This window comes from Rhinolophus hipposideros, assembly GCF_964194185.1.
Source record: "Rhinolophus hipposideros genome assembly, chromosome: 23".
NCBI lineage: Eukaryota > Metazoa > Chordata > Mammalia > Chiroptera > Rhinolophidae > Rhinolophus > Rhinolophus hipposideros.
Window position 1 is genome coordinate 42,748,108 of NC_138069.1, and position 71,780 is coordinate 42,819,887.

At 50.7% G+C, this 71,780-nt stretch overlaps 1 protein-coding gene across 1 annotated transcript; it reads right to left on the minus strand.

The window, feature by feature from the left end:
• Positions 1–443: 443 nt before the first annotated feature.
• Positions 444–58,825, minus strand: FOXK1 (forkhead box K1). The gene is made up of 9 exons (XM_081035706.1): positions 58,293–58,825; positions 21,072–21,257; positions 8,887–9,043; positions 8,212–8,358; positions 7,357–7,550; positions 4,737–4,903; positions 4,349–4,633; positions 3,312–3,536; positions 444–2,686 (listed from the first exon to the last, which is right to left on the minus strand). The coding sequence occupies exons 1-9, from the start codon at positions 58,820–58,822 to the stop codon at positions 2,415–2,417; spliced, it is 2,163 nt and encodes a 720-aa protein (XP_080891832.1). The 5' UTR covers positions 58,823–58,825; the 3' UTR covers positions 444–2,414.
• Between the last annotated feature and the right edge of the window lie 12,955 nt (positions 58,826–71,780).

Here is a 71,780-nt window from a genome sequence, read left to right on the forward strand (position 1 = left end):
TGACAGCATCCTGTGGCCGACTGTCCTGTCTGTGCAGACAATGCCGCTTGCCCAAGGGGCAGCCTGTGCGGTCATGCTGGTCCACGAGCAAAGGCTATTTCTCCTCTGGAGCACACCACACGACAAAGACAGAAGGGAAAGAAGCAACACGTGACCTCAAAAGCCCCTCGTTACAGACCCTCGACGGTGAGGCCTGGGGTTAGGAGACGTGAAACCTGCCTCAGCCCAGCTCGCTCATTCACTCCCACCCATGCACACACCAGACACTTTGTAAAGTCCAAGTTCACATAAAATAACAGACAATGTCAATGTGGAATGGAGCGTGATTTCCCATCATTGACGGCGACTGCATCTGAGGATGGCACACCTGCTGTTTTCATCCCACCCCTTCCTGTGAAATCTCACCGAAGGCAAGAGATGCGGACTTCACAAAGAGCTTATTTCCCATTGAACGTTTAGTGCCATAAAAATAACCGGTTTGGGGCTTAAAGAACATAGAACAGATACTTCCCCAGTCCAGGCAGGAGGAGAGGGGCCGGAGGACGCTCTGCACTTGTCCCCAGTGGCTGATGAGGGTGGCTGCGTGTGGGGACAGGGGTAGCAGTGAGATGGAGCTGGTCACTTCCACGCTGCCCTCCAAGCAGCTCAGCTCGGCACGTAAGCCAACCTTGCCTGCGATGCCTCAGAATCAAACCCCACGTTTCCCCTTCTTTCTGAGCCAGCTCCTGTCCAGCCAGGTCCCAGGCCTGGAAGATGGCTGCTCTTGCTCTCGCTGACCACAGAAGCTGTGGTCTCTTGGTGGCACTGCCATCAGGGCTCAGGGAAGAGCAGGCCGCTTTGCTTCTGAAGGACTAATGCTGAGGATAGGCTGTGTGTGGGGAAAAACCGTTTTGGCAGGGACTGTGCAGCTCCATGCAGTTGGTTGTTTCCAGCTGTCCACCACCAGAAGAACACCGGGTGTCTAGAGGACTTTAAAAGTCACTTTGCACAGGGACGCGCTTACCGTTTCCTGAGACTGTTCTCTAAGAGAAGCTGAAGGACTACAGTCTGACCCCACACTGGGCTGGGATAGGGCAGGCAGCTCAGGCTCACTTCCTGCTCCAGTGACAGCTCCAAGCTGGTACAGGGCGACTGCAAGCACAGGGGTCCCTCTCAGGGGAGCCAGTGCCACCTGCCGGAGCGTACCGCCCTCGGCACTCACCGTGTCACACACAAGACTAACCGAGTCAGCAAGAGCTGGGCCCAGCGGCTGAGTGAACCCAGAGCTCCTACAGGTGTGGGCAGAAGAGACGGTTCCGATTTAGAAGAGCAGCTAAGCCTTGGGGTGGAGAGAGAACTCGGTGAAGAAGCATGAGGGGTGATACTCAGTGCTGCATGTGCCGTTGGGTGTCGGGGCATCAGAACCACAGAGAAACAGGGCTCGCCATTTGTTTTTGGAGCAACATGTCTGTGAACGTCCATCTGTCCAGGTGGTGACCTCCTTCCACCTGGAGCCCCAGCTGCCCCGATTTTTTCCAGGCCCCGCAAGGCAGGTGCAGCCAGCATCATGGGCAGGACGCTGCAGTCCACTGGCTCTGACCTGTCACCCACACAGCATTATGCCTCCAATACCAATCCAGGAAGCCGACGGCCTCTCCTGAGGGTAGAGATGTGGTGGCAGGTTTACTTTTCCAGGGGGCTGCAGTTGTGACACAATCTACAGATGAAACCTCACAAACATGATCCTCTTGTGTCTGTCTCAGATTTATGATTAAGCCAGAATTCCACGTTTCAACAAAACAGGAACTATTTGGGATCCAAAGCCAAACTGGACCCCTCCCCTCCCCGATTAATGCCACTCTTGTACTTTCTGTGTCACCACTGTAGGGAGAAAACATCATAGCACAGTCCACAATGTGGCAGTTCTTGCCTTTCTCTTGACTATTCCCAATGGACGACAAACAGGAATGCATCTCGTCCTCATCCTGTCCCTCGGAAGGCCTGTGTCCTAGGCTGCGTTTCTGTCCAGTCCTCCCGGGGGTGAAGGCTGCTCTGGGAGCCTGGGTTTTGCTCATGGCCAGGTCTGCCTGGGATCCAGTCCTTGAGACACTGGGCCACAACCTTCTCCCCCATGCCCTTGACAAAAGGCCTGGGGAGAAAAGATGGTGCAAGGGAAGAAGGAAATAAAAACAAACAATTCTCGGAATCTTACAGTCAGCTGTGTGAGCCTGTTCATGTGTATCTGTCTTAACTATAGCAGGGGCAGGAGGTAAACGACAAGCAGGATGAGCGTGTCCAGGTGCAGGCAGCTGCCCTGTCTGTTTGGCACCGCGCTTCGCTCAGTGTGAAGCTTTGTCATCACGGCCCGAGTGGCAGCGATGCCGGCTCCGAGTTCCCTTCGGCGTGCGTTCCACTCCACCTCCACGCGGGCGACTTCACTCCCCGGTTCCAGGCCCCTGTGGGCCGGCCGCTGTGATCACCCCGGCCTGCGTGGTGATAGTCCCACTGGGCTCCTCCAACCGGGACCTTTTGACCTCGGGCTCCCCAGTGGAAGAGGCAGAGGTGGCAGCAGGGGCAGCGGTGGCTGGGGTGGCAGTGCTGGTGGCTGCTGCTGGCTCCTCGGGCCCCACCTCGCACAGCCGGGTGACCACCACTGGAGTGGACGAGCTAGCCTGGGCGGCGAGGAGCTGCAGGGGGCTCGTGAGGGCTGGGCGTGGGGGAAGAGAGATTGACATTGGGAAACTCATCAGGACCAGCAGGACAAAGTCGCTCTGCGAGGGCTAAGGAAATCACACAGGAACCAGAGCCCCACACCCTTGGTACCTCTGACAAAGGCCACCAGCAGCCGTGCGGTGCCAGTCCCCGCCAGCCCCTATCTCAGCCAGCTTTCTCTCCAGGGCTGGACTCCCGTGAGCCATTCCCTCTCTGACTCTGTCCTCCTCCACCCAAGGGGCCTGGTCCCTTCCAGCGTCCTCCTCTCGCTCTTACTGCTCCGTGTAGAACCTTCTAAATACCCCGAAGCCTCCTGCCCTCACCTCTAATAACAAATGCCACGTGGCCTGAACCATCCGGCTGAAAATTGAAACCACCCCAGGCCTGTCTGCCTGACGTCCCGCCTAGACCTCTGTCTCGCCCAGCAGTGTGTGAGCTCTGTGACGTGGGGACTCCATTCCTTAGTGTTATCACAGTGCCTGAGCATAACAGACGCTCAAAACCCTGCCTGCACCGCCTGGCCGACTGGCCTAACCAGAGAAACGTTCTCTGGCTGCGCTGACTATAGACTAAACCATGAACTTAAGACAGGGGCTCAGAGGTCGGCAGGGCTGACTCACCGTAAGCACTGCTGGCTAAGCTATTGGTGGGAACAGCGTGCTTTCCATTCTGAGTGACGGCCCGGACAGGAAGGTGGTGCTGCCCAATGGTCACTGGGGTGGCTGGCTGCAGGATGGTGACCGTGTGTCCGGGGACCCCTGGGGCCATTTGGCTGGCCACCGTCTGGATGACCCGGCTGGTGGCGGGGATGGTGGCGAATGCAATGGTGGGCTTCTCTTCCAAGCCTGCGGGAAGAAAGTACGTGAGCACCCACGTGGCCATTCGTTTTCAGGTACGCCGCAGCAGGACAGCTGCGACTGGGGAAAGTGCGTTGTGGTTTGGAGGCACTGACACTGAGGAAAAAAGTGGTTCTCAAGAGAAAAATCCTACTGATGAGATAAGATTTGAAACAAAAGAAAAACAATAGGGTTTTAGAAAAAAATGTAAATGCCTTGAACTTGAACCAACCCAAACGTAATCTAAGAAGGAAAATGGATTCCTGGAAATGAAGTGACCTGCGTGCGGAGCCGTAACTCAGCATTCTTTATCAGGTGCGTCTGTCACGTGACAGCTCTGGGAGCAGAGCCGCTGAGTCTCCTGTGTGAGGTCGGGGGACTCTGCCTCGCCCCCAGCGACACCTGCGAGGGCCTTTCCAGGTCCCGGCTGCATCCTCACTATTTGCCCCATCCGTTCAGTTCCCCGGATCCAGGTTTCTATCCCAGAACGCTGTCACTACTTTTTACTTTAAGTGACTTCCAAGGGGTCCTGCCTGGGGGCTTGAGGGCACTTGTCCTCCGGGTTCCAGTTTCGGGCGGCCCCAGTGTGCTGTCGGGGGCTCCGTGCACGCCAAGGCAGTGTCACACGAGGATGAATACATTCTGGAGAACGACTGGCGTTGATTTAGAAGGACATACTCCCCGAAAATCACATGGCGGGGGGAGGAGACGCAGCCTGAGAGCCACTGGCTCTGTGCCCCCGACACCGGGGCCCAGGCCCCAAGGCCCGGGCTGCCGGCTCCACCTGCTGGACACTCAGCAAGTGACCATGGCTACGTTACCTCTTGCCTCACTGCCCAGGTCCAACACCGCTGTGCCCGCCGCCTCATGGGCGCCCCCTGCGGAGGCCTGGCTGGCGAGGATGTACCCGTTGGCAGAGCTGGCGGAGGAGGTGACCACCCTGAGCATGGTGACAGGGGGCGCCTGCTGTACGACGTGGATTGCGTGGCCAGAGGGCTGCTGTGCCGTCACTATGGATGCTGGCATGTAGGCCACGGGCTTGGCCACTGAACTAGGAGGTCGGGAAGGCACGGCCATGATCACCGGCTGGGCACTAACAGGAGAGCCTGCACAGACAGGAGACACGAGGTCAGTAGGCACGCCGGGCGCTCCCCACCGGGGCCCGGTTCTGGTTCTGCCACAGCAGACAAAGGACAAACGTGCTCTTACCAGGTGCACTTTGGGAATACCGGTACTCGGGAACAGAGGCTAACTTTGAACCAAAGTCAGGGTCGTGTGGAATGGGGGAGCCCTCCCGAGACAGGCACTCTGGAGTCTGCAGGCCGCTGGAACGAGGGGACATGAGCCCCGGGTGAGTGGGTGAAGCTGGAGCACTCCTAGAAACAGGGGAGAGGGGACCGCGGTGGTAAGCAAGCAAACACGATGAGACAGGACAGGTGCCTCAGCAAAGCATGAGACAGGCACACCCCCACCCACGTCTGCCCGGGCCCAGCTTCTCAGTCCTCACAGGCATTTCCAACACTAACACTCCTGCAGTGACAACCTGCCACCTGACAGTCGTGACAGCAGCCCGGCACCAAAAGCCCAGCACATGGAGGGGACTACACTGTTTCCAGCTCCAGCAAAAGCCTAATCCAGAAGGGACGAGCTGGTCTCCTGGGACCATGGCTCTCTCTTCTGTTATATCAGCTTTGTGAGACAGGCACAAATTCTCCAGCAGGACACGTCTACAATGGACAGAACAAAGCGCGCTGTCCCAGGAGGACCTCCCGGTGGAAGCCTGCCGCCCTGGCACTGCTCGTCCTCGCCCAGCTCCCACCAGCTGGCGCTTGCCCAGGACAAGCTGTGCAGCATTGGGCCTTTCTGCTCAGGGAACTGTCAGATAAGCACGAGTAACACAAGGGCACATGGGCCCCTTGTGCCCCCGAACACACATGGGAGCAACACAAACCCACAGAGGAAGGAAGTTGGGGCTCCCTGGACGTGCTCAGGGGAACGGCTTTCATTTTGCATCTATGACCCACGCTATACACACCCGTCTCCCCGACGACAAGGGGCTACTGCGTCTCCACGGTCTCCACAGGCAGAGACCCAGCTCCCTCTCTCTCCTCCAGTCCGGCCTGTTGCCCTTCCCACCGCCCTCAGCTCGCTGCTCTGTGCTCCACCCAGGAGTGGAGTCCTTGTCTGAGGATTCCCACGCTCAGGCTGAGTGACCGGGTCACTCCCACCCTCGAGTCTGTGCTGGCACTCATTGTTACAAACTCCTGTCAGGTCCGTCTGATGGGCCTTTCCTCCACCACGCTAACCCCGTTTCCTGCCAGCCCTCTGCCGTCAACACACGTCTAGGCCACAGCCCCCACCAAAGCTTCGCCTGCCCCACCCTCCTGCACCAAGGGTCCCCCTCCTTGATTCCCTGTGCAAGTCCTGCATGAGCTCGGGGGTCCCCAGCGTGCAGTGTGACCTCAATGACGGGTCCACCTGTATAGATGCCCCTTACACAGGGGTTCCTGAGCAGCCCCAGGAAGGGTTCCCCTAGCTGGTCACGGGCTGATCTACAAGGGAAAAACTGCCAGCACTGCTATGGGCTGAACTGTCCCCCAAAAGATATGTGGGGGTCCTAACCTCTAGTGCCTCGGAAGGGGGCCTTCCTGGAGACAGGGTTTTTACAGAGGGTCCTCACAGAGGTGATCAGGTTAGCTAAGGTCCGGAGGGTGGGCCCTAATCCAGTGACCGGAGTCCCCATCCAAAGGGGAACACGATGTGAAGATGAAGGCAGAGGTCAGGGTGATACGCCCTCAGCCACAGACCACCACAGATGGCCAGCAACCCCCCAGGAGCTGGGGCAGGCCCGGAGCAGGTCCCCCTCCCAGCCTCAGAGGGCACCAGCCCTGCCCATACCTGACCTCACACTTCAGCCTCCAGGCCTGGGAAAGATTAAATTTCTGCTATTTAAGCTGCCAGATTTATGGTACTTTGTTGTGGCAGCCCCAGGAAACTAACAGGTAAAACTCTCCACGTTCCTAGCTAGTTAAGCAATGTGGTGCTTTGGAAAATCTGAGCTCAGCTGAAACATCCCAAATGTTATTAAAATAGTTTTTTGAGTCCCTTACCTATATGACCAACTCACCTTTGTTCCAATTTCTACTTTGACAAGACAAGTGAAAATGATGACAGAATTGTACCAGAAGTTAATTTCTGAATATTGAAGCAGTTTTCCATATACTCATGTTTGAAATACAATCTTGACATGGAAAGCATCAGATGGTAATATTTCGTTCCATGTGAGAATTTCTGAGAGCCTCTCTCCATCTCTTTGCCCACGCTTTTCCTGGACTGGTGATCACCACAAGATCATGGGCCTGTCTACACCAGCCTGTGCCCCTCTGGACCGTGCTGGACACGCACAGGTGCAGCAGGACACGCCTGTGCCTGGGGACAGGCCGAGGGAGACAGGGGCCCCAATCTGACATCTGCTTTCCTGCTGACAGTCTGCCTGAGCTCCGCTTCCGTCTGTCCTCAGGACGCAGCACTCTGTCCATCAGTGAAGAGGGTGGTGGTTCACCGTTTCCCTCCAACAGAAAACCCGAGCACCACTGCAGCCCCCCCCCCATTTTCAGACGCCATTCCCACCGCTGTGCACAGCTCAGCTTCTAAGAACTGACACATTAGATATGCAGTGAGCAGTTCAGTGACTTTACAACAGGTTTCACTGGCCCGAGATATTCACTCAGAAAAAGAACACGTGATGGTTTTCAAGTGCCCCAAATACCAGTGTGAACGTGGACACCTGGGGAGGCTGGGCTCCCGGCACAGCAGAGCAGAGGCTCACCTGGACGACAGAGGCCCAAAGGGGGTGCGGAAGCAGGAGACGCCCCTTTGCCTCCGTTTCCGGAAGGCCTGTTCCACGAGCTTGGCTTCCGAGGCAGGGTCTATTCGCCAAAAAGACCCCTTCCCAGGTTCCTCCTGGGAACGAGGGACTTTAATGAAGTAGCGGTTCAAGGAGAGGTTGTGCCGGATAGAATTCTGCAGGCAAGCAGAGACAATCACCCATCAGCAGGAAATCAGAACACGAACCCCAACCTGCCCACCTCAGAACAGGACAGACGCGAGACCACAGGTGACAGCAGCCTGGGGTCCCTGCCGGCGAGGGCTCCCTGCGGGCTGGCCAGGGAGCTGTTTCATAGGGAAGGCATGAAACGTGCAAAGAAAGGCACAGGTAGTTTTTCCCATGAAAATTCAGCACAGTGTCATGACCGTGCTTTATAGAAAAGACAAGACAGAAAGGTAAGCCGGGGTCAACACTCGTACTGAATCCACTAGCAAACGGGAAAGACAACTATCGAGAAATATACAGAAGTGTGGCATGGTGGTCATGCCCAGTGCAGACAAAGCTCTTATGGTCCCACACAAAGAAAAACACACAATTTATACACGTGGCTGGCTGTAAGTATGTGCACGGTCTCGTTCCCAGTTAGCACAGGATGGTAACGCATACAGCATACAAATGTAACGGCAGAGGCACCGATCTTCACGTGTCTGGACATCAGAGGGAGGGAAGCCTGTTCTGGACTCACTGGGGTGTGAGTCTTGTCGATACACTGCGGGTCCCAAAAGGATGGCATCCCTGTCCCCTCCTGCTTCTCTGGAAGAGTTCTGGTTCTGAGAAAGCCAGCTCAGGCCTCACCTGCCAGCCCTTGTCGGCCGTGCGGTAGTACGGGTAATGCTTGGTGATGTGGGCGTAGATACCACTTAGCGTCAGCTGCCTGTCCTGCGCTGAGGAGATGGCTTGCACGATGAGCTGGGCATAGGAGTACGGCGGCTTCGACTCATCCTGAGGGAAAGAGACAGCACGGGGTGAGCCCGAGGAGCGTTCCCAAGTCCAACCAACACTCCTGTAACCTCGGAGTGGAGAGGAGCTGCCGGAAGGGACAGGAGGTCAACAGCGTGTCTCCTGGGACCACCCGCAGACCCTGAGCCTGCTCCACCCACGTGCTTGCTTCAAGCTAGGAAGAGCCTTTCCCGCCTCAGGAAAGGAAAAATTAGGTTTTCCTCATCACTTATCCTGGAATTTCTCACCTCCTCTACAAATTGATGTTAAAAGTTATCAGATGGGAATGAACTAACATGTAATGTTGTAAGGCAAAAAACGCCTGTAGTTTTTCTCAGACTGTTCCGAGAAAACCAGTCTGACACTGTTCCGTCAACAATGGGAGCAGCAGGAGGGAGTGTGGTCCTGGTGCCAGCACATGAGCGAAGCACACGCCGTGGGCTGAGAAGGGCAGCGGCCCCCACCGCGTCACTGGAGCCCCCGCCCTGCGCCCTGTCCCCGGGCGGCCCACTGCGCCCTGCCCGCTGAGACCTTGGGGCTGTCCCCTCCGGACGTGTCAGCCTGCTGCTCCGAGGCGGCCTTCGCAGCAAACTCTGCCGCCAGCTGCAGGTCCGAGGTCACATTCTGGACAAAGCGGTAGCCGGAGGACCCAGCTCCGCGGGGACTGGCCGGGCAGGAGTTGGGAACACTGTGGAGAGAAAGGACATGTCCTAAGTTCACGATCCTGAGGACTTCATGTAGGAAACAGGATTTCGGCACCTCCCTGGATGACTGGGGGCGAGGGGACAGAAATTCACGACACTATGTTACCATGACACTGCACCACCACTTGATAAAGGACAGCCAAGTGCAACCAGTCACATTACAGTGTCCACGGTCAGGACTGCTGGCAGAGGGCGCTGCGGGCCCGGCAGGCAGGGGCATGACAGCAGGACGGCCCACACGATGGCGCTGTGAGCAAGGGGCAGGGACCGCTGACCAGCGGAGGGGCCTGGGATGTGTACCTGCTGGATGACAGCCTCCCCCGCCCTCCTGGACCCTCGGGGCCGCAGGACTCCCTCCCAGGATGCAGTGACAACGTAGGTGGAAAGGGCAACCAGACGTGGGCTCCCCCTCCGAGGCCATGCCCGTCAGGAGCCCAGTCCTCGCACCCCTGCCAGCCAGCTGGCCCGCTGGGGCTTCGCTCCCCAGCCACAGGCTTAGGTCTGTTTCTTCTTAGTAACACGGTGGATATCGCTTATCAAACCACACCAAAATATTGATTCTGAAAATTCTATTACAAAATATTCAGAGAAAACCAATGAACTCACTAAAAGTGGGTAACAAACCCAGGTAAAAAGTGCCCCTGCTGGGAGCTGGCCAGAGTCCCACAGTCACCTCCCTCCATGGAACCACAGGTCCCCCTCCTCCCACTTATCAATCGTGGGGCCAGGAAGCCCTGCCTGCACAAATGCCCCCAAGGCCAGTGCCCCACCCAGAGTCATCTGGTCACGCCCCATGAGCTTGTGTGTCCTCCGTGTCTGCCCCCCTACATGTCTAAACAAGATACCTCCCAAACCCCCACAGCTGCCGCTCAAACGTTACCCCTGCCCCCTTTCCGGGACGCCCGGAACCTTCCTCCTCTCACGGGTCCAAGAAGGTGACCCTGGTTTACATATGTGCCTCTCTCAGGCGGGGCGCTGTCTGGCACACGGCAGGTGGGAGAGCTCAAGAAATTGCTACTGAGGGAGGAAGGGTGAACGAAAGAATAAAACGCTGTGACTGAGAACTGCTTGGCGACTGATATGAGTGATAAATTCAACTACGGTCAGGATCCCCGCCTAGAAATGAATCTGCCATGTAATCCAAATACAATTGTAAGGACCCTTATTTGGGGATTCTTGGTCTCTTCTCCACCGGAGTCCCCAAATATGGCAGAGACAGGCATGTGCTGTGAGGACAGAAACTTTACCCAACAACAGTGAATGGACTTTTTAGAGGCAGGAAGCAAGCATAAAGGCAGCCTTTTCTGAATTTAATTCTGAACCACACACACAAAACCCAAGCTTATAAAGTTAGGCAGGAGGGGAAAGAAATAATCGTACTAGTGATATCATACACTCCAAACCAGGCTTTCAAAAGTGTCCACTCGGGAACCAAGCGCTTGGTGGCCACGCAGCCTGACGGGGGGGGGGGGGGCTTTCCTGAAGATTCTCTGGGCCGCCTTCTGCCAGGCACTGCAGACTGCTCCCCTGCTCCCAAACACGAGGCCTTACTCTAGGCCACGGGGCGGAGAACTGTCAGAAACATACCACTCTCCTGGAGACAGACTCGTGTCCAACCTGGTGGCAGGCAACTGTGACCCTGCGTGAGATGCACAGGGCTCCCTTACCAGTGGAGGGGACACAGTGACTCCTGGGCTTAGGCATGTGGGCCAAGCTGCGTGTTCCAGATACTATTTTGTAAAGAATCACAGAGAAGTTACATCTAACCTTCAGAAGGCAAAACCCAGAGCGATGGCTGTCCTTCCCCACAGAACGACTTCAAATGGAGTGACAGGCAGTCAAAGCTGTCACACATAGGAACAGGCCAGCCTCTGCCCCACGCTGGACTGCTGGGCGGCTTGTGCTGACAAACCGTCTCTGGCGAAGCTTTTGTAAACAGGGACAGCTGAGCAGTTCCTGCCCGATCCCCAGAGCCCGCCCAGCAGGCCGAGCCAGGGGAACGTGCGTTTGCACACATGGCCTTTCCGGCCTCAGAGCAGCTAGCTTCTCAATGAACCCCATTCAGCTGTCCCCACAGGCTGGCCTCAGCTGAGGGCTGCGCCTGGTACCCAGGCGCCCTGACATCACAGCTCCTGAGGGGAAGGAGCAGGCGAAGTGCCATGTAAGGGAGTGATGCAGGACTATAAGAAGCTCAGTTCAGAGCCAGCCTCAGGGGAGATGGGCCAAAGGATGGGGGCACTGGGCTTTGGGAACACTGACCAAGACAGTCAGTGTCCAACATGAGAGCTTGACCCTACTTCACTGAAAAGCTCCATGTCAATTAGCAAAACCTGAAAACAATCATCTTAAAGTACGAACACACACGTGTATCTCTTGAAGGGATGGGAGAGAGATACATGCTGGGCCCCCCTGGGAGGCAAGGCTTAAGCAAAGAACCGCTCACTTCAAGGGGGTCCCCCAATAGCCCAGGTGTGTGGGAAGTCTGAATTCGGGATATGGCGAAGCACCGCCAGATGTCACCTGACAGCGCGCCTGTCTCCCAACTTCAGATTAAAGGTGGACATGGAGCTGAACATGCACTTCAGATTGTCAGTCACCGAGTCCCCTTTGGTGGAAAACAATTCCGAACTGAATTTCCATTTCAGGTAGAGTGGTGACTCCTCGAAGTTGGCCTGTCCTGCCAGCAGCTGCTCTGGACTTGGGCCACTGTCTCGCCAGGACAAACCTACACTGGCCCCGTGACAACCCAGGTCTAACATGTGACTTCTGTGACCGTCTGAGACAAACCCGGCAATGTTTACATCCTTTGTTTACAATATTGGAAAAAAATGGACAGCATGACAGGAGAAAGGGTTTCCAGGTCTTACTTTGGTGATAAGAATTCAAACTGAGAAAAACAAATCTGACAAAAGGCCCAAAGCCACTGCTGGGCCAGCCAACAGACATCCACCCCTGGAGCCAGCAATGACCTTTCTCTGTGGTACCCCGATTCTCAACAGGCCCATGACATGGACCCACGTACCTGATTGCTGGCTCTGCCTGGAACTGGGAGCTGGAGCTGGAAAGCACCCGGGAGCTGCAGGAAATCTGTGCAGGTGGCAGGCCCTCCCAGGCCAGGCTCCTGGGATACGGACCTCTGTGGGGACAGAGCCAGGAGTGCAGTTTCCAGGCTCTCGGCCGCACGTGGAAAGGTGCTGGCTCAGGTAGTAAATGGCCATCAACTGTGATTGCATGGCCATCAGCTGTGACTAGTTGGCCGTCAGCTGTAACCAGTGAGCCATTGGCCACTAATATGACTGCCGTGGCTACGCTAGCAGAAACGGGGGCTAGCAAGAAGATGGTGGCTGAGCTGGCAAGATTGGATTGCAGTTAGCACGGCAGATTGCAGCTAGCGAGTGAGGTGGGTTGGCAGAGAAGTGGACGGTGGGTGGCGGATTGTGTGGCTCCTGGTTCCTGTGCCTCCAACCCAGTCGCCAGCGAGACTATAGTGGTGTGACTCCCCCATCTATGGCTCCGTGGGTGTTCCCTTTTGGTCTCACCATGTCCTGCGTTCTTATGTGGGTAGGGGGAGCTGAGACCCCGCAGACCGCCCCGCATGACAACCTCACAGTTCTGAAACTCTTGTGGGAACGTGGTGCCGCCCGGCCGTGGGCGCAGTGTCGCCAGAGAGAAAAGTCCAGGCTGAAGACTGTCAGACGCGCCCAGGTCTGCTCCGCCCGGCACATCGGGAGGGAGGGGCCCGCGGCCTGGGGAGGGAGGTGCTACAGGAACAGGCCAAGGGCAAGTCTGCATGCTGAACCACACCCTAAACATCAGAGCCTGGGAGGCGGGGCGGGGGCGGGGCCTCTGTGCCGCACGACTCCCATCGCTGGCCCCCAAAGTCGTCCTGGCAGGACCCATAGGAGGGGCCACTCAGCCTCCCCGAGCCCAGGCCCACGTCAACATTTCAGAGACCCTCCAAGCAGCTTTCTAGCACTGCAGCTTGTTGGGTTGTTTTGAAGGGTACTGAGATTTTAGGTTGTTAATTTTCAGTTTAAAAATATAATTAGCTCCTTGATAGGACAGCCATTGATTGAGCTGATAGAGACGTCTCAGGTGGAAGGTCACACTTTTAATGAATACAGCGGTAAGTGGTAATTCTGCTTTTCATTAATGCCTTTGAAGATTTTTGAAAATTAGGAATTTTTTAATTCTAGAAAACAGATGCTTCAATTAAAGTACATAGGATTTCTTATTCAAAACACCAATTAAGTAAACTTACAGGTTCACCCCCTAACTTTTTCCAGCTTCCTGGAGGTGTACAGTTGCTCATCCTACGTAGTAACAGCTGGCCGAGGGACACCTGCTGTTTGAGGGGCCGGGCTACCAGACAGGACACAGAGCCCAAGAAAACACAGAGAAGGGGAGACAGGAGACAGGACGGGCCAGGGCGAAGACGGAGATGGCAAAGCAGAAGAAAACAGGGTTAACACCCCAGAGGAGGAGGAAGACTGGGTGCAGGAGACGGTGAGGACACTGCTAGAAGCACATTCAGAGAACCAGGAAATACATGCTCTTCAGCTTTTTTAAAAAGAGGACAAATAAATAAAAGTTTAATGAAGGGTGGAAGGAGAGACTCGAGGAAATTGCCCTGAAAAGCGGGTGAAAGAGAGAACAGGAGAGAAAAGGGGACAAAAGAACAAGGACATGCAGGGGTAAAAATGACAGAAGTAGTGAGAACATTTCCTAGAGTTGTAGGAAATGAGTCTTCACGTCAAAAGGCCCCACTACACACCCAGCCCAGCGGATGGAAATAAGCCCTCGCGAGCAGCGGGCTGTCCAGGGGACACGGGGCCTGAAAGGACTGAGAGTCAGAAGGGCATTAACAGCAACACTCGAAGCTACTAAGAACTGTCATAACAGCGGACACTTACTGCCATACAGGCCAGGACTGTGCTGACGCTGGATACACAGTATCCTTAACCTCTGCAGGGGGATTCTGAGGGAAAGATGTTTCCAATCTAGAATTCTAGGCACAGTGGAACCATCCAGTGTAAATGGAGAACAGCAATTTTCGGGCATGGGAGACTTTTTGTTTTTGATTTACCTCTCCTGTCCCCTCTTCCAGGAAGTGACTAGAGGATGTCTCTCCACGAAAATGAAGCAGCAGATGGGGAAAGGGAAAGAGAGTCAGGGAAGAGGGAATTCCCAGGCTGACGGGAAGATCACGTCAGCGTCAGAGGAGCCCCGACCTGGGTTGGTGGGGGGTGGGGGTCGGACTGCGTTCCAGAGGAAGGTCTTTCAGTGGAGGTGTGAGCCACGGACACTGACACTGGGCTGAGGGTGGGATGGGCGCCGGTCCCGGGTACATGGAGATCCAAGCAAGCTCAGAAAGGGCACCACACAACTCCTGGGGAGGACCAGTGAGAGAAAGCACCAGAAGGGAAAAGGCTGTAACTACTAAACGTTAACTGAGGAAATGCAACAGTAACTAGACCAACAGTTCTTGCTACACTAGACAGCTATGCAGAGGAAAATGCAGCTTGAATTAAAGCAACAGCTCTGATGGAATCTTATTGGGAGGATGGGGTGGGGAGGAAAGGTTAAATCCTTAACTTCCACAATGGAAGTCAATCGACAACATGTCCAAACCGGAGAAACTGAGAGTTGAGTAAGAAATCGAGACGGAGGGATTGTCTTGGGAGGGCCGTGCCTGACAGGGACGTGGCCAGGGCACTGCGGCTATTCTACTCTCAGGGCCATCTAAATTTTTACACCATGTGCACGTATTACTTTGATAAAAATAAGCTTTTACAAAACACGAATGAAATCAGTACTGCCAGGATCCCTGCGGGCACCACCTAAACAGCACTCCACCATTCTGCACAGTCTGCTGGCAGTCTTATTCTCTGGGCGCCTCAGTTTCCTGATCTGTAAAGTGGGGACGGCAATGCCTACACCTCGCAGGGTTACTGCAGAGCTTAAAGGATGTGTTGTGTTTCCAGTCTCAGGACAGGCCTGGCATGTACTGCAGTAACGGTTTTCATTTTTATTACTGTTCTGAAATTCTTGTGGCCTGATGTAAAGAGTGTATTTTTAACGACATAACAAAGTCTGAGCATTCAATAGCCTTGGTAGAAAACATTTGGACGTTTCTGAAAGGCAATTTCAGACAACTGACGTGCCACTGACCTGTGAGCAGGTGATCACAGCACTGTGACAGGAGGACCTGGGAGCGGCCGCATGTCCCTCAGTAGGAACCACATTACGGCACAGCCGTGAGACAGGCCATTCTGCAGCCACTGAGACGCAGTGACGCGGAAAGGTGCCAAGACACAGTGCGAAAGGAGGGAACTGTCAGGCTGCAGGACCACGTGAGCACCTCAGGTCTTTTGCGGGTGGATAACAGGTAACGACACCTGTGGGTAAGCTCTGCAGGGTGTTGAGAGGAAATACACCCCATGGGCTTATCTCTGGGAATGTCACTGTGGGAACGGTGCATGTTCTGAAATGTTTGAATTCTGTATAATGCATATGTAGTATTACTGTGATCTGAAAAAAAATAAGGAAAGAACATTCAGAGGCCAGTTTCTTGTCTTAAAGAATGTTTGTGTTCCCTGCAGGTAAATTCAATGCTGTGAAAGCCTGGGAAGCTATTTTAAAAGACTGACTAGTTTCTGACATGTGTTTTGCCCCAGTGAAAACCAATCAGCAAGCAGCCCATCTACCTTCAGCCCAGACACAACCAAGCTCACGCTCACTCTGCGGAGCGGCCCAGCCTTGTGCAGACGGGGAAGGGGGGGGGGGGGCGGCTCGTGTTCTCCTCAGCTCCTGCACTCCAGGTTCTTCCTGCTTCCCAAATCCCAGAGGGTGGAATCTGGGCAGGGCTCCATGGCCACCATGTACCCACACGAGCCAGGTGTTGCCCTGCAGGCACACCTAAGAAAATATTAACCGTGATCTTTCAAAGGGCCCCCTGAGAGACACCCGAGAACCAGGAAACACCACTCCCAGCAGCTCTCCAACAGGGACAGGAACTTAGGTACAAGCTTCATTCAACTTTCATCAGTTTAGAGCCAAAAAACATCCTGGTAGGGATTTGAGCAGAAGGGACCATACACAGACGTTCCACCTTCCTATGTGAATGAACCAATTTTATTCCTCCAAGGTTTTCAGAATAGGAAAGGGACCAGGTGGGTGTGGGTGAGGCAAGGGGCTGCGGAAAAGGAAAATGGCCCTCTAGGCGACCCACACATGGTAAGTCTCCTGGAACAGCCAGCAAGGAGCCCTGCTGTGTGTAGTTTAAAGCCCCAGAGAACCACACCCCTCTGGAGATCAGGCTGAGAACGCCAGGAAAGGCTACAGCTAGACACCATAAGCAGGATAAATCACTCTTAAGGAAAGATCCAGAGTTTGTCAGAAAAACAAAAGCACTTCTAATGTAAATTCGATAACCTATCTAACATCGCAGAACCAAACAAACAGCTGGGGCTGAATTTTATCTAGCAATAAAGTAGAACACTGCTTGAGGGTCATGATTAAGAGTGGTTTAGATTTTGAAGTCAGTTGCTTTTTTTATATCATGTTCTGCTAACCTCTGCCAAATTTCAGTAAACAAATTACTTTCGTTTTTGACCTTTGTATTAGGAAATCAAGAAAAGCCTTCCTAAAGAAATAGCTTCTAAAATCTTGCTCTTAAGAATAAAATTTAGTTATTTTGTGCTGTGTCTTTTTCTGGTTTAATTTTGGCAGTTTTCTTAAAATTCTAACTCAAAGCAGCACTTTTTAGACTGTTTTTGCAATACCCGGAAAATGATTAACCAATTTCTTCTTTCCTAAAAACACCACTTCTTTGCAAAACAAAACAAACAAAAAGTCAACAAAACACTGCTTAAGATAGCAAAATTTATTTCAAAGAGTGTTCATTCATTTTCTGGGTGGAGTACTTCAGGATGGAAAAAAAAGGAAAAAAAAACCCCAAACACACACACATACACATGCACACATCCTGGTAAGCACACACCCTAGTAACGCAGGGGAAGCAAAAAAGGCAAAACAGGCAGCTGGGTCAGGAGGGCAGGGCAGGGGCTGTTTATTGGGGAGAAGGTTCCTACAGGTACGGCCACTCCCAAAATCTTGCAGAGGGCAGGGGCTCAGGGCAAGGTGCAGGAGAAACCCGGTTCCAGGGAGAAAACCAATCCAACCAAGGTCTTGGAACTGCAGGGACCGAGCTGGCCAATGGGGCCAGCCGGGCGCAGTCACACCAAATTAGGAAAACGGAAGGAGGGAGGGCGCCCAGGGCTCAGCCTGCATTCTTAGAAAGGGGCCCGGCTGCCAGGGTGCCAGGGCCCTCCCCCAGGGCCAGCTTCCTAGGGAAGCCACTCCGCTCGCTCGTTCCACTCCCACACCACCCAAGAGGGGTGCAGCCTGCCTCGGTCTCTTGGAGAGGGTCCCAGGGAGGAGAGGAAGGGCGGGCCAGGGCTGTTTGTAAATAGTCGGGCTCCTCCCCTACAACAACAAGGATCTTGGCATACAAAACCTCAATGGTGTCTAAAACACTCAGTTGCATTCCACAGTACTAAGATAAACGAATGTAAACAGAAACCCTTTTGGTGCCAATTAAAGGCCAAAAAGTGAGAAAGCCTGTCCCAAAGTTATTACTTTCTCCGCAAATATTTCACCAAATTAAAGCAAAAAGCTGTCCCTTCTGGACAGCCCTCAAATAAAAGGACAGAGAGGGGACAGAGCCACCCCCACCTGACCGACTCCAGCCCCAAGAGCAAGTTAAATATAAACGAGGCTGAGCGGCTGCCTCAGCAGTCACACCACTGCCTGACTTTCAGAGCAACAGCTCCAGCAACACCTGCTTAATTCTGCTTCATAAAAATATCTCCTTAACTTCTTTGAGAACCGCGACCTCCCTTCTAACACAGAAGCAACTTGAATACCCAGAACTTTGCTTCAATATGTCAACCAGCTGGTTACTATTTTGATTTGGAATATGACTGGGAAATAAATATATTTATATTATGAAGCCCTCCAGGTACAAACCCAAACATTTTTCCCCTTCAAAAGTGTCTACTTGGCTGGGTTACAAACTGATTATTAATAATCCAGTGCTGGGGCCGGCCCGGTGGCTCAGGCAGTTGGAGCTCCGTGTTCCTAACTTCAAAGGCTGCCAGTTCAATTCCCACATGGGCCAGTGGGCTTTCAACCACAAGGTTGCCAGTTCAATTCCTCGAATCCCGCAAGGGATGGTGGGCTCCACCCCCTGCAACTAAGATTGAACAGGGCACCTTGAGCTGCCACTGAGCTCCCAGAGGGCTCAGTTGGTTGGAGCGCGTCCTCTCAACCACAAGGATGCCAGTTCGACTCCCGCAAGGGATGGTGGGCTGTGCCCCCTGCAACTAGCAACTGCGGCTGGACCTGGAGCTGAGCTGCGCCCTCCACAACTGAGACTGAAAGGACAACAACTTGACTTGGAAAAAAGGCCTGGAAGTACACACTGTTCCCCAATAAAGTCCTGCTCCCTTTCCCCAATAAAAATCTTTAAAAAAAAAGAATTTGTAAAAAATAAAAAAATAATAATCTAGTGCTTTCCACTGGATGTGGAAAGAAGGCCCTTCACTGCCCACCCGACAGAACACAGTGCACGTTTCTTACAAGCCCTCGGCTCCTAGCAGTGCGGGAGACACTGTCGAATGTTCCTGCAGCAGCTTTAACGTGCTACTGGATAAAGTGTCAGTATGTGTTTTTATCAGCTTCACTGAGATAGAATTCGTGTGGTATACCATGCACCCATTTCGAATGCACAACTCAGTGGTTTTTAGTGTATTCACAGAGTTGTGGAACCATCACCAGGTGTCTAATTCCAGAACAGTGTCAGCACCCCAGAGAAACCTGCTAACAGTCAGCAGTCGTGCCCTTTACTCACCCTAGCCCCAGCAGCCACTCACCCACTTTCTTTCTCTACAGACTTGCCTGTTCTGCACATTTCATATGGAGGAAATCCTACAATGTGTGGTCAAGGACCATCCATATTGAAGCAGGTATCAGTACTTTATGCCTTTTTATGGCCAAGCAGGATTCCATTGTAAGAGCCCACACGAGCTGACAGACATCTGAGTTGTTTCCACTTGTGGCCATCATGAATAGCGTACGTTGCCATGAACCCGTGTACGTGTTTCGCATGGACCTCAGGACCCAGTGAGCTGCCGGCTCCCGTGCTAACCCTCTGTTTAATCTTTGGAGGAACTGCCAGACGACTTTCCAAAGTGGCTACATCCTTTTAGTGCATACATATTTTTTTCCCTATGTATAAGTTATACACATATAAGTAAATGTAAGAGCATTTTCATAGCACGACTTAATCGTGAATTCAAATAGAGTTCTCATACTTTACATGAAATTCCAGTTAGGGGTCTGAAAAACCAATGAGATCACATGCTAACTTTTGGGATTTAGAACGGCTATTGCTAGAAATCTGAAATGAGCTTAAGAAAAGGGTCCATCTCGTAAAGCTGTAGAGACCGAGTCAAGTCATGTGTGCACTGTGCTAGCACAGGGCCAACTACACACGAGGTTTTCAGCACTTAGGACTCATCGTCATCGTCACAGACAACGGAGATGCAGTGACGAGTGTTGGCCACAGAGAAACAGCGCGAGCTTTACAGATGAGAAAACAAGGCCCAGTGAGGCTACAGGGACCTGCCCCCACGGGGAAGCTTTCCCAGAACCAGCACTCAGGCCCCGACTGAAGTCCTAGGCCATGCCACTGTGACTGCTGTCATGTCCCCACTCTGCAGGACAAAGACGCAGCCATCACTGGCTCTGGAGAAGCCGACTCCAAGCAACTCAATGCAAACAATTCCCATGTGTAACCAGCATGTCCGGGAGGAAACAAAGGGCAAGGCGACACCCCAGTTATTACACAGGAAGTAACCAGCACCTGACTCCACAGAGGAACCTCTAAGGGAGAGACATGGGCCACCGAGGGTGGGCGGAGGGTGGGCCGGAGCAAGACGAGGGCTTGTGCCTGGTGACAGGGAGGGGCAGCAAAACTCCAGCTGTTAGAGCAGTGAGTTTTCTGAGTGGGGTTCACAGAAGTGCCCAAGAACCCCTGAGACCCTTTCAGGGGGTGTGTGAGATCAAAGCCATTTTCACAGTCATAGTGAGACCCGGTTTGCTTTCTCCACCGGGCTGACGTGGGCACGACGACGCACAACCCGGTGGGAACAGCTGCTGGGGCTGCGGCAGCAACCGGAGCTCCAGCACCGAACGCACTCACGGTCACGGCCCCTGGAGGTTACACACGCACAGGAAAGGGAGACAGCCAGCTTCATTCTGAAACGGCCTTAGTGAAGCAGTAAACTGTTTTGAAAAAGTATTAAATCTTGACCCTCGAACAGGTCTTTTCACTATGCTTTATGACAAAATGGGAAGGAGATAGAAGGACAATGGCTGTCACAAGAAATACCTGTGCCACTGAGAGCTGACAGCTCAACGTGTCACCCTTCACACGGACCTCTGGTTACAGGTTTCCCCCTGCAACCTTCCCCCATGTCTGTAACATGCCAAGGATGAGAAAGTTTGGGGATTTCCCTTTCTTCAAAATCTAGATTAATTTTTAAAACTTCGCAAAGAATTTCCACAAAGTTTAGAAAGACAAAGTTCACCAAATCCTGGTATACAAAAATACTACTTTAAAATATTTTCGATGTCTTAAAAAAAAACAACCACATACCTGTGCTTGCTTTAAAAGGCTCTCGTATACAAAATTTCAAACTGGCAAAGTGATGAATTAGGGGAGGATTCTTCCCTTTACAGGAGAAGTCTCCAGAGACTCATTTAAGGAGTCAGGTCCCTTGACGCTCTCAAAACAGTTTCAAAATTTCCATTCACATGCAATTTTCCAGAAACATCGTACTACTGTACACGACGCAGAACATCTGTGCCATTTTCCTCTGTGGGACACACTGCTAGAGAACAGGGCTGTGGCAAGCGCTCCTGGTGGGCGGGGCCAGAGCGGCATACCTGATGGTGCCGGTGGGGGAAGGGACAGGGCTGACCAAGCCCCGGAGGTCGGGCTCCGGAATGTGGATCCTCAGCGGGGAGATCTGTGGGTAGAGCGGCCGGAGGGGCGATGCCGGGGCCTCTTCTTGGTGGTACAGCGACGTGAACTGGATCTTGATAGCGGTGCTGGGGAACCGAAAAGTGCACCTGCAACAGGAGGAGAGCAGGGTGTGAGGCACGGGGAAGCAATGAGGCAGAAAGCCAGGAGTCAGTCTGGAATGTTCCCGTCCATCCAAGGAACGGTAACTTCCGTCACTCGTCTCTCAGGATCACTCCATGGTTCATGTGCTCAAATCGTATTTCTTATGCTTTCATCAGGACACTAGCACTGACATCAGTTTTCTTTTTACTGCGCATGTGAACAGAAGAGACAGAAATAGCCCCAGACAAATACCTATGATGTCATCTCCAACAGAGGTTCCAGACAGACAGAGCCACTTGCTGTCTGCTGTGATCACGGCTGTCACACTGCGTGGGACTCTCTGCCCCACAGAGAGCGCTCGTTGCGAAACTGACACCACGAACACCATTTGTGCAGCGAGTTTAAAGACTGAGAAGATCTGGAGCAAATGGTGCATGACAAGCTAGCAGCCATGCCACCCATAAGCACGCCCAGGCGCTCGGCGTGATGGCACGATGAGCACAGTTGAACGGGCTGGCTTCACAATTGGTTCTGGGCTTATGAGCCGAGATCTGCCCTGTGCTGCTGGCCGACGGCCGCAACGCGCGAACTCAGCGCAGGCTAGCTGCAGGTAGCGTCACATATCACGTGTGTATGTGAACCCAAGGGCATCTACCACCAGGAGACTTGTACCTACAAAATCTAGGCCTTATTTATCCAGCACGCCTTCCAGAAACCTGAATTGACATATTACCAACCAGCTGCTAACTGCATGACTTAGTTCAAAACAAGAACCCAAATTTGAAAGCAGGCTGCCCCCACAGAGACGAGCGACACCGTGTACCTGTAGCAGCTGCTTAGGAAAGGCTCTTTGTGAAAAACACCGCACATAAACATCCACATTCAGCGCACTGTTAATGGTTTCAGAAAGGCACTCAGATCATGCCAAGTGATTTAACACGAGAGGCACTGCAGCCTTTCACGATGTCAGGCTGCTTGGTCCATCCATGCCCACTTTTTAAATTCAGTGGCGTGGCAATGTTTAAAGAGCCAGTCTACCGCCAGCCTCCCATGGACACGGCAAACATCCCCCCTTCATCTGAATTCATTTTCTTAGTAAAATCGTATTTAAAAAACAAGATTTAAGACTAGGTCACATAGGTTTTGAGATCATGAAAGGTGGACAACAGGCGCCCCGCCCTGTCAGCCTCCGGGGCACCCCTGCGCCTTCCCATCAGGGAGACCCACTTCTCGTGATATGACTCAGCAATACATGCACCTGCTCTGAAAGCCACCTGTGTCTCGGTGAAGAGCGGTAACTCAAACTGGCTCGACTGGCCAGCACTGATTCTTCCAGATACCAAACAGAGGGGCTGCCATGTTGTCACAGGGTGGAGCCGGCAGCCGGGCGTGGAGGAGCAGGACACAGTCTGACCTACAGGCCCTGGCTTTATATTTCCAAACCTAAAATCAGAACAAAGGAATCTTGATACTATTTTCCGAAACTGCAGTCTTGATTTGGGGAGACGGGAGAAGGTGGGGTATCTGTAGTGTATAGTCCCCATCACGCACGGTTCTGCTGAAAAGGCTACCCAAAGCTATCCAAAAGGATTCTGCGATTTTCTTCTTATAAGGCATAGTGAAACGACTGATGTCCTTTCCACTTTCTTCAGTTTCCCCACAACCCAACAGAACTTTTCTCCATCAGTATTTGGGCTAGAAAGTTACATCACACATTTTCCTCAGATGCTTTCTGTGGCCCATGGTCTCTCCAGGCCTGAAGGCCTGTCAGCTCTGGGTAAGTCACGGAGCCACCACCCATCCAAGCTCATGTCCAAGGATGGGCCAGGAGTCCCCAAACCGGAGAAGGAAGGAGAGATTGGAGCCAGGAATCTGGCTGGGGGCACCACACAGGTGAGCTGAGACAGGCCAAGGTGAGCTCCACTTGTGAACGACAGGATGGAATGAACAGTGGGGGTGTACGCACACATACACACCCGTGCTACAGTGTTAGACATGAAGGCAGTGATAATGACAAGTATTTAGAGACAGTTTCTATTCCTTACCATTTGTCTCTCCTTCAGCTGCTGCAAATGAACGCAACAAGCCTCATTTTACCAATGGCCCAAAGGGCCACAGTTCCAGTCCCTGTGTTACTATGAGATCATTCCCTACCACTATCATCCAGGCCCCTCGAAAGAGGATGTGGCTTCGAGACTATGCCACAGGCCACCAGGCAGACAGGGAATCTTAGAAAATGGTTTAGGGTGAAGACAAGAGACGCGCAGCATGTAGAGGGAAGTGCTGCAGCCAAGGCACCTGCAAATCCGGTTCCAGTCACAGCCTGTGTGACCGTGGGCGACGTGGGGAGAGAAGCTAGGGAGCTCGCCATCTGAGACTGTCTCTAGTCCCTGCCCTGCACGTCTCAGCCTGACTTCTGCCTTCAAGTCCTAGCGAAGAACCCCCCACTTGTGAGTGCGGTGAGGCGTGGGGACGTGCTCCCCACTCAGGCAGCTATCATGAAGGAAGGAGGGCGGCAGACCCGCTCACCCGACCTCCTCGCGGGTCTGTGGTCTTAGCTGACAAAAGAGGGTGCTCTGAACAGGAGAGACTCTCTCTAAGGTCCATTCCAGTTTCCTAAACTAAGGCTGTAGATAACACACGCACACAGGCTAAAGCTTTCAGTCAAATCAAGCAGCATTAGGTCAGGGCTGTGGGCACAGACCAGCAGGAAAATCCAATACCACCAATCACGGGACCAGTTCCTACTACTATATAACAGTAATTTTCCAATTAAGGCTTAACAATGAACATTGTCATATTATTTATTGCAACAGCTATTTCAAAAGCATCTCCTGACTCACTCTTTCAAAAATTATCCTGAGGCAGGTTTTCTCCTACCTAGGAGGAGGAGAAAACACCAGGAAGCTACTTAATTTTGAATAGGTGTCTCCCCAGGGTGCTGGCAGCCTTTGCCAATTATTCTCCCTGTAAGACTTTCATTCTGGTTTGGGGCCCTCGCTGCAGTTTTAATGAGCATGTTTTGCAATTGCAGCTGTTCTCTTGAAGGTGCTCCATATTCGCCCTAAACCCAGCCACGCACCTGCCTTCCCCGTAGAACCCCTGTGCGGCGGGCAGAGTGTATATGTTGGGGGCCGCCCTGCAGCGGGAGGCACCAGACCAGCCAGCGAGGGCCTTAGGGGGCCATCCCGTCAGCTCTCTACAGAGTTCTTGGCCTGATTTAGAGGCAGAAAGTAGTCTGGTAGTTGTATGGGCTGGGGCTGGCGGTGAGGGGTAGGCTGGGGAGTGGAGACCCACGGAGTGCCAACGGGCGTGGGCTTTCTTTCGGGGGTGAGGCACATGTTCTCCAATCGACTGTGGCGACGGCACAACTCCATGAATGTTCTAAAAACCGTTGACTCGGACGATGCAGATGGGTTAGTCATAGGGTATGTGAATTACATCTCAGTCAAGCTGTTTTTAAAGAACATTCTCACCCTAAAGCTGCCATGCTGGGGTCTGCTCCAGGCTTGGACATTTCCCAAAGGCTCCTGGAAGTGGGGCCGAACTGGTAAAGCCTCGGTCCCATGTGGGGCTGCGGTGTTCAGCCCCGGGTCAGAGGTCACCGCATGAAAAGCTGGGTCTGGCCCTGCTCGGCCAGTAAGGAGCCTAAGTGGCTCGGGCCGTCACATCCCTTCCCTTCCATCTCGTCCTTAAACGCAGATCCCACCACCTGCTTTACCAACTGGGAAGTTGTCAAAGAGTGAAATATCTCATTTATTCCTCGCGGGTATAAATAAAAATATGCAAAAGAAATCAACTTCATCCTTGTTATTTTGACCTTTGTTATAAAAACCAGACCTAATCCTAACTCTAAACCGCTAAAGTGCTCCCTATGGGGAATGAACTATGGTGTATATTCCATATGGAGGTATATTATATGGCCATTTAAGAGGACACTTCTCAGCACTGTGTATTTTTGGGCAAATCTCTTAATGCATCAGCCCTGTTTTCCTCATCAGGACAATTGGGGTAATTACAGTAGATGCTTCACAGATTTCTTGTGAGTATTCAATGGAACAGTCAAAGCGAAGACATCAGAAGCACGCACAGTATCAGTATCTAACACACTAAATGCTCACTAAACTGGTCCATGGGGGAACATGAAAAACGATGGTGCAGTGACACATGAAAATGGCAGAGACCAGATGGGACGGGTCGCAGCAAAAGGCGTAGGATTTGAAATCAGACAGATGTGGTTTGAGAATGCATTGTAGGGAGTGCATGGGGAGGTGGGGCCTGGGGCAAGTTACTGAATCTCAGGCCCCTCACTGGCTTCCGTGCAGCAGGAGCCCAGAGGCAGTGACAGCAGACTGAGTGCAGGCCTGACACAGCAAGTGGCAAAGGCATGTGTTCCAGTTGTTCATGTTATTAAGCAAGGACAGGATGAGAAATGAAAATAGCCCCAGGATCTGGGTAGTGTTACTGGAGACCTCTCTTTTTCCCAAAATGTTCTTTAAATGTTGTTACCATGTCCTTTAAGACATGAAAGACTCAAGAATAGGAAAAAAAAAAGTGGTTATATCTTGCGGGGTGCGATGAGTCTTTTAGAACCCCCGTAAGTGTTAAACCTGGCCCAGTTCTGCTGTGTGGCCCGGCTCCGAGGGAGGGAGAAACCCCACGGGGCCCAGTCCCAACCTAAGTGGTGGAAAATGCTCGCCAGGCCTCTAAGGTGCTGAAGGAAAGGCTGGGGAGCCAGCGTGACTCACGGCCAGCCAGCAGAGCCCTTCACGGCCCTCCCTTCCGGCCGCCCTCCAGCGGCCTGCAATCAGGCGGCTTTCCTGGGGTGGGCCCCAGGCCACAGACAGCTCTCATGTACGTAAGGTCTGAACTTAGGACGCCCAGCGGCACTAGCGACTCTGAGTTTTGTAAGAACTCCAAAGACAAATAAGACTGTTCAGGAAATGGTTTTGAAAAAAACCTTTTACATATCAAATCCCCAAATCAAAGGATTCTTAAATGTTTTAACCTAAAACTTCTATTTCTATTAAAAATTAATATATTTTTCTGGAACATGTAAAAAAACGAGCACAGGAGGCTGCCGCTGTGGGGGTCTGTTACAGTGACGAGACACGACTTCACCAGCTAAGAAATGGTGCAAATCAGCCAGGGGGTGCGAAGTCCAGGTGACCGACAGAAGAAGGAGGTTGGAGGAGGACCTGTGGTCACTTCTACAGTGTCTCTCAGAGGATTCGAGGTCACCACCCCGTTGTCACTCAGCCGAGGCGAAGAGACTGTGAGCCATCCATCGGGACTGGGGAAGACTCCGGATTGGGGATTTTAGGGAGCACTCACCAAGAGCAGCTTACCCCAGAAAGCCTTGCTCTCAGGCGCCATGTGGGAAACTGCCGAAGACCCTCATAAGTTCAAGGTGAAGGGCCAGCCGTCCTGGCACACCTGCTCTGCTCACTGGCCCCAGGAGGAACGACTGTAAAATGACCCCCCTCCCACCCCATGTGCCATGGTGGTCCCTCCAGCAGCAGTATCTGTCTCACCATAATGAAGGAAGCCAGGCCAGGGCCTGGACCGTGGACACTGAGCGTCCCTGAAGAGCTGCAGGCCACTCAGGGGCAGGCACCACAGGTGACCCCCCTCCAAAGCCATCTTCCCAGGGACATTTTTATCCCTCTGTGGGGACGCAGCAGATTAAAAAAAAAAAAAAAAAAAAAGTGTACGTCAAGCTCCCAAATGTTACAGTTTGGAAAATCAAATAGGGAAGAAAGTCTTATACATGTGGAAAAGCAAATACTTTCCAGATTTGCCTGAAAAACACCAAAGATCATCCAGCTGTGTGAGTGGAGGAGCGACAAAGGTCAGAATTACCATTTCAAATGTCCTGGCTTCCTAAAGTTCAATGCCTGTGAGCAGGCAAGCCCTTCGGGGGGCTGCCCGCACTCTGTCTTACATGTAGACGACAATGCTGGACCCTCTACAGACGGAGGTCACAGAAACAACACGATGGCTCTTTGGGACGGACGCAGGTCCGAGTCGAGCTCGCATGAGACGAGCAACTCCAGCTGTCTTTCATCCTTTCCGTCCATGCTGATTTAAAGAAATTAGAGTCCAGATGGCTGAATGTGCAGACCTTACAGTATAGTCCACAGTAACAGTCACCACTCGTCACCAGGTACCTGACTGACATGAAGTACAAGACACAGCCTTGCCAGTGGACGTAAGTTCTCCCACAGTCGCTTCCCAAAGGCCCCTTCTCCAGGCAGCCTTCCTTGAATCCCCTTGTTCGTCCCCCCGTGTGGAGCTCAGGGTTACTGTGTGGGGCAGGTTTTGTCTTCCACACTGCAAGCCCCTCAGGGGTAAGGGTCCCTACGGCTGCTGGTCTGTTCTCCCCACACAGACTGGCGCGCAGTCCACACACATGGCACATGCGTGTCTGTGCACATGAGTAAGAGGTCACTACATGTATGTCTTTCTATCACTTACAAAGTCTATCAGGAGGTAAACGCATATAGACCAGTGAATGGGTATGAGGCCGAATGGGAGAAATTCTAGATAGGGGCGTGGCAACATGCCACGGCAACATGGAGGGGTGAGGGCCTCTGTGGAGCTTCCCAAACCACAGACACATTATTACACTTCTCTGATCCTCCGTGTTTAGGAGAATCAATCAGGCAAAGAATGGAGGGCGCTCAGCAGGCAGGAAAGAGTGCCACTGCTATCACACAGAGAGGGCCAGGAGCTGCAGATCTAATCGCTCAAAGCCACGTTCCAGTTTTTAAAAGAGAGACTCATGTGAAAATGGAAACGTCTGAGCTGGGCCCAACTGTCTCTTTCCACCTGCAGAACCCCGGTAGTCCTCTGCTGTCCTGTGGGCCAGGCTGCCACAAGGTCACGGTGTCACTAAAATGGAGGGGGAGATCGCAGTAGTCTGTGCAGTGATCAGTCTGTTCTAACACTAATTGATCCCTGGAGGATGTGGCGTTTGATCATGAAAAGAAGACTGCCGGGAAGCCCAGGACAGAATCTGGTGTGGCGAAAAGGGAAGTGAGTGTAAAACAAGTAATAATCACATTCACACTTAAAAATTCTGTCAGAGGGCACTGGTAATGCACTTCCTCAGGTCACGGACCCCACCCCATCTAGAGGATGTGTACGGGAGGATCAATCTAGGGGATTGATGGTTCTGCACTGGTCAGGAAGAACACGGTTCCGAGGGGAGACATTCTGCTTCAGAGCAATTTATAAAATCAAGAGAGTATTAATTAACACGCAATTCAGTAATAACAACATAACAATAGTTAAAAACTAGTACCTGTTATTACTATGTGTGCCAGGTAACCGTGCCCTGAGCACGCGAGGCTCATTAACTACCTGAACGACCTTGTCTCCCTGGGCAGTTCAGTGATATTCAAATACAGTGAGTCCTCGCTTAATGCTGGCAATAGGTTTCGTGACTTTAAGTGAAATGACATACAACAAAACCAGTTTTACCGCAGGCTAACGGATATAAACAAGAGTTAAGTTCCCGCAGCATCTCATCCACGTCATCACAAAACGACACTGCACAAAACCTTATAGGAGGACTTGCTGTGTGTGTATTTTGAGGATATTACAGAAAAGGCTCTGTTATCATCCCCCTATAAACAGAAGGGCACAAAGAGAGGACTCCGGGACACAGCAGCTGCTGCACCGCAGGGGGAGGAGAGACAAAGGAAAACAAAGCAGAAATCAGCTCCGTGCAGTGATTTTCTGGGTTCAGGTGATTCAAAAAGGCCCGGGTTCAATTTTGTTCAACTTGGCTGAGGAAATGCTTTCAGAAGTGGAGGGCAGAGCCCGGAGAGAGCTGCTGGAAAGGTGGTCACCCGTCACCACCACAACCGCCCAAACGGAGGGCCTGTAGCAAGTCTCATCCTTTCCAAATGGAAGTATGAGTTCGCCAGGAACAGGTTAGCCCAGGAGCAGCTGGGGCCCCCACCCCGCACGGCACAGCCGGCTGAACCCTAAGTTATGTTTCCAGACCCGGCTTTGGTGCCATCTCAGGGGAGCTCCCAATACATACCTCACTAAACCTCCATAAAGCATATACGGTCTAGTTTCTGCTGTTAAACAAAAAAAGTTCTGTTTGTCAAAACAGAACAGGGACAGTGTGTGAATGCTTCAACCAATCGCCATCTCTGCTGGGTCACTGAGCAGAGCCGAGCTCAGCTCAGCTCAGCTCACCTTCCTCATTTGGAAACTCCAACCAGACTCAAACCGAAACCTGGACGGAACGCCCCACTGCAGTCAGAGGCTAGGGAGGGTGGGGCACGTGGCACCCCTGTACCTGAGAACCACACGTGGCACCCAGCCCGCTTTCCTGAAGAACTGAAACCCCGTGAGAGCCCAGGAAGGGATCACAGTTGACAGAGGTTGGGAAAGCCTTTGCAAACCAAAGGACACGGATCACCAGCCTGGGGGCAATGGAGGCTGGGCATGCTGGCCACCAAGCGACTGTTCCCAGTGCCCTGCACGCGCCCAGAGTGGACAGGATGGGGCACGTCGGAACCTAACTGCACTGCCCGAGAGTGAAAGAGAAAGCGAAGCTCTGGTCCTCCCTGCCCTCTCTCCTCAGGATGGCTGGTCTCCTGGGGTAACTTTGTCGGGCTTCCCTGAGCACAGCCGTGGCACCATCCGGAGCCCCATCCATCAAAACCTGAAAGCCGCATCCCGAGTTGATCTAAGGAACTTCTGCTGCCAAGCTCTCTCTTCCATGCTCTGCTACAACAGGTGGAAAGAGGAGGGTCTCCTCAGGGTGTTTCTGCTGGTGGGGAGAAGCTGAGGAATATTATTTAAAAGCAGCAGCCCTCACCTTACAAACGAATCCCAGCTTTAAACGGGGTGAAGTCGATTCACAGAGCCGAGGCCCACGGGAAAACGGATAGTGAATGGTGTTCCTGGAGGAGTCCAGGTGAAGGGGTACACTGGGCAGTGGGTATGCACGTGAGGGTGGGCCTGGGCAAGCTTCTGATGGGGAAGAAGTGCAGCAGGCAGGCGCCCACCCAGAACCCACTTCCCTTCCTCCTCCCCGCATGTCCCCAGCTAAAAGACACCATTTCCCAGCCTCCCCGGCAGTCAGGGATGAACAATGAAAAGTGAGTGGAACCTCTTGGGCAGGCCTCAAAGGCAGTCCCTGAAAAGGTGGATGGACAGCTAACAAGTGAGTATTACTGCCCGTCATGCCTTCCTCCCACTTCTTGCCTAGAGCTGAAATGTGATGACTGGTGCAGCAGCAGCCACTCTGCACAAGGAGGTCACCTTGAGGGTGGAAGCCCCATGCTAAGAATGGTGGGACAGAGAAACAAAGCAGCCTAGAGAGCACACACACACACACATACAACCACCCACCCAAGGCGCACAACTCTTATCCTTTATACATTTTGGACAAAACAAATCTGTTTGGCTTTAGAAAGGGACATAAGTTGGAGATAAGTTTATTTCGATTTAAGGAAAAACAAAGCACACAGCAGGGTGGGCTCAGCACAGCCCCGCTTGCTCGGCACCCGGGGAGCTCCCTGGCAATGCCATCATCATTTTCACTCACACAAATTAACAACTCAAAATATCTAAAGCCCTCAAAAAATTAAGAATCAGAAAATCAAGGTCACTATGTTTCTTAAAAATTAATGGTAATTATTGTGAACATCTATTTGAAAGAAAGAACAGGAGAAAGAAGGTGCTTCCTGCTTCCTACAGGGACTCACTGTGTGCTGTCCCCTTGGTGGCGTGGCCACAGCAGCGAGGCCTGGTCTGCAGGGAGCAAGGGCAGACTCACAGACGCCGCTCAGGGAGCAACAGGCCTGTCGGGCCACCGTCGGCTACAAGTGTCATCATCTCTAGTGTGTTTCTAACTGGCAAGATTATTCAAAGACGGTCCTTGAAAAGAGTCAGCTCTGCACATGAAAAAACCAAAACCAGAACAGCTTGGAGAAGACAAATGAAGCTGATGAGCAACGTTGGCTCTTCCATGGAACCTGGGTGGGCAGCACTGACATCCTGTCCGAATCGGGCTCACGCGCTTTAGCCCCAGCTCGCCGGCTTTCCACAGCAGCGCCGCCACAGACAGACCCCACTGTGATCGCCTTTCTCCTGACAGATGAGGGAAATGGGGCTTAGAGAGAATCTGGTTCTTATTCAGGATCAGCTGGCTGAGAAGCCGTGGGGGTGGGGTGTGAACCCAGAGCTCCTCTTGCCGGGACCGCACGGTCTCAGAGGGCCTGTGCCTGCCACCCCTCTGGGGTCCTTCACGTAAAGACTGCCATGCTTCTGACCACACGACCTCTGGTAGAGAGCTGTACACAAATCAAAAGGAGAAGGAGCAGGGACAATGGAGCGCTAGGCTGAGGGCTTGTGGCCAAGGGGGCAGAGGGACAGGGTCACTAAGCCAGGCGAACCACGTTCCCCTCCCATTCTTGTCCGCCACGTTTTGGAGAGAGCCCATGGAAAACCTCCGGAATGTGCAGGAAGGCACACTCTCTGTGTAACAAGCGAGCCCAGGGCGGTGTCTGCGGACCCCACAGAACAGCCCGTCTGCCCACAGCCAGGACGGCGTGCTGCTCACCCAGTACGGGCATTCCACACCTCCTCCGGCCAAGACTTCAGGGAAAACCTAGTACAGAACTCCAGCTAAGGAAATACCACCAACAAACACCAGAGGCTAAAAGGACAACCTGGGCACATCCTTTGAGAGATTCTAGAACAGACTCTGGACGGTCGCTGGAGCAGGGACACTTGGGAAGCTGAGAGGAAACAGAGCGCAGCCCCTTCTCACTGGTGTTTGTCTTCAGGCAGCAATGGAAGTGACATCAAACAGTCCTCAAGACACACACACCTCCTATTCTCTCATCCACTCTATCAGGGCCGGGCACGCCAACCCCCCAAACCTGGGGCCTAGCCCGAGCCACCTTGTCATCAAGGTCCCCACAGGCAAGGACGGGGACTCTGCACAGGTGGGGTCACAGGGGCAGAGCAGGGCCTCTCCCGAACTCAGGGTGGTCCCCCTGCTCAGAGCCAGCTCATGTGTCCCGGGGAGGGGCCCGGGGCACAGGGGCTCCTGCAGGATAACGGGCTGCACTGAAATGCAAGGCTAACTTTGAAATGAAACTGTGCGGACACCTCATCTTCCTTGCTTTTTATTTGTTCCACACTTTGCCGGGGCTTCTTCACGAAAAATCCTGGGGATCACCTAGTCCATTGCTCCCACACGGTCTGTGATGCACTGTGTTGCCTTTTAAACTCAATTACCTTTATTACATTGAGCTTCCGTCACTAATCGGAGAAAAAGGAAACAACAAATGACACCGAGAACCATTCTGGCTTGGCCACAGACGGAGCAGTGACAGAGGAAAGTCACCCTGCAACAGTTTCACAACACTCGACGTTAGTGCTGACTACGTTTCCTTCTCTTTTTCTTCAGGGCTAATTTAGGGAACATGTAAATATTTACAGGCGTTTTTCGTTTTAGTGAAACCCCCGTCCAGTCATGGGCTGCTGGGCTGCAGCCTGCAGTCTGCCCGTGGGTCAAGGTTTCTCGCCACTAGATGTCTCAGCGTCAGGTATATTCGCTCATTTATTTACCAATTACGTACATGCTCTCCAGTAACAAACACATGATAAAACATGACAAACACGCTTGAAAGGGAGAAGACCAAAAATAAAACATAAGCAAGGGGAGTTCTCGTGTCTCCTGCACCCCCCAGACTCTGTCCCCGGGGTGACTGGATAGTCCCCAGGGTGCCCTGCGGCCACTCCATCCCCACACAGGCAGGACAGTCTCTGTGACAAATCAGGTCCTTCTGCTCCAAAATGGTCCACAACTTTTGGAAGAAAATGCAAACTTCTGAGCCCTGCATGCCCGCCCCGCCATGCCATCCTGCGCCCTCCCACGGCCTCCTGGCCCCAGGGCTGCCACTGGGAATGCTGTCACCCCCTGTGCCCTGTCAAGGCCCACTCGGCATCAGTGTGACATGACACTCAGACAGGTCTGTCTCCTCGACCGCGATCCCTCTCCCAGCACCTCGGTCTCCTTGAGGCGCATTGTGACCATACGTGGTGGGGCATCTTTTTCACCTCTGCCTGGCCTGCTGGACGGCCACTTCCAAGGACAGGAAGCAGATCTTTCCTCTCACTGTCACACCCCAGGGCCTGGCACAGCAGAGACACACCAGCCCCAGGGAGACGGCAAGACGAGGAGCTGCCCTGGAGCCGTCGCTGTGGATTTCACAGGGGGAGGGCTGGGACTACCCTCACTTGCCACGTTTCAGAAAAATCTTGATGTAATTCAGATGAATGACCGCAGACAGCTCAAGTTAGGAGTACGGCCATTTTTCAGAACCACCACCTGCCTACAGGAAACAGGCCTGGCTGTCACAGGGAATGCCACCTTCTCATCAAGGCTTTTGGAGAGGGTTATACCATTGTCAGAGGCCACAAAGCCACAGGGGCTGGCCGGCTGGGGAATTCTGGTGGGGTTTTCCATCCAGTTTAACTGTAACGCACAATACAAAGCCTGCACCACACCCAGGGTCCCGCTTCCTAATAACCACAACTGGCTCTGGCAGAACCCTACCTCCCGGCAGCAGTGAACAGCACCTGGCGTTTCCTAGCAAAGGTTAGTAAGTAAATGGAAAACTCTAACAGTAATGATGACAATAGAGAAAAAGAAAGTCCCAGAGATATTCAAGACCTTTAGGGAGAAAAATTATAAAATGTAATTGAAGGACAAAAAAGACCTACCTGAACGGGAAGATATGCTACCCAGTTTATCAGACAGACCTAGTCTGATTCTCAGGGAACATTTGGCTGTTGAGGGAGGAAGGACACTGAAACATGTGACAGGGTGAGACGGTATGACGGACAGTGAGGCTGGAGATGCACAAGGCCTCGTCTGTGGGGCATGAGAATCAGCCACGGCCCTGCGGTGGAACCAGCCCCTGCAGAACACACCATCCCCATCAAAGACCAGGGGACACAAGCTGCTCCCACACTCCGGCCAGTGCAGTCGCCTGTGTGTCCCCAGTCCTAGGCCGGCCTGGGTGGGAGCAATGGGTGTGCGTGAGGGGAGCCTTCAGCATCCGTGGAGGCCACGTGTGCAGTAACAGGGGCTGTCCCCCTTGCACCCAACAGAGCAGTGTCAGAAGAAGGCTAATAAAACACAAGATTTAAATAAGATCCAAAGTCTTTGAGCATTATACCCAAGTGTCCAGGTGACAACATTAAACCAAGAGCGAGGAAGATCTCAAATTAAATGAGACAAGGTGCCAACAGACCCAACACAGAGGGACACTGACGTCAGAATTGGCTGAGGAAGATTTTCAAGCAGCCGCCATAAAACCTTTAATGAGCAATCGCAAGAAGTAGGAAGTCTCACGAAAGAGCCAAAAGATGCAGAGTCCCACACACCTGGGGGGCTACTGCAAAAGGCCTAACATTCATGTCATCCGCACCCCAGAAGGAGACTAGAAAATGGGTGGGGGGAAGAAGTATTCAAAGAAGAAAATGGCTGAACATGTCCCAAATTTGGCAACAAAGCTAAACCTAGAGATTTAAGAAGGTGAGTGAACCCCAGGGAGGGTAAGCCTAAGGAAATCCATGCCAACCTTCTGAAACTGAAGACAAACAAAATGTCTTAAAAGCAGCCACAGAGAAATGATGAAAACAGTTCAAAATTCAGAAACAATTTTTGGGACCTAAGGTTTGGTGAAGAGTTCTCAGACATATGACCAAAAGCATGACCCACAAAAGAAAAAACAAACCAAACAAACAAATTGGACTTCATCAACAGTTAAATCTCTTGCTGTACAAAGATACAAAGAGCCTATTAGCGGATGGAGAGAAGCTGCAGGCCAGAAGATGTGTGCAAACCGCACGTGGGACCAAGGACCCATCTAGAATATGCTAGAAAGAATTCCAGGTCTAGAGAAAGAACTCTCAAAACGCAATAGTAGAAAAACCAAACAGCTCAATTAGCAAGTGGACAAAAGACATGAAGAGGCATTTTACCGAGGAGGACACAGATGGCAACGCGCAGGAAAAGACATGCAACACCACTAGCCATCAGGGAAACACAAAGTGAAGGCACAACTGAGCTGCTGCCACACACCTATCAGAATAGCCAAAATAAGAAACAGTGACACCACAAAACGGAAAATGGCAGTTTCTTAAAGTAAACATAGCCTGATGATACAACTTAGCAACCGTACTCCTGGGCATTTATCCTGGAGAAGTGGAAACGTATGTCCACTCAAACCCCGTACGTGACTGTTCACAGCAGCTGTACTGGTAACAGCCCACACTGGGGTCAACCACAACGTCTGCCACTGGGTGAAGGCCAATCCAAGGGGGCGCCTCCACTCAATGGAGTAACGCTTCCTCAGCAGTGTAACGGAGCAAACTGCTAGGCACACACCAACTGGATGAGGACAGGATACTGAGTCTGAAAAGAGCCAACTCAAAAGGTACGTATGACTGCACTTACACGACATTCTCAACATGACAAATTACAGAAACGGAGCCCAGATTTGTGGTTGCCAGGGCTTGGGTGGGGCTTATTTGTGACTTACACATGAGGGCAGCATGAGGGAAAGCTCTGTGGTGGGGGGACAACTGTGTATCCTGGTGGAGACGGTGGTTACACAGACCTACACGTGTGGTTAACAAGACAGAACCACACACGCTGGACCAATGTTAGCTTCCTGGTTTTGACGTTGTCCTGTAATCACCGAGATGTAACTCGTGGGGGCAGCTGGGGAAAGTATAGAGGGGACCTCTCCCAACGTATTTGCAACTTTCTGTGAATCTGCAATTATTTCAAAATAAAAAGTGTGCCCGTGGAGCTGGAACCCACAGTGGAAAGCCAATGCAATGACAGGGTCTCGTGGGGAGCGACCCACACACCACCTTATACTATAACATGTGTAGGGGGCATCCACTCTCCTTTATTTCAAAACTGAAATACTGCATAGAGAGAATCGTAAAGCTTGTAGCTGGTTCATCCACATAACAGTACCTGGAGACATTTATCAGGAAGAGAAGGTGAGAAGGTAAAAATGCTTAATAGTTTACTGCACTTACAACAGAACAAAGAATTCTGGCATACTTGGCAAAACCTGAGATCAAAACTCAAACACATTATCAACTCAAGGAATTTCACATCCTTTAGGAATTTTAGTTATTCTACAGAGAACATGGACAGGCCTGCTATAACTAAAAATACAGTGGCATAACATCACTTTAGAATTAGCAGTATTTAAACAGTTCAAATTCTTCCTTTAATAGATGAAAAAAACAGATCCCCAGAGAGATGAGGGCCCACCCAGGCCCAGCGGGCGGTGGGGTGAGGTGCAGTGCAGCTCCCCTTCCCCTGGAGAGGTGCTTCACCACAAAAACCTGACACAAACCAACAATCAGTATGAACTTCTATAAAAAAAAAAAAAGAAAAGAGAAAACCAAGCCATCAGTTTCAAATGACTCACAAAATCCCAGCGTGCAGATGTCCACTGACTAAATGACCCCGAATCGCAGCGTGCGGACGTCCCCTGCACCCACCTTTGTAAGCCACTCCACATCTATGAGCTGGAGGCCCCCCCAGGGGCCGCTGCAGGCCCAGGCCCATTCGCTGGATCTGAGCTGGGCCTGGGCTGGGATGAGAAGGAACCTGCCCACCTACAGAGCACCCTGCTCCAAAGACACGGTGGGCTCCCTAGGGGACGCTGCCTCCCTTCCTCTGGGCCTGCCCCACCCCGTCAGAACCAGGGCGACTAGACAAAGCGTGTGGTTATCTGTGCATTCTTATAAAGAGGACGGCCACTGCCCGCCTGTTCCACGGGGAATGTAGGATTTCACTCCACTCACACACAGAGTGGCTTCCCACAAACTCTGCAGAGAGGCACCCCATTTTGACAGTCCTCACCTTGGTCCTCTAATTGTGGATTCCAGATGGTGGGGTCTGTGTGGAGTTGGCAACGCCACCCTGTGCCCAGCCACTGCAAGGCCTGTCTGCTTGTGTTGCTTTTCCTACTTTTCTTTATCTTCGCAGAGCCAGCTGCGGGTGGGAGCACCCTTTTTGGTGGGATCGCAGTGAGAGAGCCTTAGAGTGCACAGCTGTGAGCTGGCCCTGAACGCCCAACTCAATAACACGCGCGGCACAGCTGCTAGGCGAGACCGGTTCCCATCAGTCAGTTACAGTGAGAAACAAAGAACTTGGGGAGTTTCGTGTTGCACAACTCCAGAGTATTTCCAAACATCCTATTCATTCATTCCAAACTTGGCTCTGTTCAAGGCAAAATCTGCTGATAAACAGAAGGCTTCTCATAGGTTCGGTGGGCATTCCCGCTTGTGCCACCGGCCAGAGGAGGCCCAAGGCCCAGCGAGCCTGTTGGAGAAGAGGAGGGCCAGGCAGAGCGGGAGCGTACAGTCTCCCTGGAGGCCGGACCTGGGCCCTCCGCCCCGCGGTCTCCGCACCTGGCCCAGGTCACAGGTAGCCTGACACTAACAGCGTCCCTACAAGACACACTTTGCTGGCACATCGAAGCCATTCCTTATGATTTCTCCTTCAAGGGAAACACCCGAACCAACGGCACAATTCCATCTACATTCCCTGACCAAAAGCTCAGCTGACCTGACAAGCCACCCTCCCCGCCATGTAAAGCCTGACTACTGCTGCAGTGGTTTTCCTTCTGTACCAAGGAAAGGAAGACGCGGGGCAGCATCACGCTCCACATGCACACAAACATTCTGGAAGGGTATGAAAACACGATTCTGGTCATGGCTCTGGAGGAATGGAGTCAGGATGGAAAGGAGACTTCTTTTAAGTTTATGCTATTCCTGTGCAAGAAACCAGAAATGCAGACCTGGGAGGGAAGCTGGGGGAGAGAAAGAGAAAGGCTGTTGACCTCACACACTTTTGAGTTTTAAAATGCGGGCAGGTATCACATCTTCAGAAAATATTTAAATCAAAATTTGACGATGTGCCTTAAGAAAGAAAACAAATGAAGAAAGCACCCCTGTTTTTAGAAAATGACATAAGACGACGTGGATCTTATCTTTAAGCCTGGGCGGTCCAGAAGAGAGAAGGTAACAAGGACAAGGTTTTCTCCTCAGCTACAGTAAAGGTAACAAAGATGACCGCACCTCCCCGACCTGCCCAACGACGTGAAAGTGACAGAATCAGGGCGCCACGTTTCAGTGCTCAAACACAGAAGACTGAAGACATCTCACAAATGAGTAAGAAATCAGAGGCCAGTGGCTACGAGCATCGCTGTTGAGGAAAGCGAACCTCTCATGGGCCACTGACCTTTGATTCTTTCTCTGCCTTGGTCTACCTGGTATACGGAGCGCGGTGAAGGCAGGAACCCTGATCCTTCCCCAAGCCAGGGCTTGACTTGTTTCGGCACACAACAGAGCCAAAATAAGTGCAGAAGGAAACATCCCCACTTTTATTTTTAAGTGTACACATGGGCTACGAATGGTTATGAACATTCTCTGTTGACCATTTAAAAATCTAAGTAACTGGCAAATTAAGGGGGCAGGAAGATATATTATTTTTAAGCTACCAATTTACTTGGATAAATGACCTGAACGAGGTATCTGATTATGAATCTAGACGTGAAGTTTATCAAGTGAAGCGGGGCCAGGCAGTATCTGCTGCTCAGGAGTATTCATCATTTTCTCCTTTCTCATCATAATTCAAAAGTGCAATCTTGTTTGGAGTTCTGCAGAAGTCACAGAGCTCTGAGCACAACTTAAAAATAAATGTCATCTCTTGTCAACTGGAAATAAACAGAACAGAGAGAAATGATTCACACGCCCCCAAACCCACGTACCAGACGCTCTGTCCACATCAGCTCTGCTCTGTGTCAATACATCTCAGCCTGGCTGTTTGAGCAGTGTTTAATCATAAATGACTTTGAAAGCACTCAGGAGTGTGCACACAACTAGCATCACCTAAGACAGTAACAGATTAGCAAGGTAAGAGGACAGAAGACCCAGGTTGTAAAATGAGAAGCCAGGTGGCCTGCACATGTAAGCCAAACACAGACAGGACCACTTTCAAGATTACAAGAGTCGATCCAGCATCCACAGAGCAGTGGTTTGGTTTGGTCCACTCCCAGCATTCTTTCCCAGGGAGGCATGGAGGCAGAACGGCTTCCACCACTGCTTAGGAATGCTTATTCCTTGATGGTAAGTAACCAAGCTGAAATGAACGTGTCACCTCCATCCTCTGCAATTACTGGTCTCAGGGTGAAAGGTAAAGACACGAGAAAGCGTGCACTTTGCTCCCCAGAGGAATGGCTCTGTCCTCAGTTTGGGCTCTTCAAAACCACCCACGGTCAACACCACACGCAGAGTTGCCACCAGCTTCCAGCACTCCTGCTATTTCCACTGAGAGCAGCCACGTTTCTGAGACAGGGACCAAATGCCAGAGCTGCCTGGCGGGGCAGGGAGCAGAGCGCAGTGATGGCCGCACGCGGCAGGCGGGAACTCAGTGAGAAGTCTGGACTTCCTCCCTCCTCTCCTCACCTGTCTTATGGAGAAGGGCAAGTAAACCCAGGAGCTGGTAACAAGTGAGCAGACAGCCCACCTCGAATAGTGAAGGATGGAATGTCTAGTTTCAGCCTGTTGGAAAAGAATTCCTGAGGCAGCCTGGTCCCCAACATCCTTCCTCTCGTGTCCTCTCGCACCGGCCCTCCGGCTCCAGGCTCAGCGCCCCGCCTCCCTCCAAATGCACATCTTGTGCCCTGGCGTCCAGGGTCTGTCGGCCACAGCCTGGAGTCCCTGCCCCTTTCCCAACCTCAGTTCATCTTAAACCAAGTCGGACTTCATCCAAGGCCCAGCCCGCGTCCAGGGCCTGAGCCCTCCTCCCCGAAGTCACAGCACTTCTCCCTGGTCTGCACATCTAACCTTCCTCGTGACCCTGCGCGGGAACCAGCCCAGCCTGGCCATCCAGAGCTGTGTGACCTACGGAAGGTGCTCCTCCTTTGGAAGGTGTGGTAACACCATACCTCCGTCACGGCATTCTGGCGGTTGCACTAGGCCTGTGCACATGCTAAGTGCCCATAAGTACATGCAGTTACCATCATCATCATCATTATTCCCCTACAGCTCTGTGGGCTTAGGTCTTTTCTCACAAAGTGGCGCCTCACTGCAATCCACGTGCAGGCTGCTGCTGACTCATGTCCCTAAAGTGAGGTGCCAGTCGCCACCTGCCTACTCAAAAACCCTCCAGCGGTTCCCCACTGGCCATGGAATTAAGCACACCTTTCCACTCACTTCACTTGCCTAGATGTCTGAGGTCCGTTGAGAGTACCCTGTCTTCCTTTACCCAAGGTCCCACCTTCTTCAATATCCAGGTCGATTTTCTCTTGCTTAAGTGACTACTAGCTGCTCGTCAAAATCCACCTCTTTGCTTGGGGCACATGGCTAACTGGCATGTACCAGCATCCCGTGTAGTTAGTTACGGGTGCCCCTGAGATGAGCTCTCACTGAGGGAATGTGAGTGGTGGGACAGAAAGCTTTGAGGCAGGGCACGTGCCCACCCCCTCCACAGGCTGGGCCCCTCGGGAAGGTGTTGCGCCCCCATCACTACAGGAGCTGGCTACTGTCACTTCCTGTGTGTCTGAGCCACTGCATGTTCAGTGGGTGTACTCGTTACTACAGCCTAGCCTCCCTGACTGCTACATCACACCAGGACACAGCGCAGGGGCATCAGCCTTGACATCTGCTTGACCACAGCTGCCCAGTGCCAAAGCCTCCGGGTGCAGGCACTTACTGCCCCACGTTTCTGGTGGTGCCTGCAGGATGAACTGAACTGAAACAAACTGTCCAGGAAGAGACATCCTGTTTTAGTGGAAAAAGCAATGAAGGCTAAGGGAAGGGAGACATGGCATGGAGCCCCAGCCTTGCCACCTGTAACCAATTCATCAGGTTCTCGGCGGCTTCTGCTCTAACAGTTCTCTAGAGCCTTCCATAGCCCTGAAGCTCTCTCAGGCTTATGAATTATGTCCTGGTTTCCCGAGGCCCTAATGGCCAGGACAACACCTAACAGGTGGTCCCTTGGTAACACCATCCAATGCACATGCCTACCAAGAAGGAAGCAGCACGCAGACCAGGAAGAAGTGAGTAACATACGGAGTGATAAGTAACAACGATAAAGTGAAGACCACGAATGGGAGAAATGGAAGTGGTGAGGATGAGAGGCTTTAAGTTCAGTTTCTAGTAAAAGTGTCCTCGCCGGCCACACCATGCGTGCTGACACCAGGGACTGGCCCCTGCCCACCGCAGAGTGGCTGGCCACTCTCTCCCCACAGCAAGGACGAGACATCCTGCTGAGCAGAAACAGCAGCTCATAAACCTGGCCACAGGAACTTCTCTGAAGCCCACCGTCATTTTTTTGTGACAAGTAAAAACAGTCCTTTACATAAATCCCCAGCACTCCCTCCCTAACCCAGACGCTAACTAAAAACTGGCGGACAGCACTGGATCTGAAGCCATTTAAAATCAAGGGCAGTCAAGTACGCAGATCCTAAGGCAGGAAACTCACTTCATCCAGCACTTTCTGCCAGGCATCCCTTATCTCAGAGAGGAAGCGGGCATCTGCATTGTTTAACAGATGAGGAAACTGAGGCTTAGAAGAGATAAGTCACTTTTTTGATTTATTGTACAAAGTCATTAAAACAGTAAATGCCTTCTACTTCAGCTCTGACCTCCTAACTCAGAATAGAAAACAAAGAAAGTGAATTTTACTATACTTTTCCTGACAATAAAAATCATAAAACTGCTGCTCACTCAACTTATCACCACACACTTTAACTTACAAAAGTCATTCTCTAGAATCACGCTGACCGCCACCGTAAGCACCCAGGCACCAGGCCGACACGCGTGCCGCTCTCCACGAGCTCGTTCACTCCCTGCCACGTGGACGCACGGAGCAGTGACAGGACGTGCAGGGCAGCTCGAGTTACTGTTACACTGTGCAATTTCACTGCCCAAATGTTCAGACCCATGGCATAATATGCCATTTGAAATTTTTTACCATGTGAATTAAACTTTATTGTGGCAAAGTTAGTTCACAATTTCACCAAAGTTAAGTACGGAAACATCTCCCTTTTGATGCCTAGCAGGCCACACGCGCCACCACCCCCCCCCCCCCCGAGGCTTTGCAGGAGACGGTCTGTGCTCACGGGTGAAAGCTGAGTTCCCAGATAAGGTCCATGCTGGGACGTGGGGTCAAGCTCTGGGACAAGGCCCACGCAGGCAGAGAGGGCTGGCGCTTACCAGGTCAGGGCCAGCAGAAGCGAGCCCACCGCGGCTGCCCACACGGCCTCGTCCACTGGGTGCTCGCCAGCCTTTAATGCACCAACACAGTCATTAAGCGCTTGTCGAGTGCCTGGCCTTGCACAGGCCTAAGAAGAAAAACGGAAGCTTCTCCTAGAAGACAGGGCCTCCGACCTAGTCCAGGAGGCAGATAAACAGCAGTGTCATCGATGCCGCGAGAGAGAAGGAAGGTGGTAAGCAGCCCCAGGCAGGGCCAAAGCCTGACCTGGGAAAACAGGCCCGGAAGGTTCTCCAGGAGGTAAGGACTGGGAAGGGCATTCGAGGCTACACACAGCACCAATAAGGGGCAGGGGACTCAGGCTCCAATGTGAACCGCCACCATGCTCCTCTGGTAGCTTTCAGGAGTCAATGTTTTCCACTGGCTTCTTTTCCAGAAACAGCATTTGACTGCCACCTATACCCCACCACTCCCCAAGAAGGAGAAGCCTGGAGGAACAGGGGCCGTCCCCAGGCTAAGATCTCGGAGGGGGCCGGCCACACCTCCACTGTCAGCTGAAAGCCTGCTGTGGCTTTACCACGGAATTATTCAGGAGAAAATTCTTTCCCAGATCACACCAAAGTGAATACCATTTGGGGCAAATTGCTGTGTTTTTATTATACCAATTTATTAACTCATTCTGTCTGAGAATAAAATTCCGTACTAAACTGAAAAAATTACAGTGGATAATTTAAGGTCAGCTTCTATTTTAACTTCTTCAACATTTCCCAAGGGAGTGGTCTTTCCCACTCTGATTTACCTGCAGGCTAATCTCCCCCAATTAGCCGCCATCCATAAAACAGAAGCTGGGTCAGAGCCAGGAAGTGTGGCCAGTTTTCCCAAGGGAGGCAGTGACAATCGCTGGCAACCAAATGATGTTTACAAAGCCTGGGGACTCAGTTTAGAGACCTCTATGCCATCCTGGATAAAACCCAAAACAAAATACAGGAGAGCAGAATCAGCACCAGGCAGAATTTGAAAAGGCCTTTATTTGGCTTAAGACTCAGGCCCTTCAAAGCAGCATTGCTCACATCCAGGAAAGCAAAACAGAGCTGGTGGGAGGGACCGCCCTCAGCTAATCCTCTTCCTCCATTCACTCAGAATTGGAAGAATATGTGAAAAACTGAGCACCGAGGGCAAAACAGGCTTCCACACACGTAAATCAGAGAAACAGCGTGGCACTTGGGGACATAAAACTGGAAAGACAGAGCGAGGTGGCCTTTCCCAAGCAAAGAGCCAGAGGGAGGGAGAAGAAGCAATTCCACGGACTGCTCTTGAAACCCCTGCTCGCTACTACAGATTCCCAAGTCTCTGACTGTATTTCAGTACCAGGGAGAAGAAATTATCCATTTGGGGAAACTGGGTCATAAAACAGATTAACAACAGTGAATAATGGCGCAGGGAGAAGCCTGGTTTCAGCAGCGCCCGGGACACTAAACTAGTTTAATTGTTATGTAAATTGCACTGTCAGTCCCACAGATTTCTCCCGAAGGCCTATTCATCAGGACAGTTTTCTCTGAAATAAAAACCGAGCCAGCCAGACACTCTCTAGCAGTCGTGGGTACCCACCCTCCCTGACAACCAGCCCTTGTGCCCTAAATTCTCAAGGACTCTTCTCTCCCTCCACGTTTGCATAGCGCCATCTCCATCCATCGTGCCGGTGGACGTGATAAAAAACTGCACCCCAGGAAACGGAGGGGGAACCATCCTTCGCTCCCTAGACTGGCCTGGTGTCAGCGCCTGCAGGGTCTGAGCCTGGACAGACAGATCCCACATCTCTACTCCATTAGAGACCCAGGCAGGAAACCCTCAGGTTCAGTTCTCATTTTTAAGAAGAAACCGCCAGAGTTGTAAAATGTAAAGTGGCTAAGTTATCTCCTTGTGAGATTTTTTTTCATGAGCTACTGTGTTCTTTGTTCAGTTCAATAAAATTATTTGTAGATCCTGCAAAAAAAAAGTGCTAAGAACAGCGGGAAGTCTCTGTAGCCACCTCCCTCCCCCGCCAAGGAGCTGTCTGGAAGACGGGGGCTGCAAAGAAGAGGTGTTGGGCGGGGCGTGCAGGCCCACCACATGGTCAGGCACGACCTCAGCCTCACTCACACCCTCCCCAACACTTCACCCCTGCGACTGGTCGAACGAGGTGCATCAGGACCTCTCTGACACGTCTCCAGACTGGACACAATTCAAAACCACTGGAGATCACATGTTGTGTGTGGACAGCATAGCATTATCTGACCCAGCCCACAGAATTCGGGCCCATGATGATGAAGACGGGTGCAGAGGTTCCTTCCTGAGGAGAGGGAGTCACAGAGAGCAAGTGCTGACCAGTCGGGAGCCCACACCTGTTAGTGCCCAGCAGCCCGGCCTGCCTGGTGACCACCTGTGTTTGTGGAGCCCTGCTGTGTCCCCTCCCTTCTGTTGACACAGGCAGCCCCGAAGGAGTGCCACTTAGGGGAACTCCTAATTTGGGTAGGCAAAGCGATCCTAACCTACTCCTCTAAACAGACATTAACATAAAAATGGTGCCTTAAAGTCCCTGACCAACAGCTCAAGTCGCCAACAGTTGAGAAATCCCAAACGGGCAGTTTCAGCAAAGTGCTTGCTTGGCTCTTTTTTAAAAAGGAAACTGACAAGGAAAACACGCAGTCATCTCTGTGCAGAGGAGTTACACGTGGCTTTTCTCCCTTCCCCATTTCTGTGTTTTCCAAATGTTCTATAGGCATGGATTTGCATCTATAATACCAAAAAGTCTGAAATGACAAAGGTTATTATAGATATATAATATAAAAGGTAAAGCATACTTTTTTTCGCTTTCTTTTAAAATCTGGCTCCTCCAAAAAGAAATGACACTGAAAATTTCTGACTTTTAGGAAAATTAGAGAATGCAGACTGATAAAATAAGCTCCCAAGTAAGCTTTAGATTTCAAGACGTGTGACTTCCTGCTAAGTACCATATTAGTAACCTGGAATCCTCTGGGGGGAAAAAAGTCATTTCGGGTAGACGAGTTCGCCAAAGAGATAATCCTCTTCTCCTTTAAAAAGTTACTGACTTAAAAATTTTACCCATTTTTTTTTTACAGTTATCTTGTTAAAAACACATCAGACCTCCCTGGCTTCTTGGATGACAGTGAACAAAATGAAATTACGATTCTGAAAATTGTCAAAGATGAAAGCTTAAAAGATGCAGGCTATGAGGAGTTACGATAAAATTTAATAAAATAATTGATTAGACAAAGTAAAAATGAACGTGAGCATCGAATCCCCAAATGTTGGAATTATGGCTCAATCCCTTAAAGGTTAGAGATCTATCATAAGGTAAGAAACTTAAAGAACAAATTATCCCCAAATATGGGCTGAACGTGTTATGAGGGTTCCGTGTACTTGCCGATGACACTCATAAAAGCTGAAGATGCCAGAAGCAGACGATGAAGAGATCTAAGCCCCACACACACAGGGATGAGGGGACGGGGCTCTCCTGAAAGAACCCAGCCTGATGCTGGCTCTTCAGAAAGGCCTGACTGTGAGTACGGTCCCCATTCTGAAAACCACCCACCCACTTCACCTCCGGTCCTCAAAAGCCGGGAGGGGCGCTCAGGTTCTCCTCTTCCCAGGCCTGCTGCTGCACGGTCTGGCTGGGGGTGAGCCCTGGGGTGGGGGCAGCGAGGCTCCATCTGAGACGTGGCACAAGGCCACGCCAGGCGCTAAGAAAGCCACTGTGGTCAGAGCTGTGAGAACAGGGACAGGGAGAAAGCAAAGCGGCATCTGGGTCTGAAGGCATCACCCGTGAAGCAATCTTTTTGGAGAAGTAGAAAATACACATAACACAGTAAGTACAATAAAAAGATTGTACGACACCATTTATGTCCCCCCCCCCAACGTAGACAATGTATTATTCGTAGACATCTCTGTGTGTCTGGAAAGTATGAGAAAGGACAGTTAAATTCCTAAGGGTTGCTGCCTCTGGAGAAGTGAGAGAAACGGGTGGGGAGGGAACCACAGGAGACCTTAGCGTCATCGGCAAAGTGTTGCTGCTTCAAAAAAAAAAAAAAAAGGCTTCAAACAAATATGACAAAATGTAAACAAGTATCACTTCTTGGTGGGTACACAAGCATGCGGTGAATTATCCTTTGTACTTTCTGTATTGAAATACATATGCATTATTTAACCTGTTCTGGGCTTCCAGCTCCAATTCATAACTTTTCCTTTGCACAATGCCGGGTCCCAGCTCAAAACACTATGACACAACTGACAAGTGGGGGCAGCCGTGGGACCGAAGCCAGGCTGCATCCTACAAAGGTTATTCAAACTGATTCAAGGTAAAATCGAAGTTTGTCTTTTCAAACCCCTGTACTTTGAGCTCCCATTCTTTGGAGAAGCAGCTCAGAGAAACACAAGAAAACAAACCCTACGATCTGCTCTAATCACACCACCTTAGGAGCCGGGAGGGTCCTGGCAGTGACGCCCAGCCCATCCTCTACGGCACCCGTTGGTCATTGGCACCTTGCTCGGAGGCAGAGACCCGTCTGCTCCACTCGAGGCACTGCAACCGTTTCCAGACTAACGAATCGGATCTCAGCTCCAATACCAGGTCCCCTGTGAAGCGAACACATTCCAACTCGGTAAGAATGACGGCGGCAGTGATGACAGAGGTGATGTGGGCACATGTGAGTGCTGTGACACACCACCTTCAGTGTGTTCGTGTCTCATAATTACCCAGGAAGCAGGCAGCGTGCCCATTCTACAGATAAGGAGATGGGAGCTTGAGGTTTGGTCACTTGCCCAAGGGTACCGAGATGGGAGGTGATGAAGCCAGACCTTTCAAAGCTGTGCTGTTGTGGTGTCCGATCACTGTCTTCAGCCAGATTGTTTTTGTATTCAGATCTGTCCTATTTGTTTGTTTATTATGCCAACAGTTATGAAAAACCCACTATGTGCCAAGCATACTGGCAGGCAGGTAGTGGGGTTACAGGAGTAAAACCAGAAAAGCACAGTGCCACCCTCACAACACTCAGAGTGCATCAGATAAACACAACTACCAGCCACTACAGTAACCATGAGTCGGCACAACGGGGAGCCCTGGTGCTGAGGGGGTGCTGCCCACACGACCTCACCCGGGAGGTCTCCTGGAGAAAGTGGCTTTTAAGCAGCAAAGCTGGATTTGCTCTGAAATGCCTCATGAGCATTCTTGGTCAGGCGAGAAACAAGAAAGGAGTCCATTATCATGATATTTCTTCAGCATTATTTGGAGGTTCTAGGCAATTCGACAGGATAAGAAAAAGAAATGAGACATGGAATAGTGGAAGAGACAAAATAACCATTATTTGCCGACTAAGATTATAATCTTAAAAACACATGTGAGAAGTAAATTTAAGAAACTTACTAGAAACAGTCAATTGTGACTTGATACAAAATTAATATTTTATTCCAATACCGAACCTCAAAAATTACTTTTTAATTACAAAGGAAAAACAGTAACTATTCGGTGGAGAAGCCAGGCAACACCTGAAAGGAGGGCGCACATCCCCTTTGCCGCCCTTCGGTCCAAGACGCTCACCCCGAATCTAATCAGGATTTTTTTCAAATGAGACAAATATACATTGAAAGACATCTGATAAAATAACTATTGTTTTCTTTTCAAAATGTCAAGGTCAATCAAGACAAAGAAAGGCTGAGGAGCTCTTCCAGGGTTAGGAGACTAAAGAGACAGGACAACGGAATGCAGGGCTCCATCCTGGACTGGACCCAGGTGGGGGTGGAAATGCTGCAAAGGACGCTATCGGGACAACCGACAAAACTGGTATTCGGGCCTCAGGTCAGGCAGGAGTACTGTAGTAATGCTAACGTCCCCGAATTTAACAACAAGACTGTGGCTATGGAAAATATCATTCATCTTAGGAAATACGTATTGTAGTACTAAGGAAAAACAGGCTCAATACATAACTTGCTCTCAAATAACATACACATATACGGAGAGAAAACACTCAAGTGACTGGCAGAATGATAAAAATTGATGAATCTGGACAGAAGATGTATAGGAATTATTTGTACTAGTCTTGCAACTTTTCTGGAAGCTTGACATTTTTTCACAATGTAAAATTTTAAAAAATAAATTAGGATTTATAAAGCCTATACCAAAAAAAAAGAAAAAAAGACAAAGAAAGAAAGGAAGAAAGAAAGACGCAGACATGACAGACATACACACAGAGCCCACCTTTCCTACATGTGAGCACCAACCATTTAGAAAGTAGAAAACAAGAAGGGAAACAAAGATCCCATTCATATTAGCCATCCCCAGAACATAAGTAATATAAAACACCTAAGATTAAACAGAACATATTAAGAAATATAAGGGCTCTCTACAGAGACACCAGTAATATGAAGGTACTGATTAATCTCAGTAACATGTACCCACTTGGAACGAGGTGTATGGTCCAGATTGAGGTGTGCACACCGTTTCTGTAAATATTTTAGGTTTTCAGGCCACATGGTCTCTGTCTCAATTAAGCAGCCGAACAGCATGTAAACGTGGCTGCGTTCCGATAAAACTTTATAAAAACAAGCCTCAGGCGGGGACTGGCCCCCAGACTGCAGTTTGCTGACCAGAGCTAAATGTGGCCGACATCAGCTAGTTGTCCTCCCTGGGCACATGGCCCTCGCCATGAGCAGAGCATGAGCTGCCATCAACACTCGCCCACATGGCCCTCCTGTAGGCCTGTGCAGACCCACTGCAGCCCAGAGAGTCGAGCTAACAAGGGGCCGGGTGGGGGGGCTGTCACCAGATGGTGCCAGCGTGGGTCCCTGATCCGCCACAGTAAGGACTTTCTGACCACTGATCAGAAACACCTGTCTTGGCCTTTCCATGAGAGGACGTTGGGATTTCTCTGTTAGAACAGCCAGCAGCCTGCAGCAGGCTACACGTGTATATATTCACTGTACAGAGGCTGAGGGGCTTCCAAGTGCCAAGACCGTGCTGGCACCAGAACCCAGTGCTGTGACAGACCTCGCCACGCCCTCAGCTTCCCGAGGGGCAGACACTGCCCAATATCCACACTGTCATCCAATGAATGACCAGCCACGCTGACAAGCAGCGCGTGCTCCGAATAGGTGTCCATGCAGACGGCAGACAGGGACAGGCAGACACACACAATATGCACACTTTTTTATACAGCATTGTATAAATCTGCAAGCATATACACAAGCCACAGTACTACCGTCACGGGGCTGGGCTGCCACGCAGCCCCCAGAGAACGAGTACGCACGTTAAGCCCAGGACTACAGGGCGCCATGGAGATCTTTGTAAATTTCCCCCAACACCAGCAAATCTGTCTCTTTTCTTTGTCTACACCCACAGGAACCACCTTACTTCAGGTCCCCTTAATTCTTCCTTCTGGCTTCAAGACCTAGGGCGATCAAGGGACATGGAAGCCGTGTTCTCACTTATCTGGGTCCGGAGTGGCAGAAACCGGAGAGGATGGTCAACGTCGTCAGCACTAAGGAGTCCTTAAGAAAGGGCTGGACCGCAGGTTCCCCCCCCCACGCTGTAACCACAGACAACTATTCAGTGGGTCTGCCTGGGTCCCGCAGCCCAGACCACACCTGCTGGGTCTTTCCCACCTGGAAGCAAACTGCGAAACAATCTTGTGCCTCGGAGGTGAACAGGGTAAACTGAGGCAGTGGTCATACACGGGGGCCTGGGGACCACAGACCTGCGACCTCTTCAAGGACACCAGCAGGCGGCAGCACATGTAGCTACTCACACTTAATGGAAAACCTAAGCAAATGAAAAACTCAGCCCTTCAGTCACATTGGCCACGTTTCCAGTGCTCAGTGGCCACACACGAACAGGCCGCCATACTGGACAGCACAGGTACAGACCACGGCTATCACTGCAGAAAGTTCGAGACTCACCACGGGCTCTCTGTGGGCCAGTTCAAGAGTTAGCAGGCCCAGAAAGTCTGTTCACACCACAATTCACCGAACAATATCACTGCTAAGAAAGCTGAATATCCTTGCAGGCCGGGAGCCAAGTCGGGGCTATAAATGTTCCTGGTTAATGCGGAGCCCGTCAAAGGGAGGTGGACATTCCTGAGGAACGATGTTTTCCTCAGCCGAGGTGAGTCACTGTTCCCAGCTTCAGGGGCTATACCTGCCAAGCAGACCGGATATTCATGTCCCCAAGGGGAGAGGGGGAGCACCACAAACTTCCACTGTGCAATTTTCTCTTCCACACAACCTCACAGCCTCCAACCTGTCTGCTGTCATCAGCTTCAGCAGGTTTCACTTCAACAACCTTTCCAAGTCAGCTCAGAAGAGTCCCTGGGCTTCCGGATTATCTGTCACTAACTCTGTTTCCAGTCACAGCTTCCCGGTAGCATATGGGAGGCTCCTTAATTTCATCAGCCAATGGGACCCACAGCTCAGGGGGGAGGGGCGACCTCCGGGAAGGTTTTCTGTGGACAGTGGGCCCCACCCACTGCGCGCCCCTGTGTCTGAGCGTGAACCACACGAGAGCCGGGCACGCACCGGCCTCCAGCTGCCAGCCTCCCGCACCTCAGTCAGCAGCTGACCACCAGGGGCGCCCTGTCTTACACAAAGACTGGCGCAAATTTCCCACTGTAAACTATGAAATTATTTTTGAATCCCATATGCTGCCCCTCAAGCCCAGAATTCCCTGTTTCCCCAAAACTAAGACCAAGCCGGACAATCAGCTCTAGTACATCTTTTGGAGCCAAAATAATATAAGACCCGATATTATATTATATTACATAAGACCCGGTCTTATTTTACTATAGTACTTATTATACTATAGAATATGTATACTATAGTATGTTTATACTATAGTATACTTATACTATTGTATATTTCCTTATTATACTACCGTAAAATAAGACCGGGTCTTATAGTAAAATAAAACCAACCAGGTCTTTTATTTTTTTGCTCCAAAAGACGCATTAGAGCTGACTGTCCCGCTAGGCCTTAGTTTCGGGGAAACACGGTGGCTGTGAGACACAGCAGTGCGAGTCTGTGGGAGGGGCAAGGGAAGCACCTGGGCACATCCGACATTACAAGTTACAACTGTCCATTTGGAAGAAGAGTGATACAAATCACAGAAAGCAAAGCTTTTTCAGAATAGACAGAAGATCAGTTTTCTCCTCTGTGTAATACTGGTCTACTGTGAGGAGGGAAGAAAGAGCCGGCCATCCATGACAAAAACACCAGACTAGAGAGGGAGAGAACGAATGATTGTTTATCAAAAGTGGCACCATTCTTTAGAAGCGTGCTTAAAAAGATTGCATGAAAAATCCCACACGAGGAATCTTTCCATGGAGACACTTTTTTACACTGACATCCCTTGAGGATTCACATAGTTCCAAGTCCACACCTCCACTCTGCCTTTCTCTTGGTGGCCCCACACCTGTGGCCGAAGTGAAAAAGCACGGGTGTCACCCAGGAACCAGCTCAGAAGAGGGAAAAGGCCACAGCGCCCTACCTGGTTATGGGAAAACAACAGAAATAACTGACAAGATGGATAGTTCCATCTGAAATAACCAAGAATTGACGTACGAAAAATACTAAATTTAAGCCAAATTATATACAAGGTGCTAGCTAACAAGGTCAGTGACTAAATTATATGATTTTTTATTTCCATAAAAATGTACTGTGTCACTCAATTTTTAAAGCAAATTTAAAAATTAAACTACATCCACAAGCTTGATCTTTTCAAAGATTTGTTTTTAAAAACACTATTTGTTGGGTTCGAGAGATCAAATTTAACGATCAATTGAACTTAAGGGTAAACCATACTTTTCTTTGAAAATGAGACATATCAACATTCGAAGATCTGCAAAACTCAATCAATATTTTTCCCAATGACCAATGCATGAAGGTACAAAACTGTGCATGGGTAATAGGTATATTCAAAACGCAAGCGAGAGCAATAGATTTTAACGTGACAGACTACGAAAAGTCCGCTGATGCCGTGTCACATCCCACACTGCAACGAACCTGTAAGAAACAACCAGCCGTCATGTTTTGGTGAGGCATCAAACAACACCCACACTATGGGAAAGGCTGCAGAAACGCTCCTCCCGGGACAGCGACCGCTAAGAGTCGGGGGGCTTGATTTTCTCCCCACACTTGTCTGCAACAGCACAGCACAATGGACTAAGAGCAGAAACTGCTATGAGATACCAGCTGTCTTCCAGTCAGCTAGATATTCAAGACTTTCACAAAAAACGTACACCTCCATTCTAAATTATTTTGTTTTGGAAAACAGTTATTTTCTTTCATAAAAAGTTATTTTTGAAATAGGTTTATAATTGCTGTTTTTGACTAGGTTAATGAATATACATATTTTAATCTATCAGTTCTAATTTCTGATATGGTAATTTCTGATATGGTAAGTAATAGACAAATCCCACATCAACGAAAACTCTGGGTACGAAAGGGCCCTGGACCAACATCTTGAGAATGGCTGGAACAGACGCAGGTATGGGACGCCCGGAGGGAACCGTGCAGCTTGAACGGCAGCTGGCAGGTTAGGGGAAGACCCTGGGAACGCTCAGGCCTCTGCTACTGGGCATCCAGAGACTCCGAGCAGGGCTGCCCAGTGGTCAGGGCTGGCTCTGCACACACATATCGGGGAGCGCCCTCTGAGGAAATACATGGAAAATGGCGTGGTTAAACCGGGTACAGATGACTAAGGGCAAAGTTTTCTTAATCAAATCGTGTATAAATTATCCATCTCCCTTCTGTGCGTCTACTGAAAAGGATTCCCAGGAGAGAGAAGCCACATGGACAAAAACCCCATGACCAAATGCGGGAAGTGTTACATCTAAACAAGCAGAACCCGCTCTAGCTCATCCTCATCATAGCAAGGAAAGGCCATATTGTCACCGTCCTAGGAGAGGGCTAAGTGAGGCCCGAGGGGGCCGGCCCCAGCCAACCAGCCAGGACACAGGGCTCCCACAGCCAGACTCCGGGACAGCCCACGGCCTGCCCTGCTGGCTTCCCCTTCACACATTCACAAGGTTCACACACACACACATCCCATTGTTCTTTCTTTCTAATCAACCAGCAACCTTTTACCAGAAAACTAGAAACTCCTGAAAAATGAGAGTAGCAATGAAAATTAACTTCAGAATCTCCTAATGAGTCACAATGCAAGGGCCTATTTCCAGGAAACCAAAGCAAAAGCATTTTATAGAATCCTCTCATTTTAATATGAAATGCTTTAAATGTATGGTAATTATGGAAATGAGGCACTGCTGTAATTCGAGTTGTCATTAATTTAGCAAGTCTATCCCCTGACATTCATGAGATGGGAAAACAGCAAAGAGTAAATTACTGTGTGTCCAAACCAGAGGCTTTCGTTTCGCTTCAGCACATAATTTTAAACATAGCAGTGTCTTTTTCCAAAGTATTCACTAGGAAAATCATTAAAACTCTACAGAACACCCTTTCAGCGCCAACCAAGCCTCTTCCTTCATCAGTGACAAAGGCTTTCATAAATGTATTATAAATTCAACACATACTACATGATAAATAACATCCTTCTCAGAGACTGATTTTAAAAATACAACATCAATTTTCTCATATGGGTGAGAAGCCCCCAGAACTCCATGTAAACTGCATGCGAAAGAGTAGCACCCATTCTATTAATACAGATTCAAGGGACTCGCTCCCAATTTGCCACCCTCCCAGCAATGCTTTGAATAAATATATATGACACGCAGTAATGTCAACTAGCAAGAAAAGCAGGATAAAGCATTTCTTTAGAGAAAATGCCACATTTCATACTGTGACTCTACCATCCAGAGACAACACGACTGAATCGAATGCTTCGTTTCCTTGTGCTTACAGGTTCCTGCCTCCAGTCCGCCAACCTGCATTCTGGAGCTGTTACCACTCCTCCAGCTTCCAGGCTTCCAGACTCAAAGTGTCTTCTATCCAAACAATCAGCATCTCAGAACACTCCTTCCTTCAGAGGCGTTCGACCCAATCCCTTCCTCTCCACACCCGGGGCCACACTGTCCAGCTCTTAATGAGTCAGGCCTGAGTGCCCATCTCCCACGTGGTCTCCGTGGCCCTTTCAGCCCCACACAGGTCCACACACTGCACAGCAACTCTTTCTCATCACAGCTCTTGTCTCCAAGTGGAAACCGCCAGCACAACCTGTTTTCACATCTTCCAGGTTTCAGCCACTGGAAACAGACTGATCTTGTTCCAAGTGCAAACTCCTGGACCAACCAACCACAACCAAAGCATCAGGTCACGTAAGGCCCAGGGGCAGGCAGAGTGACCGGGGTGAAGGAGGAAAGGAACGCAGTTATTGTTTCCCGGGATGCCAGGTAGCGAGCATGTGGCCAATGACACCTGCTGTCTTCACAAATCCAGGTCACTTTCCAGTCAATTTCAGATAACTACTTGTATGATGGCTAGGAACTAATTCAATCTTCTTCAAGTGACCGGTTGCAATAGCAATGAGAAACTATGTTCTGTATATTTTCATAGGTTCTAAAACAATTATGTAGTGAAATGCTTTGGTGGTTACAATTAATTACTTTTTATCCTGGTTCACTGTGGAAGCTGTGATCCGTAACACCTGCCATTCACGATATGTCCTTCAGAGGACAGAGTATGTCAGCCCGGCAAAGTATGAGCCAAAATGAACTACAATAGTATAGGTGACAATAAATTTACGGACCTAGGCTGTGACCAAAAAGCCACTAAGGGAGACTGTTTCCTTCAGACACACGTACCACTGCCGAGGAGGCAGTTCTGGCAAAAAAACCAAACAAAACAAACCTGAGTCTGATCAAATCTCTAGGTCCGACAACCAATTTACAGGAGTGACAGAGGAGAGGACAATACTAAATGGACACCACGGGAATCCAATCTGTAAAAACAGACTGTGGGAAACCGTACAGGACAAACGACCTCAGTTCTTGAGCCAGACGGAGCATATAGATTAAAAGAGACGTAAGAGACACACCAACCAATCAAAATGCCTGCACCTGATCTGGGTCCTGATTCAAAGAAATACACTGTAAGAAAAGAAAGAATTTATGAGACAGTAAGGGAAATCCAAACACCGACTAGATGCTTGATGATAGTAAGAAATTATTGTTAATTTTAAGTGTGATAAGGACATTGTGGTTGGATTTTTAAAAAAAGAATCTTTATCTTTGATTGAAGTATTTACAGACAGAGTGACATGACATTTGTGATTTGCTTCCAAATAACTGGGGGAAAGAGAAAGATGAATGGAGACAAAGATAAAACAAGCTTGGCCCTAACATGAGACTTGTTGAAGCTGGGTGACAGTGTGTCAGGAAAGGGTGTGCATGACAGTACAACACACAAACACACACACACACACACACACACACACACACACACAGGCCACAAGTCTCATGCAACGGCAGCCCATGAAACCCAAGCACAGACGAGTCAACAAAATTCTAATACAATAAGAATTTCCAATTTATAGTAAAGAAATTCATAACATCAAATATTAATGGCAAAACCATGTTCCTGAGAGGAAACAGATAATAATTACAACCACTCTTTGAAAATCAGTAATGAATTTCCTGTTTCAGAATGACAAAAATGTACACATTCAATTTCCTTGCTCTGAATTCATTAAAATTTCTTGATTTCTTTCAATGTGACAGGCTAACAATCCTTGACCTAACTCTAACAAGAAGTTTACAACAGCCTGTTCTATCTATATAGGTTTTCTAAAGTAAAAAATAAAAAATGCTCAAACTGCAAAACATACTTGTCCAAAGGCTGTGGCAGTTTTCAGAAGCACACAGCCCTCTAGGATGGCACACACGGAAGTCCACTTAATGCCCCTCCTTCTGCATACTTGCTCTGTCCTTGTAAATTCTACATCCCTGCCTACACGGATACTGCTCAGGAGCACAGCTGCAGTCACACAGGCCGGCCGACGCAGTGGGGCAAAGCACCAAGTCAGAGGGTGCTGGAATGTTCAGGCTGCCAGCTACACCCCGCTCCGGGATGCTAAGAATAAGGCCAGGTCCTAGAGTGTAAGCCTGCAAGGCGCGGTGAACACAATCCCCTTTCACGGACAACAGACTTCATCTGGCCTATTCAGCAGATGATCTGAAGACTCCCCGTGCTGAAATTCCTTCCCCTTGAGTTAAAAGAAAATACTAGAGCATTCAAGATCCAGTTAGCTAGGCCCTGGCCAGGCGTGCACCTATCCAACAAGCAGGCTGGGAACTCTGAAAACAACTGCTTGCTTAATGCAGGCAGCTAGGGAACCTGAGTCATATAAAATGCATCAGCAGAAACAGGCCTCTAAGAGCCACAGGGCAGGGAGGGGAGGGAGCTGTTTACCTGTGTGCTTTCTCCCAAGAGGAGTGGCTGGCCCTGAAATGCATGTAATGGCCGGGAATGGAGAGGGAGTGAAGGTTAGAAAAAGACAGAGCAGAGCAGAGGAAGAGCAACCGCCGGGTAGAACAACTCTGATTTTCACAAATGCAGAACTTTCATGTTTGAAAACTGAAGATACGCTCTCCCTCCGACTCCCGAAGCAGAAGTGACTCACTGTGGATGTTGCACTTGAAGGTTATTCGATACAGTATTTACCACCAAACATGCCAAGACCCTAGAGAGGGAGAAGTTTACAAAACAAGCTTTGGGCCCTGGGAATTACCCCAGGAAAAGCTCCCCGCACTCAGGGTGCTTATAAAAGACAGAGTAATTAGACAGTCACCGACAACTCTGCAACACGAAGCACACTGAAGACATAAACACTAGTGAGGGATTAAAGGCAATTACTGTGCAGAGAAAGAAAGTGTCTAAAGAGGAAATGAGTAATTAGATGTGCTTTCTCCTGATCAACAGAGCCTGAGACAGCAAGGATCTCGGGTGGGGAGGGGGGGAGAAAAGCGTGCGTGGGAACCGGAAGAGGGGAAAGTGAGACGAGAGCGGAAGGAACAGGAGGAATGGCAGCGTGTAAAGCACGGGCATCCCGGGCCCGCCACGCGCGTGGCGCCGGGTCCCCCCCCCCCCCCGGCCCCGGCCCCGCGGCCCCCTCCCTGTGCGCTGGGTACCGCTGCCCGTCCGGGGGCCGCGCGAGCTCCTGACCGGCGTCCTCCAGTCCCCGGAGGAACGGGCGCTTAGTGACCGTCCCTCCCGCCGAGTCGCGGCCGGTGCAGACCTGGCCCCCACCCGGGGCTCCGGCCTCGCAGGGGGCGCCGCGCACCTCCCGGGGCGACAGGCCTGACGCAGCCGCGCGCGGGGGCGACCCTGCGACCCAGACGGGTGGGGGCAGGGCGACGCGCGGGGCGGGCGGCGGGGCGGGCGGCGGGGTCGGGGCCGGGGCGCGGGGCCGGGGTGCGGGGTCGGGGCGGCGCGGGGCGGGCGGCGGGGCCGGGGCGCGGGGCGGGCGGCGGGGTCGGGGCGGCGGGGCCGGGACGCGGGGTCGGGGCGGCGCGGGCGGCGGGGCCGGGGCGCGGGGCGGGCGGCGGGGTCGGGGCGCGGGGCCGGGACGCGGGGCCGGGACGCGGGGTCGGGGCGGCGCGGGCGGCGGGGTCGGGGCGACGCGGGGCCGGGACGCGGGGCCGGGACGCGGGGTCGGGGCGGCGGGGCCGGGACGCGGGGTCGGGACGCGGGGTCGGGACGCGGGGTCGGGGCGGCGGGGGGCGGGCGGCGGCCGCGCACTCACTGTTTGGGCAGCTGCAGGGCGGGCGCGCCGCGCCGCTGGAAGGCCCCGTCCACGAACACGCCGTTCTTGCCGAGGCAGCGCAGGTAGAAGTACGGCTCTTGGAAGGACAGCTGCAGGTGGCGCCGGGAGATGAAGCTCGACAGGCCCATGCTCAGGTCCACCGAGCCCTGCGACGAGTTGCGGCCGATGGTGACGCTGGGCTGCCGCATGAGGAACTCGAACTCGCGGCCCTCGAGGCGCGCCAGCGCGGGCCCGGGGCTCCGCCGCACCGAGGCGGCCGCCGCCGCCACCAGGGCCTCGCCCGCGCCGCCCGGGCCCCCCGCGCCCCCGGCGATCGTGCCCGGCAGCGGCGGCGGCGGCGGCGGTGGCGGCGGCGGCTGGGCGGGCGGCGGCGGCGACGGGGCGGCCGGCCCGGGGGGCGCGGGGACCGCGGCGGCCGGGAAGGCGGCGGCGCACAGCACGGGGCTGCAGGGCGCCGAGCGCAGCGCCAGCAGGGCGCGGGCCCCGCTGTCCTCGCCGACTTCGGCCATGTTCGCGCAGCTCCGAGCGGCCTCCGGCGGCGGCGCGGCGGCGGGGGGCGGGGCTCCGCGGGGCTTCGGCTGGCGCGGGATCCCGGGCAGGATCTGCCCGGAGCGGAGCGGAGCCGGGAGGCCGCACGCCCCGCCCGCCCGCCGGGGCTCGCCGGGGCTCGCCGGGGCTCGCGGGGGGCTCGCCGGGGCTCGCCGGGGCTCCCTGGGGTGGTGTCTCCACCCGGCCCGCCTCGCTCGCCCTGGAGCTAACCCTCCGCCCAGTGCCCCCGGCTGTGGGCTGTCCTTTCCTTCATCCTAGGGACCCGGGGAGGGGAACCCCAAAAATGTCTAAAAGTTTTGATCCTCCGTCTGTGGTAAAGGAACCAATGACCTCAGCGGTCTACGGCCCGAGCTGCTCCATCTGCCAATCTCCAAGTGCGATCATATTAAGCACCCAAATTGAAAGTTTTCATACTGTAACAAATTTGCCTAAAGGTGCTTGCCATCTCTGATGCCGTGTTCCTTTTCGGAGTCACCCATTCCCTCAATCCATAGCTCCATCAAACACCCCAAGATCCATGCGAGGCACCTGTGAAGATGAGGCGGACACGGCCCGCCCTTCAAACCCTCATAATCCAATCAGGGGAGGTGGATGCCTGGGGGGAGGGATCTCAGCTGCCAACACGGAAATGGCCAACTGGGGCATCGTGGGGATCCCTTCAGCACTTGAATATCCTGGTCTTGCATTCCTGATTCGGCCAGGTCCCCTTAGAGAAGGTGGCAGTGTTTCCATGCTTCTGTCATTGAGTCACAGAGCATGGGAAAATGCCTCCTTGGCTGAGCTTACAGTGTAGGGGGAGACGCAGACATCCACAAGACTAACAAGTATCAAATTATGACTGTCACAAGTCCTGGGAGGCATGGCTGTGTGGTGACACGAGGGTGTGGTGGGAGATGTGGGTGGGAAGCCTGTCTCCTTACCCACTTTCCAGCCAGGGGCTGAAATCAATATTAACGCAATTGTCACATGATTGAATGCATAGGTGCAAATAGGGGTAAGTGTTGGGAGGCAAGTAACACGTTTTTGTGCGAGGCTGTGACAAGAGAACCTACCTGAGGTAGGGAGGAGGACAGTAAACACAGGGTCAGGGGTCTCGTCCCTAAGGAATGACACTTGAACTAAAGTCCATGGATGAGTTGGAGCCATTAGGTTAGGGGCTGGGGTTGGGAGATGGAAGTCCAGCCCAGGAAGGGAGCATGGCACCTTCCAGGGATTGACGGGTCACTGTGGGTGAAGAGTGACCACTCAGCAGAAGCAGATTGGGCTAAAGAGGACGGGCCACACTAGGTCATATGAGGATTTGGGTCTGATTTCAAAAGCAGAAGGGGTTTTAGGCAGAAGGACAGCATGCAGACCCACATATTTGAAATGGAATCACAGACTGTCCTGTGGAGCTTGGATGGGAAAGGGGTCAGAGTGACTGTGGGAGGCGAGTAAGGAGCTGCAGACCAGGCAAGGAGGGACATGGAGAGAGGTTGGGGAATTCAAGCAATGTTTATCTCAAACAAAGAAATTTACATACACACTGGTGGAATGTAAAACGGTGCCGCTGCTATTGGAAAACGGTATGGTGGTTCCTCAAAAAATTAAACATAGAATAACCATATGATCCAGCATTTCCACTTCTAGGAAAGAATTGAAAGCAGGGTCTTGAAAACTTATTTGTACACTCATGTTCAGAGCAGCATTATTCATGATAGCCAAGAGGTGGAAACAACCCAAGTGTCTATCAACCGATGAATGGAGAGAAACGACGTCGTCCATCCATACCATGGAATATCATCCAGCCTTAAAAAGAAAGGACATTCTACTAATCAGAAACAGTTTTGGGGACACAAAGAAAAAACCGAGAGTTGTTAGATGGGGGGGGGGGGGTTGGGGATAAGGGGAAAGGTGAAGGGATTTGGAAGCAGCTGGTAACCACAAGATGGCCTCAGGGTTTTTTGAAAATTAATTTGGGGAAGGTATTCAATAATGTTGTAAAGATTTTGTTGGGTATCCGACGGACAAGCGTCCTATTTGGGAGACCACCTCAGGGATACTGTGGATACCTGATCATGGCATTGTACACCAGAAGCTAAACATTAATGAATGCCAACTATAATTTTATATATATAATGTGATGGCTCGATTTGAGGTCGGAGGGATAGTGGATGGGGGGAGGGGGGTTCACAGTGTGAGGGATATAAATGGTGAACGTCTAAGTATTACCTTGTCTTGTACACCTGAAACTAATAAAAAAAATAAAAATAAAAAAAGAAAGGACATTCTGACACGTGCTCTGGCACGGATGAAAAGTCTTTCAGGACTTTACACTAAGGGAAATCAACTGGTCCTGAAAAGACAAATACTGTAGGATCCCACTCCTATGAGGTCCCTAGAGGAGTCAAATTCCTAGAGACAGAGAGTGGAGGGTGGTTATTAGCACTGGGGGAGGGGAATGAATGGGGAGTTAGTGTTTAACCGGGACAGAGTGTCAGTTTTGCAAGACGAGAAAGTTCTGGAGATGGATGGTGGTGACGGTTGCACAATGTGAATAAACTTAACACCCTGAACTGTACACTTGAAACAGTGAAGATGGTCGATTTTATGTGATGTGTATTTTACCACGATTTTTTCAATAAAGAGAGAGAGATGTATATACAACCTCCAAAGTTCTTTTTTCTGGCTCATCGGAGGTGACTTTTTGCTTTTTAATGACAGGTCTGTTTGATGACAACAGATATACTGTAGATGTGCTTTCAGGCTTCTTGGGCCTAACTTAATATTAAATATAAAGAGTTATGCACAAAATGACAAGCCTAGACGGTTTTTTTCCCAAGGAGCAAGAACTTGTACGATAATAATGCCAGGAGCTCACAGGGTTGACTCTCGGTGACCTTGCCAAGTCTGGATACCCATTTAATCGTTTGCAATTTCTTTCTCCTAAACAGCAAGTGTTGAATATATTGACAGCTTCAACAGAGAGGGCAAGAGAAGTGGCAATAAAAAGCCATTAAAGAATGAAAATAGGAGATGCTGAATTCCTGTCTCACTCTTTCCAGGTCGAGAGGGCATGCTAAAGCTGTTCCACAAAGCATTCACTCAAAAAAGGAAAAATAAAAATCTGGCCAGGGAGAACCCAGTCAACCTTTTGGAGCCCCTGACACCCAGGCTCTTACCTGACAGAAGCCCCGAGAGCTGGCTGCAGAAACAAAAAGGAACAGAATTAACTCCAAGGCAATAAACCATTGAGAAGAAAAGTATACTGTATTGGGAGGTGATAATTAGAGACGTGTTACAAAGAAGCAATGAATTATCCGGAGAAACAATCTATTAAAAAAAAAAAAGGCAAAACATGGGAACAGATCCTTCACAAAGGAAGATATATGCATGACAAACAAGTACACATGTTCACAACAGGAAAAGCTGCTCAATGTCGTTAATTGTTAGAAAGCAAATTAAACCCACGATGCGATGTCTATTAAGATTGCTTAAAGAAAATGACAAACCAACTGCCTCTGAGAATGCAGAACAGCCTGTGCTCTCCTCCACTGCTTGCGGAAGGTAAGGTGGCTCTGCCACTTTGGTAAACAGCTTGGCAGTGTCCTGTAAAGTTCAACTAACTTACCAGATGACCCACAAGCAGATCACTGGGTATTTTCCCAAGGGAAATGAAAATGTTCAAATGAAATCAACACAAAAACTTGTACATGAATATGTATAGTGGATTTATTCATAATCACCCCAAACTGGAAACAACCTGACAAACCAAGTGGACCTCAGCTGAGGAATGGATAACAAACGCCAGAATATTACTCGGCCATACAAAGGAGCAAGATACCCATAAACAGAGCAGCACAAATGAATCCTGAATGCTTTCATGTATGGGACATTCTGGAAAAAGCAAAACTATAGAGACGGAAACAGATGAGTGGTTGCCAGGGGCTGGAGGTCTGGGGAAAGATTGACCACAAAAATGACATATGGGAAACTTTTTTGGAGGGGTGATGATTATGATGGTGACTCTATGACTCTATGTATTTGTTTAATGAGCAGAACTGGTCATTAAAAAGAGTGAATTTCACTCTATGTTAATCTACCTTTGTTTAAAATTTTTTAAAAAATCTCTAGAGAGATTGTTTATAGACCTGAAACAAGAATTAAGAGCCATGCGATACAACTCAGAAGCCACTATCTACATCTAGCTATTTACACGTATACTTTAATTAAAATGAAATCACACTCGACATTCTGTGTCACAAGCCACACTTCGAGGGCTGGACCTGGAGACCCAGGTGACCAATGCGGTGCAGGTAAGGACATCCCTGTGCTGCAGGAAGTTAGTTCTGCTGGACTGTTCTGTCCTGAGGGTGGTGGCGGGGGCACCCCTGCCCCCTCCTCTCTTTATCTTCCCAAGTCAGGGAATCACGCCAAGCAGCAAGGCCCACAAAGAAGCAGTGATGGGTCACCCCCTTGCCTTGAGCCTGAGATCCTCGCCTGATCGCTTGTTCCCAGTGGATATGTGCAAGGCAGCAAAGCACAGCCCCAGCACAAGAGGACAGGAGCCTCATGGAAATCTGTCAGCCCGTCTCCTGCCTGAGTGTGAAGGCAGGCGGCTACGTCTACAAGCTGCTGGTCCACACGGTGTCCACACACAGAAGCATCTTCGATGGCCTGGAGCTCAACAAGTATTTGGTGAATGACTGGAGAACCCAGACCCTTCTCTGTCTTCTCATCATCCCCTTCCTTTTCCTGTCTGCTGAATGTCACTTCCTGCTGCTGCTATATCTTTCTCGGGTCCTTCCTGTGTCCTCAACACTGCTTCCTGCCTGTTCACTGACTCCCTGGGGTTTCACGTCACACAGTGATGACACCTGTAACAATTACTGAAAAGGACTGCCCTTTTGCATCACTGCAAAAGACAGTGGGAGGGGGGGAGAGACAGACAGACAGACACAGAATAAGCCTCCATGAAAATACTTCCTGACCCATTTGAGACCTAAAATATCTGAGAGAGATGAACCCTGTTTTCTCTGCTCACTTGGAACAGGCTGGCTGGATTTCCTTTGACAGCCTACCCCCAACCACCCTGTTATTTAGAACTCAGACGTATTGCTGAAGCACCAGTTCAGGAAAGGATATGTCTGACTTCGGGAAACTTGTTCCACCTAGAGCATGGGTGAAAACTTCTCCTGATAGAATACACCGCTGTTGGCACTTAGAAAGAGATAGACGGGCTGTGTGACAAATGGCTCCAAAACACTGTGGCTTAGAATGATCCACATGTATCATCATACAGTTTTGGTGGGTCAGGAACTTGGGAGTGACTCAGCTGGGTGGTTCTGGCTTTGGGTCTCTTGCAAGGTCGTGTCAAGATGTTGGCTGGGGCTGCATCTTCTGGAAGGTTCCCTGAGCCTAGAGGATCTGTCAAAGCAGCATAAGATACAGTGGAAGGGGCACAGCCTGCTCCACTGTTAACCAGCTGTGTGACCTTGGGCAAGTTAGTTGGCCTCTCTGAGCCTCAGTTTCGTCTGCTGTAAAATGGGTTTAGAGTTGCTGGAGGCTTAAAAGATGATGTGAATGGGGCTGTGGACACTGAGAAACTTATTCACGTTTCCTCTAGAAATGCAGTGTTTTGTAAGAATAGACTGGAAAGTAACAAAAGCAAGACTCTTGGCCCCGTGGGCCAGCTCCACAGAAGCTCTCCAAAACCTGATCAGCTGGGCAGGCCTTGCAAAGAAGAATAGAATGCTCTGGACATATTGAAAATGGCTGCTCTCCTCCCTGATGGAAGATCGAGGGAACTGGGGAACTGCTTTATTAATCTTCACCTTGAAAACCTGGCAGGGTCACAAAAGTGTGGGTGCGCGAGTACGGGCCCCCAGGAGCTTTAACTCTGAGACTTGTCCTCAGTGAGCCCCCGGTAATTCGTCCAGTGTGGGGAGACTCCCTGGTGTTTCGCTTCCCTGGGCTTCTGCTGGGTAAGTTGTGATGCGCTGTGACGAAGCGCCTCTCTCCCTGGTTTGGGCCGCGGCTTGCCCTGTGACCTTCCTTCTTGGAAGGATCAAAGGAGAGTTGTTGATTCCCAGCTTGCTCAGCTTTTTCCTGGTAATGTGGATGGGAGCAGTGACTTCTAAGCTCCTGGAGACCATTGACAAGCAAGGCAGGGCTGGAAACCGGACGTGATTGTAAGTGGTAATGCAGCAGCTCCATTTGTTTCTCTGCAAAGGGTTTTGCCCACCACGGACTGCTCAGTTCTCTAAGAGCTCTAGTGCCAGCTCCTCTGGAGAGAAGTTCCATGGGCCCCCTAAGTCACCTTCATACCTGGTTAACGGGGTCACGCCAGGTTTCCTGTCTTTAATCAGCCGCTTGGGGTCAGGCTCTGCGAGTGCCCAGGCCAGGGCAGCATTACAGGGTGGGGTCCCCCAACAGACAAAACCTGCTCACAATCCATGAGCCATCAAGGCTGTCCCACCGAGGGCGGGAGCCCCTAGGATGCAGGGGGGCAGAACGGTGGCCATTCTAAGAACTCAGGCAGAAATGCGGCGGGGGTGGGGTGGGGGGGAGACAGGTTAGAGCCCTTGCCTTTCCCACATGGTAGCCAGAGGCCACATGCAGCCATAGTGGCTGGTCCAAATTGAAATGGACTGTAAATGTAAAAGACATTGTCCATTGGGTTTCAAAGACCTAGTTTTAAAAAAAAAAAAAGCAAAATCTCATTAATAGTTTTTATATGGGTTACAGTTTGAAATGATAATATTTTGGGTCTATTGGGTTAAATAAAATGTGTTACTAAAATTAATTTCAGCTATTTCTTTTTACTGCTTTAATGTAGCCATGAGAAAATTTAAAACTACATCTGGGCCTCACATTTTGGCGTGCATTATGTTTCTGTCCCAGTAGGTGCTTCTGTGTTAGTGGCGATGCTCTGACTTTGCATTTTGGCGGAGCAGGGAGTCGTAGCTGTCGATCCGGCGTTTCTGTGCCCCATACATCCCTTCCTTTCAGTTGTCAGATCTCCCTGTGTAAGTTTTAATGTCCAGGGTTATCTGCGCGTGGAGCTGAGTCAGCCTGGGGAGACGGAGACATGAGAGGGCTCACGGCATATTTGCTGAGCTGCGCAGTCTCCGCCACACGGTGCTTTGGTTTTCGGCCACGGGAACCAACTCTGGCCAACTTAAACAAAGAGGGAATTTATTGGCATGGTATTAGGAAGTTCACAGAACCAAAGACCGCCAAGATCCAGGTTTCAGAAAGGGCTGGGTCAGAGCTGCCCTCAGGACTCAGCAGCAAAATCCCCAAGGCCAGTGTCTCAGGATGCCCACCCTGGGATTAATCAGCTCTCAGCTGCTCCCCTTCTTGCATCATTCTCTGTGAGACTGGAATCCCCGGGAGAGAGCAGCTGATGGGCTTAGCAGAGGCTGTGGGCCCAGGCCTGGGCCAAAGGTGGGCAGGCGCCACGCCGGGGCAGCGCTGGAAGACGGCATGGGGAGGCCTGGCTGTTCCTCAAAGCAGAGTCTGGTTGCTGTTAGCAGGAGGGGAGGGAACACTGAGCAGGCAGAACAATAGATGTCCACTACCTCATTCCAAGCAGATTTCGTCAGGGACTAGCAGAAAACTCAGCCAACTCAGCCTTTTCAAAGACTCTGAAGTTCTCCTTTTTTAAACTTGAAATGATGGAAGTGTACACCAAAGAAGGAAGACTAATAAAACAAACCTCCACGTTACCCATCACCCAGCTTCAACGATGATTCATTTATGGTCAATCTTGTTTCATCTATAAGCCAGCGAAATCCTCCTGTGTTCCTTTGAAGCACATCTCAGGCATTATACCATTTCCTATAATTCAGCGTGTATAGCTCTAAAAGATAAGAGCTCTTTTTCAAAAACATAACCACAATGTTATCACCTATGAGGGAATCCTAGCAACGCCTGAATATTTTCACATTTCTGGCCAGTGTTTAGATATTCGACAACTTGACTGAGGTCTAATTTACATACTATACAATTCACACAATGTTAGTGTACAGTTTGGTCTAGTTTAGCAGGTTTATACAGTTGTCCAATAATCACCACCATCCAGTTTTAGAATATTTCCATCCCCTGAAAAGTTTCTTCGTGCCCATCTGCAGTCAATCCTCACTCGGGGAAAATTGTCTAGTAATTTCTTCAAAAAGTTGAACTTCCCCTCAGCATGTAACCCAGCAATTCCTCCACTAGGAATACGCTCAGGAGAAATGAAAACACATGTCAAAGACGAGTCTGGGAATGTTTGCAGCAGAATTATTCATAAACCCCAAACTGGAAACAATCCATGTCTATCAACTAGCGGATTGATTTTGAAGAAGTGTGGTGTAATCGTGCACTCACGCCCCATCCGCTGTGACAACGGATGAATTGGGGGTACAAGCAACATGAGGGATAGAGGCCCAACCTCGTACTTCATGAAAGAAGTCAGACACAAAAGGCCACATACTGTGTGATTCTGTGTATGAGAAAGGGGTAGAAAAGTGAACACTACCGAGGGATAAGCAGGTCAGTGGTTGCCTGAACCATCCCCTCTGGGAACTTCTCCCTCTCTCTCCCTCTCGGAGGCCCTGGTAGAACCCCCTCACTGAAAACTTCAGCTTTCAGTTCTGTACTCCCAGCTCCCCTAAAACAAGGGCACATGAGGCCCTGCTACTTCCAGAAATAAATACAGACAGAACAGAATACAAATTTACATACCAGGAAATATCCTGCTGCATATATTTTAAGGAGCATGCCTTCACGTTTTATAATAATAATACTTTGCTTTACTCATTTTCAAAGTTTTTTTGAAGGTGGTTTGAGAGACTGTGGGGATCCTGGTCCGGCAGCTGAGAAAGTGTATTCTCAGACTTCAAGTGTCTCGTCCATGCTCACGGAAGCTGCTGGTGAAAAATTAAACAGACTCGTCCCAAAAGCAGGTCTCCCTGCCCAACCCCAGCTCTTCCTTTGCAACAACAACAACAACAAATGGCTGCGCCATAATTTATTTGCGTTACTGTTTATTGAGCACTTACAGCGTCCTGTGTGGAAAGGGCTTGATATGGCGCCTGGTAGGCAGGCAAGCTCTCAATAGATGCTACGTATTCACAAATGGTCCTAAATTTCATATGATTCAACCTAAAATTGTACACCAAACTTAAGTTTAAAAAGTAGACCCAAGTGTAGGAACTGAACTAGAAATCTTCCGAGTTCAGAATGGGGAAGAAAATAGGATTAAATAAAGGTAACAGGAGAAGATACAGTTGGACTTCAGTGAATTACATGCTGTAGGTAGGAACTACTTGTTTCTCATTCTACTCTAAGTGCATATTCACACAGTCTCTGTTTTGAAGTGGAAGAAAAGGACAAGGCAAACGTAGTTTCCCACATCTATGGAGAAATTTGTACCCTAGAGGAGGAAATGGAATTTGAGAACCCCTGGCTTCCAGCCCGACTCTTGGCCAGTTGTGTCAAGTATGGTTGTACCAAACACACAGGGGCGGGGATAATTGGAAGCAGATAAGCTGCAGCTCCCATTCTGCATGGACCTTGCAGATCGGGAGCCCCCAGTGGTGATGTAGGGTGGGGAGGCCCCAAAACGCATGTGAGATACAGTCCAGCATTTCTCTGTTGTCCAATACCTACCCATCATTCCTTCTACCGTTTAATGTACTAACTCTTCAAAGGAAAAACACCAACTGGCTTAGAGATTCTCACAGATTTAAGTTAATCAAAAAGATTAAATCTGGAAGGTATAATTTTGCCTCCCTCTTTTCATGTTCATTATTTCCATAAAGGACAAGCAGTTAACTGATGAAAGTAAGGTGAGTCAGCATACTGACTTAGTAGATTTGAAACCCTCCCTGGCAAATGTTTTCCTACCAAGCCAACAGTAGTAAATGCAGGTACCAAGGATATTTAGAAGAGACCTAGGACACAATGATAATTCATGTCTGAGAAAAGCACCAAATAAATAAAAGCTAAAAAAAAAGAGTTCAGGACCCAAGATTCCTGAACCCCCTCAAAATTCAGAACTTAAGCCTGGATCCCCATTCAGATAGAGTCACACTTGACTGTGAACACAGAAGACAAGTCTGGAGCTTACGTAGCACTGCCAGGTTTTCCGGGGTCACTCAGCAAATCCCCACCACAGGGCGGGAAAGTTTACTGCCCAAGCCCTCACCTGCAGAGTTTAATTAGCCATCAAAGATTGAAAACGCTAAAGATGGGGGTGGTTCTCCTCCCGAGGCTGCCAAAAGGAATCACTGTTTAAATGAGGAAAACAGGCAGCATGTTCTAAGGGAGATCACTGTCAGAACACCTGGCTTCTGGTCACCACTCTGGGGACAGCCATGTGTTCTCAAGGCGGTCAGTGGTTACAGTCTGGAGTTAAAAGGGCAGAACCACTGGTGGCTCCCCCTGCGTCCACTCTGCTCTTCCTCCTGAATTCACACAACTCTGATTTTTTCCTGGGATGGAATTGAGCGTAAATATGGCATTTCTAAGAAATGACATTTCCTAGCCTTCCTTGAAGCCAGGGGTTTTGTATGAAGCCGGCCATATGACCTAACTATGGTAAATGGGTTTAGGCAGAGGTCATAGGGCTTAGGGCGATGACCTACCCCAGTTCTCCTAGACTTTCTCAGCTTCAGCAATGAGCATCCTACGTCCTGGCGGACTCCTTGGTCCCAAACGGACTGGGGCACTTGGTCATCCTGGGAGAAGGCTCTCTGAAAGGGGTAGACGCAGCTGAGAAGTGCCATGTCCTCTTTGCTGTCCCCACTGGCTGCACGGTGTGTGGGCTCAATACTAGTGGTGACCATGCAACCCCGGCGAGGACAAAAGCCACCAACTCATTTGAACAGAAAGAACTTGCTGGAGAGAACTGTTAACTAGGTGTCAAGTCGTTAACTGGGTAACTGAAGGGTGAAAGAGAACTGTAAGAGGTAAAAGTAAATGAAGTGGAAACTATCCCTAGGACTGGGGCTGGGGACAAAGCGAAGAGGCTGGAACATTGCCACTTAGGAGTTTAGAGGAAATGAAACCCCAGTTTATGAGGAGGGGGCTGGCTGGTGCTGGGGACCTGAGGGTTCCTGAGTTGTTTCTGTTAGAAAAATAGCAGACAAGAAGCTGCTGCTACCGAAAGGAACTGATGGCACAGGGGTAAAGAAGCTTTGCCAGAACAGAGCTTAGGGAAGCCCGAGGCAGGTGGAGACCCCCAGGGAAGAAACCCGGGGTCCTTCCTTCCTCTCCGTCTTGCAGGCTTTGTCTAGCGCCACCTACTGGCAGATCCCAATGGGGAGCCAGTTGGCTGAACAAACGTGGAGTGCGGGGCCCGCCCAGCCCATCACCAGAAAGCTGATTCACAGGGTGGCTTTGGAGCCAAGGGGAGAGGCCATACCGCCAATAAGGAGAGCACACTCCCTACAGACATCACTCTCCGTTTCCCCTGGAGGAAACCACTACACCTACTTTTGTGTTGTTTTCTTGCTTTTCCTTTGAGTTTTATCACCTATACGTGCAACCCTGAATATGGTTTGATGTTACCTGTTTTTAAACTTCTAATGATTGGAATTATACTTCACACAGTCTATTGTGTCTGGCTTTTTACATTCAAATTGTTGGGGAGCTGCATCCATATTTTGCGAGTGGCGGTTGTTCGTTCACTTCCACGCTTCATAGTGTCCCAGTGTATGAACGTGCCACAGTTCATTCAACGGTTGGTGGACATTTTTAGCTACTACACTAAGAACGTTTCCTGTACATGTGTCCTGGAGCACATCAAGTTATCTAGATAGCTCTTGAAGTGTCGTCCGCAGATCAGCAGCAGCAGCATTACCTGGGAACTTGTTAGAAATGCGGGTTCTACGGTCCCAACTCAGACCCCCTGACTCAAACTCTGGGGGTGGAGCCCAGAAACCCTCCAGGAGATTCCCATGCATGCTAAAGTTCAAGAACCACTGTTCTAGGTGACACATCTAGAAGTAGGTTTGTGAGTCACAGGATATGCAAAGTTCAGCACTGGCTCAGTTGGAAGGCTTTGATTGCAAAGAAAAGGAAACCCAACTCCGCATGGCTGCCACACTGACAGGATTTATGATCTTACACACAGGAGCCAGGGAAAGGGCTGTGCTAGGACTCAGTGATGCCATCAGGACTCAGTTTCCATCCAGCACTTGGCTCCTCCATCCTTGATGGAATGACTCCCATGATTCTGAAGTGGCTTCAGGGTTCTGATGCCACCCCCCTACCCTCTTCACAAACCAGATTTGGAGACTATTTTTGCTTCATGTATCCTTTTTAGGAACAAAAACACTTTTCTCAGGAGCTCCCCCACCCCCACCCACTTCCCCTTAGCTTTCATTGCCCCAAAATACACATATTTGCCCAACCACTTCCTGGCAAGAGGTTGGAGACCATCATGCTTTTTAGCCCAATCATGATTCTCTAACGAGGAGCTGGGTCCACCTCTCCTGAAGCTGATAGAAAGTGGGTATGTGGACAAAATCTGGGTCCTCTTGGCAGGGAAAGGAGAGGGGTGGGAAAGGGGCTGCAAGGTAGGCAGCCAAAGCACATCTCTTACAACGGGGCCAAGAATACTGGAGACCAGAAGGCACAGGTAGAAACAGAGATTTTTATGGCTGGGTGGAAGCAAAAACGAGGAACCACAAATCCTCAAGGTGTTATTCTTTCTACTACATTTATTAAATGTAATATTTTGGGAAGTTGGTGTCAGTACTCATGTCTCATAAGGTGTGATAATTGAGGTCAGATAGTTTTGTTTATTGCCCTGGTCTGAAATTATTTCACACTAGATTGCTCTGCAAACACAGCCTTACTAACGAGAAAAGCAATCATTAAAAATCATTGTTATCAAGCAACAAGCTAGCAGAGCAAGAAGTGAATAAAATAAATTTCAATGGACCA

Excerpts from the sequence above, each read along its gene's own strand:
- FOXK1 (XM_081035706.1), bottom strand. The coding sequence starts at position 58,822 with ATGGCCGAAGTCGGCGAGGACAGCGGGGCCCGCGCCCTGCTGGCGCTG. Across the intron at positions 8,359-8,886 it reads CCGGAGGGGACAGCCCCAAG|GATGAGTCGAAGCCGCCGTA; the intron begins GTCTCAGCGGGC and ends TCTTTCCCTCAG. Across the intron at positions 7,551-8,211 it reads CGGCCGACAAGGGCTGGCAG|AATTCTATCCGGCACAACCT; the intron begins GTGAGGCCTGAG and ends GCTTGCCTGCAG.